The following is a 72,089-nucleotide window of genomic DNA, read 5'->3' as shown; positions in this document are numbered from 1 at the left end:
GGTAACCGGTTCTCCTCCCAAATATGGCCACACTACTGCCATACAATTATGATAAACACCAAAAATGGTGCACGTGCAATCTTTCCATCTTTACAAATTCAACATGGTGCAACCTACTTCAGGATGGGACAGGAATCCACTCCATTTGTACCCTTTTTTCCAAATAGTATGGCAAGCTTTGGAAAATGGCAGAATTAACGAAAATCTTTTCTTTGTTTCGCCTATTCTGCCATAAGCAAAATTTATAGATAGCAATGAATATCTGCGAAAATTAAATGGTAACTTGAGGTTGGTTAAATTTTGCAGTTACCTCTCAGGCCTCTTAACTGGCGCTAATAAAATCATGTAATGTTGAGTTTGCTTCCCAATGCCAGAACAATTCACTTAGGGACGCACCATTAGACTTTGTGAGGGGGTGGTCACGATCGGATTCTGAAATCTCCACCCTAATATAGTTAAACAAACACCTTGTTATTTGTGCACATACTAATATTTATTAGACATCTACCATCGAGAACAAAAGAAATTTGCTGTAATTTGAATATTTAAGGAGTTTAAGCAATTTCCACTATAAATAAAGAACCCCTGCCTCAAACTCCACAAAAGTTGCTAGACATATTTTGCCGTTGTCATGCCATTGCTTCGTTTAATAACCAGTTAATCAAATACCTAACTGACAGGAGGAAATTCAAGACCATATTTGAATACTAGTATATATTGTCCACAACATTACTATATCACGGCCAAAGTACTCATTTGCCTTCAGCAATACTGCCTTGTTATTATTATTATTATTATATTACAAGTTTAGGGGCTATAAGTATTATATAGAAATATAATAACACTAGTTCATTGAAGTCTGGGAATTCTGAAAAGAGGTGTTGTTTATTTTAATTTGTCAAAAGGGGTGACTTCTTCTAATTGTTGTACGTGCAGCGCAGAATTATGCATCATACGGTACGGAGAGAGGGATATCATTAGGCCAAGGAGTAATTAATTAGATGCTTGTCGGAAAAGTGACACTAAGCAGTTTAAAGCGATACCAGCAGGCCCAGACTTTTAACTTGTGTGCGAACTTTACGGATACACATTCAATCGGAAGCCACAGAACAGCGCCACAAAACGGCAAAAATTAGAGAGGCACCTTTTTCATCATATAGGCAGAAATCAATGTATTATTGCCTTATTTGTATTGTACGGTGATTTTTTTAACAGCACAATGGCAAATTAACTGTAATGTTATTAAAAATACTTCAAACCATAACATAAATGATCAAAACAGGCACGTGCATATAGAATAAAACATTTTTTTTTATTTCTTGAAGTGACAAGACTCAAATAAATTACAAATAAACAAAGTTTCGGGCAAACATCTTTTACAAACTCTCTGAATATCAAAAGTAACTTATCCCACAAAGTTGCATTTAAAAAAAAGGGAGAAATAAAGAGCTAAACAAAAAAAAAATATAGGAAACGAAAAGGAAAGGTACATAGAAACTGAAAAAATACAAATTGACATTGTTAAAGCAATGTAAGCTTAACATCTGTACCAAGTTTCATGAAATCCGATGCAGTATTTCTCGACATATCAGTCTAATTATGAAACTTAGGTAATTGACATGATACTGCTACATGCCGTTCAACAAATCAATGTGCAAATGTATGACGTAAGTCAATGTCCTTATACCAACTTTGAATGATACTGGTGGAAAGATGTCTGAGTTATGGCTCTGAACATGGAAAGATCGTAACAAAATGGCCGCCATGCAGCCATATTTAATCTTACTGTCTAAAAAATCTACATGCATATGTATGACATAAGTCAATGTCCATGTACCAACTTTGAATAAAATCGGTTGAGACTTGCCAGAGTTATGGCTTTCGACATGAAAAAAAACATAACAAAATGGCTGCCATGTGGTCATATTGGATCATATCGTGAAACAAATCGATATACATATGTATAACATGAGTCAATGTCCTTGTAACAACTTTGAATAAAATCGGTTGAGATATGATTGAGTAATTGCTCCGTACATGAAAAAATTGTAACAAAATGGTGGCATGGCAGCCATATCGACGTGCATATGTATGACATAGGTCAAAGTCATTGTACAAAGTTTGAATAAAATCCATTTAGACGGGCCTGAGTTATGGCTAAGGACATGAAAAAATTGTAACAAAATGGCTGCCATGCGGCCATATTGGATCATATCATGAAACAAATTGACATGCATATGTATGACATAGGTCAATGTCCTTGTACCGACTTTGAATAAAATCGGTTGAGATATGCCTGAGTTATGGCTCCGTACATGACAAAATTGTAATAAGATTGCCGCATGGCAGCCATATTGGATCATGTTGTGAAACAAATTGATGTGCATATGTATGATGAAGGTCAATGTCCTTGTACCAACTTTCAATAAAATCGGTTGAAACATGTCCGAGTTATGGCGCCGTACATAAAAAAATTGTAATAAAATGGTCGCACGATGGCCATATTGGATCATATCACAAAACAAATCGACGTGCATATGTATAACATATCAAGTAATCCTTGTGCCAAGTTTGAATGAAATCGCTCCATGTATCTCTGAGATATCTGGGTGAACGGACGGATGCATGGACAGACAAACGCACACACTGACACCACGCACGGACATGACCAAACCTATAAGTCCCCCAGGACGGTATCTGTGGGGACTAAAAATACAAGCATCAATTTAGTAAAAATATGATTCATAGAAAGAACCAGGTTTCATTGTTTTTATTTACATATTGGTTTGTTATTGACTTAATTAATTTTTTCTTTACATGTTTATTTTATCATGATTTATCTTTACTTTTATCACTGTGGCCATCATTATTTCACGTTGCTTATTTGGTTCTGTATGAACCCCTTTGTGTTTTTGGCAATTTCACATGACTGGGATTGTCATCACATGATGCTCCCTTACCATAAGTTCTAATTTCTTTAAACCATTATGGCCAGGTACTTTACTATACCGGTCCATTCCCTTCCTAATCTCATGATGGATACTCTCTACACCGTTCTGTGAGGAAACCAAAGCCAAACCTGTGTTTTCAATCTGAGGGATGACATGATCTTCTAACATATGCATTTTGGGGGTTACACGTTCATAAGGAAAGTGTTCTCTGTAATATGCCATTAAATGTGATATGTTTCCCTTCCTAATCTCATGATGGATACTCTCTACACCGTTCTGTGAGGAAACCAAAGCCAAACCTGAAATCGGAGGGATGATATGATCTTCTAACATATGCATTTTGGGGTACACTTTCATAAGGAAAGTGTTCTCTGTAATACGCCATTAAATGTGATATGTTTGAACTGAGAATATAACTGCTAATATGTTCAACTGACATTCTATTGCTTGTACTCTAAAGATTATGGCAGGCTGCAAATTTTGAAAATATTGGCTTATACAGACCACAAATGTGTGCAGCCTGTTCATTCAGCTGTGGGCATATTCTTGCTGTGGTCCTGATGACGCTCTTGCACGTTTGAATGTTTTCTTCCTGAAACACAAAAAATAAAAAAAGGATATGATAACTTTCTTTCAAAGAAGCAAACAGAGCTGTTTCACTGAAAGTAGGTCAAAATAATGTAGACGAAATACATCTTCTGAGTATATATATAACACACAATAAATCTAACACTGAAAGCTTGAAAATCATGACAAGCAGAATACTGAACCTTTTAATGACTTTAGCAACAAAACAGTGTACAGTTGTAAAACACATACTTTACAGCACTTGTTCACATGATTGTCAATGAATGCCTGCCCGTGGTAAGAATGACGTCCAACACCAAATGACTGCAGAGCTTGGTCAATACCGCAGACTACAAAACCACATTGTTTTGGCAGTTTCGCTTTTACGTCTGTAGCTTCAGATATCTAAGAAAACAAAGATAAACACTGTGTTATCTGGAAATGACTGCACTACAAATGTGCACAAGCCAAAATTCTGAAAATGCAGCATAGACATGACTGTGCACTTGAGATTGACAATGTTATTGCTTATCATCACAAAAATGATCTTACTTCTCAATATGCCATTTTCAAAGATGAAGGAGACCCTCTGAGATCTCAGGTTGCTAGACAGGTTATCTGTGGGTGTTCTCAATACAGGAAATTTAACACCATGCTAAACAAACATTACATGTTTATTTAACATGGCAACTTTTCCAGTTTGATAAAAAGTGACTTGGCTAGCAACTCACTGCCACTTAAATTAATTGTGTCTCACAAGATTTCAAAATTATCACAAAATCATGTATTTTTATTTTGTTAATGTACTATGATCTTCTATTCATAAATACTAACCTTCCTGTCAGCTTCTTCACTGAGTTCCTGCACTTTCTCCTGGGCTTTTTTAACTGTGCCCAAGGTCATTAGTGGCGGTCTGCCATCATCTTCACTGTTGTCGTCATCATCATCATCATTGTCACAGTCATCATCAGCAAGGAGAGCCTTTCAACACTATCAGCCAAGGTCTTAGCTTCTTCTTGGAGTTCTTTCGCTTCACACTGTAATGTCTCGACTTGTTTCAACATGGCTACATATGTGTCAAATCCAGCAGGCTTCAGCACGGGTTCATCAATGTCATCATCTCTCTCCAGAGTCGTGATGATCTTGATATCCAGTACTGCACAGCTAGCTTCCATCATGGTGAAAAACTTTTAAAACAAGCCAGAACTGATGTGCAACCCTGGCACTGCAACCTGTGATAAAATATAAGGGTTAGCACATGTATCTTTTACTTTTAATGTATGACAATATCTTGTAACTTTAATTCATACCTACCTATTTATGAAGAAAACACTACATACAAATATACAACAACTAGATTGATCACAAATACTGACATATGTGCTGGCTTCATTGTCAACTTGTTTTCGCATATAGCTTCACTAATAAACTTCTATTTGTCTACACCATTATGGACATAGTGGCATGCACACATGTAGATAGGTCACAGTGTGGTCTGTTGAACTGTTCAGAGAAAGGTAAAGTGAACTGATTGAAACAGAACAGAGCTATATGTTTAGTTGGTCAATGGAAGCAAACAACATAGTGGATTGAATTTATTAGTACATACTCTGTGCAGTGGTACATTGAAAAGTGGCTTTCTGACACTATTGTAGTGCTGCATGGCATGCCTTAGGTTTCCACCAGTTGAAAGAAATTCACTGTGACATTTTCTGATATCATCAAGGGTTCTCTTCTTCATTGATGACAATGGCTGTTCCTCCTTCAGCAACTGTGTTTGTTCCTTGCTGATCACACAGCATACGCAAAAATATTTCCCTAAAATATTTCAATGTGAGGAAGACAAGGAACAAAAACTGACATAATTACTTAAAAACCTTAGTAGGTATAGACATGACTGGTGTTCATGAAGTCAATTTGATGTGCATGTGTGAACTCTTGGAGAGGATGTACCTGTAATATGCAAACTTATCAATTTAAATATTTATTTCAAAGAAATTCATGGTTACTACATTTTGCATTGCCAGTATACATATTAATACTATGTGTAAGAATTAAATTGAGAAATAAATACAAGAATTTCTACAGAGGAAAACAATCATTTGTCAATAGCTTGCAAATATTTATCAAGATCTGACCCATTGTGTACCCCTTCCTTTAAATTTATCTGACTAATCAATGTTAGCTGTGAATGTCTTAAGTCAACGAAAAACTACAACAAATTATCATAATTGTGTTCTACAGCATATCATACACAATGCATGCTGATTATTAACAGTCGCACATATTGCAAACTGATAGGTCAAGGATGTACACATGTAAATCATAGGTAAAACTGAAGTGTACACAATAAACTGCCTGTCCTGTCAGTGCCTCAACTTTTCTCACGTATAAATCATAGCATGCAAGTATACATTTCATACCATTTGGTCCAGACAATCCATAACTCTTGGCCAGATACTCATAATCTCCCATCATCCGTGCTAATAGTGTCTTGTCCCTGAAATAAATCAAAGTGGAATGTAAGACAATTGTCCACACCATTCTAAATTAATGCCCATGTTTCTACACATCATGCATTTTGTACATGCAAGAAAACAACTTTGCCCTTTGTACTATTTAATGTAGGTATCATATTTATGCTGCATAAGTTTGGTCAGATTTGCACATTGTTTTTCAGATTTTTGGATCAGCAGTATAATGCATGTATTAAACTTGGATAACCAATATGTATGTATCTCAAGTTCCTAATATTGTACCAAAATAGATATATGGTACAATCTGTTCATTGTTTTGTAAAACACAGTATGCATGTTTAGACTTACTTCCACTTTGTGCCATCCAGTTTGTCTACCTGACCTCTGTTAACAGCTAAAGCTATTTCTAAATTGTAATAGGAATCAGGTGCTGCAAATGTACTCCAAATCACTGTATTATCTGCTACATTTGGATTACTGATGTTAGCAACTTGGTAAACCATTCTCAGGGTTCCCTGACCCTTGTCCCCACCTAACTTTATCCAAATTTCACTGGTAGGTATTGTACCATGCCGGGTAAGTTTGCTAGACCTGAAGACAAATATGAACAAGATGCAAAAACAACAGTAACACATATATTCAGTAATATGTGATAACAAGATTACTTATCCACAGTCTTTCTCTACATGATCATAATAGAGTTTGCACACAATCCCAAAAGTCTGACTGCAAGCCTGCTGTCCCAATATTATACTCATGTGCTTATATAAGAGCATATAAGAACAATCTAGAACTTTTATTGACATGCTAATTACTCTTCTAAAATTCTCTCTCTTACACAACTAATTAAATTTCCAGAAAATTCCAAACATGACTTATTAAATTCATGGTTGTGAGGTCAAGAAGGACAGTGACCTTGATGAGTGTGGGGGAAAATGACCTGCATAACATACCTCACTTCCAATATTCACATGCCATGCCTTGAAGTAACGCCGTAATTTCCTCTTGGCAGCCCATGTTGTTCCCATAGCAACTTCCAAATGAAGGCCAGCACCTGGAGGTATGTCAGGAGTGAGTCCCAAGATCTGGAGGATTTTCCTTCTTGTCCTTTTGTTGGTGTCTCACCTCCTCTCACTCAGCTGCAGCATCGCATCACCACCACTGACAATGTCTCTCCTCTGACTTAACTGCAACACCCTCTGACGTCTTGTCCTAGTGCTAGCTTCTGAGGTTGTTTTTCGTGGCTTTGGTGTATATGTTAAACACAATGGCTGAAAAAAATCACACCAAAAATTGAAAAACCAAATTTATCTTTCAAAAGTATATGTGGGTGATAAATTCATGAAATTGGACTAGCTCATTACTTGATGAAATTAATTTGTTTAATTTGTTGAACCACTACCAGGTCACACATGTACTACAAAACCAAATAAATGTTATTACAAATACAAATTTACAAATTATCATGTTCCATGATAGCTTTATCAGAAGAATTTACTCCAAAATCTAACTGTATATTGATATGTGGGTATAGATCAGCAAGAGTAATGCCGGTAAAAAAATCACCTGGCCCTTGGTTTTAACCTTTATCAAACTATCATCACTTCTGTTTGCTTCTATTTTTTTCTTGACAAGTGTTGTTGCCATTTCTTCATACTGTAGCAGCATATGCACCGCTGATACATTCTGCAACACAATTTCTGCGGCCTTCACTGCACATATATTGTTCTGCCTATCCCTTGATGTTTCATCATTTGATGTCTCGGTATTGATTTGGTCAGGAATGGGGACTGGAGTATGGTGGCTTCTGATGGGAAATGGGCTCACTGACGAGAAGCAGTGGTCTCCAGCAATGGACTGGTAAACACACCATTCCGTGTTGTGTTGCAGATCTTGCAGCACTGCACAACTGACTTACAACCGACATTCCCATAATCACATGTGACTGTGGCATTTGATAGCATGTTTGCAAAGGCAATGGGGGCACTTACAATAGATTCACACATAATAGAGAGACGGCAAACAGGACAGGATGAAGAAACTTGCAACCACTGACACAAACATTCAGCACAACACACATGTGGTCCATCACACAAAAGTTGTATTGATCCATCTATTATGTCTTTTCAAATGGGACACTCCATTTCTTCATGAGATCATTGAACCTCTGTCTCTGCAAGGGAATGAATCTTCTCATCTTTTTTCCTGCCCTCTGTTTTACCAGCTGCTGTTAGATTTGTACTGCCATGAGTTTCACTCTGTAGTTTCCCCGTCTTTCCTGTCTCCTTGCCAGTGATACCAGAAATGTCACTGCCTTGGTACTGACTTGGTCTGCCCCTGTTTTTACTGTCTTTCTTTTTCTTTCCTGCCTTACACATGCATCACACACCGCACATCTCCATACTCTAGAGTGTCTGGATCATTTCACTACGTGTGTCCCTGGCCGATAGGTTTTGTTATTGCTTTCTGCCTGCTGCCATGAAGCAATGACTCTCTTACAGAGACAACAAAAATTAGACGGGTGAACATCAGAATGTCTTCACTAAAACTGTACTCTGAAACAATTCTTTAACTCCACGATAAAATTGGAGCATGGATAACTTGTGCCATTTATTTTCCGTGCACAAATACGACACCGGTTTTTTAGCACACGAGCATGAAATTCGAATGACATTTTCACAGTCTAGGCCAACAGACGATTGAAAAAGACGCCAGAAAATATGTCAGTGTGTAAACAAACCCGTTACCAGGGAGACATGCGTGATGGTCCGAAAAACTATGCTCAACTGCAAGGCACATATGGACGTAAATAAAAAACCCACACGCATAAAAAATAACCCATGACAAATCACGCCATGAAATGTACAGATTAAATCACTGCGGACACGGTTAAATCGGTTTCAATCTTGTTAAAATTGATTTACTTAAAATTTGAACCTCGTAAATTACACAACACATTAATGAAAATACTTACAGACCGCCATGCTTTATGTTATCAAGTTGTCCGTGCTAAGAAACTTCTCCTGCAAATGTCGCGAGGTCTAAGGTAAACTAGCGATAAACATCCAGCTATGCTGAGTATGCCACCTTATTAATTGAGAACAGCTTTCACTATCACATTTGAATGCATTTTTTAAATGATTATGGGTCAGAATTCGAGGATCAACACGCGCACGGCGAGCGATCGTCTCGGTATGCACACAATACGGTGGCCGCCATCACTGAGAGTGCGTTCGGCTGTTCGTTATTTGTTTGCTCAACCTAAGTTGCCAAGTCGGCCGCGCCGGAAGCAAAACACAGGTGACGTAGTCCGCCAGTATGAGCATGCGCAATTGAGCCTGGGAGCGCGAGAATGTGTATAGTACCGTAGAACTGTCTCGCGCTATCATGTCGTTGAGCTATAAATGTGTGCATGTTAACAGAAACTGGAATTACTGCAGAGAATACTTTCCAGGACATCACATGTAAGTCTCTAAGGTACCAATGAGGACGTTTAGGAAATCCTTTCAGAAAGTTCACGCCGTCTGTGGCCATTTTGTGGAGTATATACGTACCTGCACTGGCTGCAGCGTATACAGTATTTCTACTGTACAGTGCACATATAGACCACTTTCCCGGAAGTAGATTTCAAAACGAGACTACGGCGCACCGGGGTGTTCCGGTGTATGCCCTGCTGTGGTCAGCGGCGGAAAAAACCTGCTTCTCGGAGGAGGGAGTTGGAGGAAAAAAGTTCAGACTTTTCAAAAATCAAATGATAATCATGTCAAAATATAAGGCTGACATACCGGTCATTTTCATCATAAACGCCAAAGAATATTACATAAATTCTAACACTACGAGTGTTCAACGCTATGAAAGCCTGCAAGTTGTATGGAACAAGTCACACTGACTAACAACTACTTGCCCCCTACTTGCCCAGCGCTTACGATCAAGAATTAGTGCAGATTGCATGAAAATGTATTTCATCAAATAATACAAATATGGAATGCCTAATATATATTTATTTTATTTAAATTAGCAGCATTTGTCCGTAGGAACTTGTAAGTATCATTTGTAGTATAGTGTAGAATTTACCGTCGATCGAACACCCCATCGTTCGTCGTATGTTGATGTAAATACCCTGCGCGCGCATCTAAAAACAGCGATCTTCCACTTCCGGGAAAGTGGTCTATTGCCGGATAATATGCGATGGAATTTTGCGTTTCACGTCGTTCAATCATTCAGATGGAAATACCGCCCTTCTCAAAACTTTGAAAAAAAAAGGTGACAGGTTTGGAATGCTAACTCTTGTATATCAAGAATGACGTAATTTAATGAGAAGACATTTGTATTCGAGCACGGCTACAGTTTTTGATTCGAAAACTCTCATCATGGACCGTGGTTGTATTCAACAATCGAGAGGGTTAGGTGAGTCGAACTTTTTTCCTATGTCCATGTAGCACTTGTGCAAAAATAAGCGAATCCACAGGCCTTTGGCAAATCAATAAATGCGTTTTTCACCAAGCTGAAAGGTTGAAGATCCCTCCGTCACTTTGGGACGAGGTAGATAAATGCAGTCAAACCCAGCTGGGCACATAATGTGACTTTGTTCTGGAAATTACGAAGACGACCGGCCGTGCGGTGCGGAACTTTGCAACAAAGTTTCAATATCTGAACTGACTACTTGAATGACAGGCACAGGAAACAATGGCCAATAAAACGCATTCTCGTTGCATTTTGATAATAATGTATCAATCACAATGACACAGAAATTATGCCTCCTCCGGCAGAAGGGCCGTGGCCAATTTTTAGCCCTGCTACAGTATGTCTCAGTGCTGGAAAAGGCCATGTTGTTGCCAGGTTGTCATGGCTACTTTTAAATTTGCATACAACTCTGAGAGTGAAACGGGTTGTTAATAGGTCACAAAATTTTGAGTCCCACTGTCGTCCATTATACCTGTTTCCTTGGGTATTAAAGGTGGGCAAGTATACACATCAAAAGACTAGAAAATTCACTTCATGGGCAGAATCTCATAAAAATAGCCTTTTCTTGTCTTGGTTAACGAAAAAGCTACCCCTGATCTAAAATATGCGTGGTTTTAAATAAAAAACCCGAATGGTTACCATGGCAACACGAAACAAAATTGAACATGGAGTTCATGCTGTGATAAATACACTTAGGAGAGCTTTGCATAGTAACTGGGATTACTTTTAATGGAATTTGGAAAACTTTGAAATATTAAAATGCAAATATGTTACTATGGAAACACAGGGCAGTAAAAATTGATATCATGTTTTGTCTTTCTAACCCAAATAACCCTTGATATAATATTTATGTTGATTACTGGATTTTAACACTGGATATTTGGTCTTTCTAACCCAAAATATCCCTTTGCTATAACATATTCTGTCGGTTACTGGATTTTAGGTGGAATCTTTGAAAAACTGGTAATTTTTATTCCTGAATGGTTACCATGGAAACATCTCACATTAAAATGAGTGTGATTGTTTTGGTGTGCTAACAAGAAAAACCCTTATTATGATTTTTTACATCAACCAATAGTTCTTTAATAGGAATTAGTGAAAGAGTAACATTTTCATCCCAGAATAGTTACCATGGCAACTCGAAACATTAAGATAAGTCTGGTTTTTGTGTTCTCTGACCAGAACTCCCCCACTAGGTAATTTTCATATATCAATCAAAGTAACTTTTCATGGGATATTAGCAAAACTGAAAATTTTCAACCCCTAAAATGGTTACCATGGAAACATGGGGCAGTGAAACTGATATCATATTTGGTCTTTTCGACCCAAAATACCCTTATGGTGAAATTTTCACAGAAATTGAACCTATTATTATTCGCATTATTATTTCTATATAATACTTATATTAATTAATTATTAACACTTGACAGGTGAATTGAAGTCAAGACTTAAATTTAATTTTTAAAAAAATGCTTATTGTACACAAATGAAAAGTGTTGAGAAGTTTAATGGTGATAATTTAGTCTTTGTTGAGTAGGGAAAAACCTCAGTTGATATATATGTCTCTGAACAAGTGCCCTACCCCCCCCCCCCCCTACCAATAATGAGAGGTGAAGTACAAGAATTAAGTTGTGATCATGAAGAGGCTGACGATCGTCTCCTCCTCCATACAAAACATGCTGTAAGTAGTGCAGATGCTGACACAGTCATCATTGGAAGCCCAGATGAAGATATGCTTATTTTATGCCATGCAAGTACGACCGCCCTGGAAGTACTTGAATATGAGTACAACGTCAAATTATCAACATCAAAGAATCAATATTTACGTTTTAATAGTGCAGAAACTTTGGCAGAACTGCATCAATCAAAAGCAAAGTATGTAGAAAGCAGTCAACAGTTTATTTTTGAACATCAGAAGCAGCGACAGCTTTTTCCAAAAAATTCCAGCTCAGATTCACACCGAGCAAATCTTCCACTACACAAAAGAGGGGGAAATTTGGTACACCAGGTATCGTAGGATCAAAAATAAGAATCCATATGTTTCTATGAACGAATAGTACCTAAAAATATGTAGCTAATTATTTTTAATACATTTGCAATATTTTTCGCAAATTATTTTTTATACATTTGCAATATTTTTGCAAAGTGACTTTTTGGATTATTGGGAATGATATGGACTGGAGCTGTAAAGTTCAAATACAGGATATTTTATTTCTTTTACAAACTTTTTAGTACTTCATCACTAAAAACTTAATTTCAACATTCCTGCTTATTACATCTTGGTAAAACACTTCAGAATATCTGCAATACAGTTACTACACCAGTCAAAATACTACCTGGCCTTCTGTACCTTAGCAAAGAAGAATAGCACTGCAATGAAGGCCATTGACAAAAGCGGCTTGCAGGATTATTTCAAAGGAAATGGGATGCTACACCACCAAGGAAAATATGTCCACCAGGAAAGTAACATAGAGTCCTTATCATCATTCATTTGGGATGAGGCAATCAATGACATGGAAAAAGAAATTCCAGCAACTGTTAACTGTGTGAAAGCAATGACGATGCAGACACCTGCCAAAATGTGAGTGGAAAGTATAGGCCTAAGTGACAGAAAAAGAAATCAATCCTTTACACACTCAATTTTAAAATTGCATCAACAGTACCATTGGGACATAAACCATAATTCATTTGAGGAAGGAAAAATTTGCTGTCACATTTTTATTGATGTCTGTTTTCTTTCACTTCTTGGAGATGTAGATAAATACATAAACATAGGGCCAAAGTCCCTGAAGCTACTATAGACATGGATACAAAATTAAGTATTTCCTGACTCTATGAAATTATCTCACTAAGGTCATCCTAGGGACCTGTAAACCAAATATTAAAACTGTCTGACCAGCGGTTTTGAAAAAACAAGCGACTCAACAGTTGACAGAGCTCTGCTGTGTTATGTAGAGAATAACCTTTGTGACACATGTATTGATGAAGAAGGTGGATATCTTTGATAGCTCATTTCAGGATGGCTTGACCAAAAATGGAAAAAAATACAGATAAAAATACAGATTTGCATATTTCATCAGACTATATTAGTCTATAATAGCAAATAAACGAGAGTTAATTACATTCTTCTTAAAGTAAACAAGACTTGCTTAAATCAAGATTTACGTCATAAAAAAACAGCATATCTGTCAGGTTATAAAGAATCTTGAGCTGGTTATCATCAGTATTTCATCCTATTAACTAAGCACATTTTAACTTTCAAATTAACATTATAAGTAAGTTCTGTTGAATAAGTTGAGACTGTACGTACTCAGAGAAAGCACACTGAAGAGACAAATGTTTGTAACTTAAGAAGTTCAAGGTCATCAAAAGCATTATAAAGAATCATGTTACACTTTCATTGCACTGTTTACACAGATTGCATATATAGCTATAAATAGCACATGAGGAATCTTACAGCCCAGCTTTACCATAAAAACCCTATCACTTTGACCACTCTTTTAATGACCACTCTATTTTTTTCCTCAAAAAGTAATCTTATTTATCCTTACCAAGTCAACCATAAATGGAAATTAGAACTTTCTCTATCTCTATTTATTTGACCACCCTATCATGACAAACTATTATGAGCAATTTCTTTTAGATAACATAAATGGTGGTTCAGAATCTTTCAAAATTGGGATTCAGGAAAGTTACCTTTACATGTTTAATCCTCCAAGATGGTAAGCATTTCACTATGAACTGTCAAAAAAAGTTGAACTGTCTGATAATTCCATTCTAAAATTATTTTGGCTTTGATGATTTCCTAATTAATTCAATTCTTTAACCCTTTTCCTGCCGAGCGCCCCTGTCCGTTATCCTGCCAAGTCGGTCAAAACCGGCCCCCTTTTCCGTGTCTACAGAAGATAGGCTCTCCTGCACGCTTTCCTGCCAGGCATTTGGCGGGAAAATACCGCATTTTCGGGTACGATTACCGACCATATACGTGTTAGACTTCAAAAATTTTTGCATGCCCGTATAGAGGGGCAACCGCTGATGAGGTTGTGTCCAGAAAATGACGAGGTCACGGGCGTTGTTTGCCCCGGGGGACGTGCACTTTTATGCCCTTTTCTAGCTTACTTTCGCGGAAGTAAAGCTCGTTCGCCGCACGCACGGCCACACCGGGAAACGTCACCTCTCTCGTGGGTTAGTAGAAGACCCAGGGGTTAGTGCTATGGGTGCGGGAGCACCCTCAAACCTGTCCTGTTTCCCCTGGGTTGTGTCCTTGGCCACGTACTTTGAACGACTTGGAAGAGTCGCACATTGCAGTCTGCTTTGACGTAGTGTCAACGACATAGTTCCGCCATTGAAGGAAGGCGTGTACGTAGTTTGGCCAGTTCAGTGAACACTTAGCTCGTTAGTGTTACCGTTTCCTAACAGGTTAGTTGTGCAGTTGTTACTAAGGTGCAGTTTTGTACCACCTTAGCTCTGGACAGTGCAACTGCTCTATGCACTAACCCCAACGACAGATGGTTGGTACAACGTCTACGTCGCACGAGCACAGCCTCCGTTGGGCTGTGCCCCTCCCACGTGATACAACGCACGTTCATCCATTACTATAGCGTCCTTACGAATCTGCCAAAAACGAAAGTGGGGGTAAAAACAAAACAAACGAAAATATGCGATCATAGATAGTATTTTATTCGGGAATAATTTACATTATGCCGAACAATAAATCTCGGAGTCTGTCTCGACGTCCGAATGCATGGTCCGTGTTTCAAAAATTACAATCGGGGTGGCAGATCCGTGTTTCAAAAATTATAATAGGGGAATTGTACAAAATAATCCGTCTAAACAAAACAAACGAAAATATGCGATCCATAGATAGTATTTTATTCGGGAATAATTTACATTATGCCGAATAATAAATCTCAGAGTCTGTCTCGACGTCCGAGTGCATGGTCCGTGTTACAAAGATTACAATCGGGGGATTGTACAAAATAATCCGTGTTTCAATTTACAATCAGCGGGATCGTAAAGCACAAACAAACGGCACAACCGTGCTCAAAATGTGATCATGGTCCGTGTTAAGAATACAGTCAAGCCACTGTTAGGCGAAGCTGTCCCCTGTCCGTTATTTACGTCGGGTTCTCTTGCTGATGGGTGTCGTCGGGGCTGTGTGAGTAGAGGTCTGCACGCCAATGCTCCTCTTACCTCGTAGCATCATGCGATGATGAAAAGCCGCAAAACACTCGCCCTCGTGAAGATGAACCCCGCACAGACTACATCCTTTGGACGTCTCAGACAGTCGTCCGCTCGCAGTGGTCTTACCCTCTCTGCTACATACTTTACAGCATTTCTGCCGCCCCTCCAAACGGCTGACAACGTGCATCGGCTGATTTTGTGGATTGATGTACGAGGCAAGAGAAACAGTGGCCTCGACCTCTCTCACACTGGGCTGCGATCGCCCACAATAACCGCCAATGAGTTGTTTCCCGACATGCAGATGAAACATCTTATGGGTCAGCTTACTATCAGGGTGTACATGCTTGAAGCATATATATGCATTTACCAGGGCAACATCAATCAGGTAACATGCCAGATATGTCCACCATCTGTGGTTCTTGTGCCCAGTGGAAAGTACTTGCGCTTCTGGTTGGCTCGGTCGACGCCTCCCATGTACCGGCGATAATTATACAGCGACAGAGGCACTTGTCGCCGCTCGTCTCCCTCCCCCACTGGCACGCACTCCAAGGGTGGATAGACCGTATTCAAGATCAGCACCTGAGCGTTACTATCCTGATAAGCAGTGATGTTAAGACGAGAGTCCGTTCTGGTCGTGGCTTTCATATCCCCAACAGACAGAGGAAGGCGCTTCCTCTTACCGGCGGAATTAATTGAGGGGGCATGGTGCGACGATTACGGCGGTTAAAACTCCCGACCATGTAGATCCCGGTCTCCATCAGCTCTCTAGCAGTAACGACCGTGCTAAACAGGCTATCACAGAATAGGCTGTGATTATATCCACAGAATGGCTGGACCAGCTCCATCGTAATTCTTTTCACCACACCTCGCTCCTGCCGTCTCCCATCAGTCCGATCCCGATATTTCACACCTAGGTACGGTGCAAAGTTAGCTATGTATGCAGTGGTGGAGTCGCACAGCTGCCATATCTTGAAACCGTCTCGATCAGGCTTATGCGGTAATCTCTGCTTAAATTTAGAACGGCCCTTAAATCGCACCATGCCCTCGTCGATGGAGATCTCTCTACCCATCTTATAATTATTTACGCACCGGTCAACTATGGGCTCCATCCATGGATTGATTTTATACAGGGGATCCTCCTGACACCGACGTCGGCGGCGTGCCTCATCAGGATCACGACGTGGATCGTTCTCTGGGTCTGCCAGATGAAAGTATCGCATAAGCTGCTGAAAGCGACTGCGGGTAATCACAGTAGAAATACCCTGTGTTCTCAGAAAGGGATCGCTAGACCAATAATCCTCCACTGATGATTTACGGTCGATACCCATACAGACTAAGACGCCAATGAACGCCTGCACCTCTCGGTAGTCAGCGTTACGCCAGTATTTATCTATTTTCCTAGCGATATGTCGCTGGTGGAATTTGGCGTATTTATTAGTCTCGTCCTTGGCCAATCTGATCAGTGTAGCTGGAATAAACTTAAAAAAGTAATCGAGCTCAAGGGAGTGGCTGGGCAAGGTGAAAGTCGGTCCTCTCTCATGGTCAAAATCGGTCTCCTCAAATATATTAGCATCGGTAGTCTCCGACATACGCCAGACAGGAGGGGTGTCGTCCTCCGCCAACACAGCAGCAACATCATCATCGTCGTCAGAGCTTGCCTCACCTACATACTGCCTGTCATAAAAGTCATCGTCCTCTGCCGCATCCTCGTCAACCTCCGAGTCGGACTCAGCGGTGATATCACCGTCGTCTGGGCGTCTGGGCCTGAACTCGCCCGTAGCGGCATCAAGGATCATATCTGGCTCAAAATCAGGTGGGCTATCCTGATAACGAACCCTCCGCACTATCTTTTTCAGCGGGGACATCGCAGCACACGAAACTATGGCAGGAGCGGGCTGGGCAGCCTCTGCTGATGACGAGGACTCAAGCTCTTTCGCACTGGGCACAGGAACCTCTCCTGACGCAGGATGAGGGCTCATAGTAGCAACAGGTGGTGTCTCTCCCGGAGCAGCCGGGGGAGAACCAATGGCATCAGCCGTCTCGTTACTCACTGTCTCACTAGCAGCAGCAGACGTAGTCTGTGCAGGTGAAGTATCTCCCACAAGAGCAGATGTAGTCTCTGCAGGTGAAGTAGTCTCTCCCGGAGCAGCCGGGTGAGAACCACTGGCGACCGGTGACCCGTCATCATCCTCATCGGCAGAACGATCGCTCTTACGTTTACGCTTACCACTGGGTTTTTCAGCCGGAGATGGCTTCGCCTTACGGGAGCGTTTCTTGCCCGACTTCTTAGAACGTTTACTAGGGACATCACAACGATCGCTACCACTACCGCCCGGAGACTCTGCATCTTTGAGCTTCAGTCGTCTGCTCGCCTTCAGAAAACTTTTGCGGTCCGTCAAGCTCATGTCTGGAACAGTGTCGACAGACTAGCAGGTCCCTCCCTTTTAAAGCCACAGGGAAACAAAGCCCTGGACATGATTGGACGCAGGGGTGTTAATATATGCATCCACCTGTTATTATAATGGACCTACGGCAATCAGTCCACCAACCGGAGCTGACATTCCTACCCGTCATGTAAATTGCCTGTCCGCACCATTTGATATGCTAATAATACTCATTTGCGATGCAAATCCCTCGAGCACTTAGCATAACATAGTCAATGTCATTAGCATCTCAACTTGACATTCCGTCCAGCTGGGTACGTGGCATGCGCACCTGCCACCCAAGGACGTTGGCCCAAGCCCATGTTTAGTACGGGTGGGAAACCCGTATCTTTAACCTCATGTCCCTTCTAAGTACGCCTGCGCAGGGCGTATTGTCATCCAAGTCGGTGACAAGCCAACCCGACAGATCGCCCATTAAGCAGTAATGGACTGGCCGTCTCGTTCTTGTACGGCAACGAACAGTGCTTCAGCGGCTTGTTTAGGTCATAACCGTCGCCTGCCGAGCGGCTTACCCAACTAAGGCGGTCAAAGATGAAGGATGCCAAAATTGTCAACGGCTGTCTCGGCCTCGTCCGTTGGGCAAACATGGATCCTTCAAATAACGTGGCCAGCACGTCTACGTCATCAGCGGTGATGACGACCCGTCATTGACGCCCGAGTGCGTAAAACTCGGAATATACCGACAGGTACCTCTACCTGAGTCGGTCATACTACGGTATAAACCAAACACAGGTCTGCCAACTCCCGTTAGACTCGGCCGTTAGCCGAACTTCACAGGGACAACATAGGCGTAACAAGTCGGTGAACAACGGTTCACGCACCTAACCGCAGCCGCCAAGTCGGTGAACAATGGTATCAAATTTTGAGGCCATGTTCCTGAATGGCAAGGCTGAGGCGGTGTGTTTCGTTGCACGGCTTGAACGTCTAGAAGCCAAGTGCAGCCGACAACGTCCGACATCTGAGTGGGTAGTCTTTTCGAGAGGTAACAAGTCGGTTAAAAGCGGTGGTTACCCTTCACAAATGTCGCTCAAGTCCGTTCGGATCAGTTCCATGTCAGGGACTAATCAAGCCGAGTCCGTCAAATCCGTCCGCACTTCCCGTCAATCAGGACCAAGTCCGTGATTTTCGTCTCGCACCATTGGCAAAAAATTGCACCGCCAGCTGAGGCGGTCTTAGGCGGTTGCCTTACAGAAAGCCGAGTCCGTCAAATCCGTCCGCACTTCCCATCAATCAGGACCAAGTCCGTGATTTTCGTCTCGCACCATTGGCAAAAAATTGCACCGCCAGCTGAGGCGGTCTTAGGCGGTTGCCTACAGATTAGCGTTGCCGAGACGGTCAATTTCGGCCGCAATCTATGTAGTGCCTCAGAGCCAAGTTAACCCAAACTCCGCTAGAATACGTCAACGTGCTAACCTGCCAAGTACGCTACTCGTCCCCCAAAAAAAACCAGTCCCCCACCGGGGTGGGGACTGGCTGGGTAGCTTCCGCACCTTTCCTGTCGTTGGACTCTCTGTGAACCCATTTCGAGAGCAAACGCCGTTCCTCGCCCAAAACCTGTCCTCGAACGACCCCTAGCGCGAGCAAGGGTTTGCTACACATAGTTCCGTCGACTAGGCAGGAAAGGGGGTACCAAAAAGTAGCCCGATTTCCACCGCCTTGGCAGGATAACGGCCGTGGCTGCTCAGATTCTAGCTACACCGAATTTCAAGCGGATTTTCACCGACTTGGCAGGAAAAGGGTTAAGCCAATACCATCAACCGTTACATTAACATCCAACATTCTCCAATGCCCTGCATGTGCGATGAAACAAAACTTTATTCATCTTCACCCAAATATGCACGCATCTCTGAAATTCTCAACCTCTCAAACTACGTACCTTTGACATCTCCAACTCCCTTCTCAAAGATTTCTGACAGCAACACCACCCAACTCCACGAACAGATTTCTTCCTCACCCTTAACACTACACTGAAAATCACACATACACTCCTCCCAATATCATCACCTCCATTTCACTCACTTCTTCTGATCCCACACCCCACCTGCCAATCATTGAGAACCCTCCATCAAACACAACAATTGCCTCTCCTCATCCCTCCCACATACACTAATAACTAAACTCCATTACAACACCTACTTTGATAGTCACATTTCCCCAACATATTGCCTAAACAACCACCCACCTCCAACTACTTTCCCACACAGATTTTCCTCCTTACTGACATGCCCCATTCCACATCACTCTCTTCCTGTTCATCCATAACTGCACCAATGTGGTTCGTTTAACTTTCTTGCCTTTTAACAGACTGTAAATATTATATAGTTCCTTTCATTGATGCATTGTGCAAGATACTGCCGCACTGCTTCTTGTATTTTCCTCTGTCACTTGTTTCTTGTGTTGATTTCTGGCTTCGAGTTTTCATAATTGCAAGTATATCTCAAGATGTTATCCTCTAAGAAGGGAAAATGAAACAAGCGACCTAGCGGCCGATATAGCTCCGCTGTGTTTATGTAGAGAATAACTATTTTTGACACATGTTGATGAAGAAGGTGGAAATCTTTGATAGCTCAATGCAGTGACCAGAAAAAAATGGCTAAAATAAGCTGCAAAAATATTTCATCATACTTTGAATGTATCACATAGGATCATCCCTAAGAACATGTCAACCAAAGCTACCTGATGAGTAATTTTTGAGAATAAATTTTTTGACCAAAAATGGCAACAATTGCCCCGAAAATAAAAATTGCAGATTTCATCATAATTTCAAAAGATCAAATTTAGTTCATCTATAGAAACCTGTATACCAAATTTCAAAGCTGTTTGACCAGTACTTTTTGAGAAACATATGTTTTGACCAAAAATGGGAAAAATTGCCCGAAAAAATCAAAATTACAGATTACATCATAACTTCAATAAATATCATTTAGTTAATCTATAGAAACCTGTATAATACCAAATTTCAAAGCTATCAGACCAGTACTTTTTGAGAAACACATGTTTTGACCAAAAATGGCAAAAATTGCCCCAAAATTACAAAATTTCAGATTTCATTATAATTTCAATAACTATCATTTAGTTCATCTGTAGAAACCTGTACACCAAATTTCAAAGCTATCAAATGAGTAGTTTTGGAAATACATCTTTTGACCAAAAATGGCAAAAGTTGCCCCAAACATACAAAATTACAGATTTCATCAGAAATTCAATATATATTACTTAGCTCATCTGTAGAAACCTGTATACCAAATTTCAAAGCTATCAGACCAGTACTTTTTGAGAAAAACATTTTTTGACCAAAAATGGCAAAAATTGCCCCAAAAATACAAAATTGCAGATTTCATCATAATTTCAATAAATATCATTTAGTTGATCTGTAGGAACCTGTATACCAAATTTCAAAGCTATCAGATGAGTAGTTTTGGAAATACACATTTTTTGACCAAAAATGGCAAAAATTGCCCCAAAAATACAAAATTACAGATTTCATCAGAAATTCAATACATATTACTTAGTTTATCGATAGAAACCTGTATACCAAATTTCAAAACTATCAGACTAGTACTTTTTGAGAAATACATTTTTTGACCAAAAATGGCAAAAATTTCCTTAAAAATGCAAATTTGCATATTTCTGCACATTTTGAACAAATCTGAAATAGATCATCCCTAGGGACCTATGTACCAAATATCAAAGCTATCTGACCGGTAGTTTTGAAGGAGAAGATTTTGAAAGATTTTTTTACCAAAAATGACAAAAACTGCCATAAAAATACAAATATGCAAATTTCACCACAATTTGAACAAACTGAAGTGAGGTCACTCCTATGAACCTCCATACCAAATTTCAAAGAAATTTGACTAGCGGTTTCAGAGAAGAAGACCATTGTTGATGGACGGACGGACGGACGGACGACGACGGACAATCAGCCTATCAGACAAGCTCCGCGTCTCTGACAGCGGAGCTAGAGAAGCTCACCATGAATTACATTTATATGCTATCTCAAATGATCTTATGGCATGCCAGGAAAATTTGACCTATAACAAAATGATACATTGTTTATGTCACAGAAAGTGTCTCCTAGGGGATTGTCTCCCGATGGAGAGACCACATCTCTTACACAATTTTAGTCGGTTTTCAAAAGAAACATAATTTTTTTTTAGGATAGCTTGGAATTTTCCATTAATTGATGTTGGAGTCATCCTCATTTCATATAGTGCCAAGTCTTTGTCAAGTGAAGAGATGGCAAACGATCACCCAATCAACATTACTTGGAGCATAAAGGGGTATCATCACTTCCATGTTAGGCCTCACCAACAGATAGAAATGATGGTACTTCCTGAACCAGAAAACAGATTTGATCCAGCTGGAGCCATGAAGGTTGTCATGCCAGATTTAGATGACATACCTGAAGATCTGTGCGATGAAACCACAGCAAATGGCCAGACTGTCAGAGAAATTGCAGGACGGCAAGTTGGCAGAGTACCTGCAAACCTCTGTCGGGCTTTCAGAGTCCTTTTGGAGAGAGAGCTAGCTGAGGATCACTTGCTGGTATACTGGAGTAGTAAGTCTATCATAATCATGATAATTGTTTAGTTTGTAAGTTTACTCTTTCTTTTATCCAATAAATTCCTCTCTAAAGCTCATGAATAATTAATGTGCATGTTCTGTGTAACACATTGGGTGCTTGTTTCCATACGAAATTACTAAAATTTTGTCTCCATTTTCAATATATTTATCATCATTATTGCTAGGGTTTCTGTTTTACACTTCTTTGACAGGAATTCTGTTACCTTCAATAAGATTTTTATTATAGAGCTTAACTCAGAAATAAAATGAATGAATAGATTACAGTTACATATGTATAAGTATAGGTTGTCACTGTTTAACCATATATGAATTGTGATGTGTGATCTACATGTTTAATTTCAATATTGACGAGCAATTCATATTCCTTTTCAGAATATGTCTTAGTCCAGTTCATAGAAGATAGTGCTGTCACTATTGTAAAGAGTCAGAACCTCAAGTACACTAGAGAAGACAGCCTTCCCACGGCATTATGGAACTCAGGAAATTTGCATGAATTTCTGCTGATTAAATGACTGTTGAATTTTTTTTACATGTATGCATGTGTGTCATTTACAGTGACACACACAACGTTTTTTCTCATTGGAATATTCAACAATGTAAGCCTGTACTTTTCTCTTACATGAGTTGCACATACATTATAAAGTGAGAGAGGAATAATCAAACACAACTGTTTCTGTTTAAAAGCTAAAAATGCAATTATCTTTGTACACAATTTTTCAGGGAATTCCATATTTTGCCAAGAGATGAATTACATGTGCAGTTTTTCATTTTCTTCACAACTCTGGAAATTACACATTTAAACAAGAGAAGTATTCAAAATTCTTTTCCAAACAACTCAGGAAATTTGCATGAATTTCTGCTGATTAAATGACTGTTGAATTTTTGTACTGTGTGTCATTTACAGAGACACAGGCAATGTTTTTTCTCATTGGAATATTGATCAATGTTAGCCTTTACATTTCTCTTTCATGAAGAAGCATATTCCATATTTACCCACCATTTTCCATATAACCAATGAATATTTGCTTGAAAACAAGATTTTTGTAGCTGTCACATTACTGACTCGTATGAACATGTCTGGCAAAAATATGTTTATGTCCATGTTGTATTTCAGCCAGTGTCAATACTTGCCAGTTCATTGTTACATTTACATTTCAGCTGGATGCATTTTGAAAAGTGCAGATTTCATACAAGGTTCCGTATGTGAGTACAGCACTATAGATATATTGCAACATTTTTGTCACCTTGGAATTAAGTACAATTGAACATTTAAAATGTATTGTCATGGACCATTTTTTTAACAAAAGACAATATTTTCACATGCTTTACTCCATTGCCAATTTATCGTTCTTTAAATATCGTAGTCTTTCAAAGTATGAAGTTTTTGTTTCATGTAAACTTTATGTATAACCTGAGAATGGTTATGAAAGAAGTTTCCAGTACTGTATGGTACAAATATATTAGTTTTTTTTTTACAAAAATAAATGTATAACCACTAAACATTTATGATAGCTTCAAGTTATATAATATATGGTACACATATATTAGAATTAAGTTTATGTTTTTAGAAAAAAATTTTGTATAACCAGAGAACATTTATTAGAGAAGCTAAAAGTACTCTATACCACAAATCTATACTCCAAAATACATTTTTCCAAAATGTATTCCAAGACATTCATATATTTTAGATATTCATGTTATGTTTTTCACCGACTTAATGAAAAGACACGTTTGGTCTGAAAGAACAAATACTGTATCACTGTTGACTTTTTGATTTTCTTTTACATTTGTGTTGAATTATTTCATAAATACAGGTCCTGTATAATTCCAAAGACAATGTGTTGTGAGTATCTGTTTTGATATGGTAACTCTGCTCAGCGGTTGAAAGAGCTACTTGTAATCATTAAACACCACAGGTAGCAACAGGATTTTGGTTCCTAGTACACAATGCTATATATATATATATATATATATATATTATATATATATATATATATATATATATATATATATATATATATATATATATATATATATATATATATATATATATATATATATATATATATATATATATATCATTAACGCTTGTGTTTCCTGTAAATTAAGTGTAAAATGGTGAGAATGGTTGGCCGCACCAAGCACTCGTTCCCATAGCCAATATACTTGATGTGTACAAAGTGTCAATGTATACACCATGTATACCCTATGCCAAAATAACCAAAGACTGATCCAATGTAGAAAACTATACTTGATGTGTATTTGGATTTGGTGATTAAATATACATCATGTGTACTCAGCGTTCCAAATATTATGTACTCAAAGTGTACATAGGTCTTAATTCTGTGTTGAGTTTATGTATGCTCTGGCTATCATTTTTGTATAGTTATTACATACTTTTTCCAAACTGAATCCATACTTACAATTTCAAAATTAGGTATACCTTTCACATGGTTTGAGTATATTTTTTACGGGGTCGGTTTTGGTAAGGGAACTTTCAGGATGTCCCTCGATGAGGAGACATTCTCCTGATCGGGAGAATGTCTCCGAGTTGGGGCAGTGTGCCCTGCTGTATATATAGCTGTACTATGGGTAATCAGCTTCATCCACTGAACTTTGACCCAATGCAGTCAGTCGCCTGTGATGGGTGAGAAAGCCCTGTGAACTTGAATTGCTACAATTACCCAGCAAGAAAGTTTTTTGTCAGTTACTTTGACTTTGGTAGTTTTTTGTTTAAATGTTGCCATCAATCAGGCAGTTTAAGAGAGGGACAGTGACACTGATGAAAGTAACACCGAAATTGATGAGATATACAAACAGAGAGGAAACAATTTTGGGGACTTCGACAGATATGGTGACGATATTGATGACAATGATGATGTTGATTTTGCTGAGTAAATGTCATCAAGTTTTGTAGTTTTGAATAAAATTCAAATATTTTAATTCTTAAACAGTAGGCTTATTCTGCAAGAAGACCACACAGATCTTTTCTTTTGACAACAGACATTCCTTACTGTAGTGTGAATGGGCTGTGCCCCAAACGGCCCCTGTTGGTCGCCATGAGACCACACCACATCAGAACTCATAGTTATAACAGGTACAACACTCCACGAAAATATGATAGAAACTCACCCGAGAAGCACTGCTTAACTGTTTGTCCTGACAGAAGAACCATACCTGTCCGGGAGAGACACTTAACGCATTGCTTAACAGTGAGTATCTCGGCTATCACAACACTATTAAAACATTTTATTTATCCTTATGCCAAAAATGTTATGTTTATGTTAGAATTTTATGTTCAGAAAACCATGCTGTTACTCAAAATTTCATGCTTGTGTTCATGAAGGTTGTTTGTTTCTTCAGTGAACCACTTTTTAAGTTCAAAAAGAACATTTTATGTTCATTACTCCCTTTTAACACTGGGTGGCGCTCTGGCGTTATGGGTGGGAGGAAGCAATGGTGGCAACTGTAAGTTGAACCTTCAATGGTGCACAAGTGGGTAAGAGGAGGGGAGCGTAGGGAGCGTCCTCGAGCAACGGATCTTTCAGTCCAGGTGTGCTTATGACCCAACAAATGATGTTTTCTTATCTCCAGCTAACATAGGGTGGGACACGAGCACAGCATACACTGTCATTATACCACAGTCACATCAACAACACATGTCAAACAGACATGATTAACGGGTAAGTATATTCTGTGTATACCACATGGTTGAGAAAACTTTCCTTAGTTTTAAACGCATTATACCCTTGGCTAGTATCCATACATGCTGCTGAAGGACTCTTAGGATTGCTAATACCTACTCGTAAAACAATATCAGTCCAAGTCCACCTATTTGATCTGCCATCTCCAGCGTTAAGGAAAATTCTTGGCATACAGGTATTCTTGACCACCAAGCTAACCACTGCCATTGAAAAAAGCGAACCATAGTGCTATAACCCTAGGGTGTCAATCATAATTGTAATGATTGAATTTATGTGTAGAGTGATAGAGATATATGCACTTCTGCATTTCTCCCCCCCCCCCCATCTAATAAAAGTAAAAATGTTTCAATATCATCAGCTGCGATTGTTAGAACTTCTGCTGAAAATTAGTAATTCTGAAAACTTAGCCTGCTGGTCACACAGTGGAATTTATAAGTTCATCAGTAAGCCACTCGCACAGATCATGCTTAACATATGATACAATGATGTACTACAATCAGCCAATTACAAGGCATCACAGCATGCTTGTACGGAGTTGTTCAAGAATCAGTAGGTACACAATATAAAAATATTATAAAACTACTAAAAGTCAAGAGCTCTTGCAAATTTATGGCACTTGATAAAATCTACAGTTCTGTTAGCAAATAAAAGTATTTGTAAATCAAATTAAAATGAAATCTAGAAGACAGTATATTAACGAGTTCACTTTTTTTAAACAAGACCAAGCACGATCAGTCCTTGGAGAAACCTCTCATTTGGCACATGCTGTGACAAATATCTTTAATCCACGAAGAGCAGCAATGTATACTTCAGATCAAAGAGGAAAGAAGTCAAAACAAGTGATTAGATTCCATAGAAAACCAAGAATTCTTCCAAGCAAACCATTAAGGGTTGTGTTTATTGTTGACTGCAATATACCAGTTAATTACATCAAGGGAATTATAATTGCAGAAGCACAAACTGATCATGCATGCAAATCTAGCCTGGCATAAATGTAGTAGGTTCAAGCATTTTCAGGTCCATGGTTTAAAGTCATGCTGAAACGGAAAATTACAGGACCGTGGGCACAAATATGGAGATTATTGATGACGCAGCCATGCATTGTGCATACATTGGGCGGGAGTTTTTGAATCCTCATAGCATCCAATGGGCACTTTCATGACATATGCAAAGAGGGGTCAAATGGTCGTACAGGTAACACATTTTGAAATATATGCGTTCTCGGACAAAAAAGGAACATTTTTTCAGTTTATCTGGATCGATTGCTTGAAATCAATCATGAAAATAATTTGGACTTAGATCTCCATAATGAAGGTGGATTAGGGGGATGTTGAAAGATTGTATTGTATTGTATTTTATTGTATTGTATTGTATTGTTTTGTATTGTATTGTATTGTATTGTATTGTATTGTAATTGTATTGTAATGTATTGTACTGTGTTGTGTTGTATGTATTGTATTGCATTCTATTGTATTGTATTGTATTCTATTATATTGTATTGTGTTGTATTGTATTGTATTGTATTGTATTGTTGACATCATTGTAAGGGAATGGGGCGATACATTTCAAGACAGCAAAGGCGTTGTACAAAATTTGAAAGATTTTGTTGTCAGTGGGGCAATAAGGGCAATCTGCTATCAGGGCAATTAGGAGTGGTGGACAGATCCAAACCCTCAGTCCAAAGACAGTCGAATCCCCTTTGCTATTATGATGAGATTCTGCCCATTCTCAAAAGAGACTAAGAAATTATCAAAGGACAGTCGGAGATAGAGGAATAACATACAAACACAGGCTGGAAGGAGACTGAACTATAAAATTAATGTCTTATGCTCCAATGAAAAAGTAACAAATTCTTTTGTAATCTATGCTGAGTATCAATGGATCAAAGTCACAATACCTGGCCACTCATGGGACATGTCCATTTCAAAAAAAAAAGATATGACAGCATGGGCAGAATCAAATGCTTACGGGCAATCTGATGTACCTATTTTCAACTATGACCTATGACAGAGTATACAATGGACCTCTTACATGCAAAATTTAGAAACATCAGTAAACTGATTGATGAATTATTCACTGAAGCTGATGAACTTGATAGAGAATGGGAGGATCTCATGAAGTATGGAGCTCTCCCTGAAAGAGTTCAAGTGGAGGTTGACAACTACTAATCAAAACTTACTGAACAGTTTCACCTAAAAATTGGAACTCCTTAATGAGGAGTGCGAGAAAAAAGTTACCAGTAATCAGAGAGTGAAAAAAAAATTTGAACAGTTGATCAGGTACAAAAAAATGCAACCTCTTAAATCTTCCAGACCCCCCCCAGGATATCAAATGGTCCACCCCTAATATGTTTGAGGGCCACTGTGATTTTCTTAATCTATATGTACATAAATATTTAGTCCCAGACTAAATACTGAAAACAATATTTTAAATTACTCAGGAAGCAAGAGAAAGTGATGCCAGACAGCAAGGCAGTGCCAGGGGAGAGCAAAGGCGGCTTGCCCGGCGAGGGGCTGTTCACAATTGTTTTTTCGATTTTATTTTCAATTTTTTTGACAACTCCACCCATATTTTTCCATTTCGCCTGCCATTGGACCATCAAGACAGACTTTTTCCCTATGAGATAACAAGGGATATCAGTGTTGATACCCTGCAGCTCAAATACCTTAGGCTTGTATTACGCAATTGCCAAAATAGATACTAAAAAAAGATGTCGTGCAATTATAGTCAGTGGGGCGGAAAGTCCATGGTTCAAAATGTCTTACCCAAAAACTTACAGCATCGAAGAGGCCATTGCATTGACACAAAATAAATGTCATATCGAGAAGTTGGGAAACAAGCAATTAGAAGCTCTGTCATCATGTGCCAACGGCAAGGATACGCTAGTAATACTCCCGACCGGCTACGGAAAATCACTGTGCGAAAATTACTTCCAAAGGTATTTGATGTCATACATGGTATTGAAGAATTTACGAAAACTCATCATATCGGCATCATTGTGAGCCCACTTGCGGCACTTATGGAAGATCAAGTTCTGGCGGCAAAGGAGAGAAATGTTTCAACTGCACTTGTTGGAGAAGCACAGCAAGATAATAAGGTTGGAGGAAAATACGCGAAGGATACTTCTCTTTCATATTTGAATCACCAGAAGCTCTACTGAGCAAACCTTGGAAAGACACGTAGTTCAAAGACATATAGCAACAGAGAGTGTCATTCATAGCCGTTGACGAAGCTCACTGTATCCGTAAATGGTAAGCCTTGTATTTGTGTCTCTTCATTTTCCACCTGATATTTATTGACTATTATAATTTAATTGGTAAACGTAATTGCTTCTTTTTAACTTCAGGGGTGACGATTTCAGATCAGACTACCGTAAGCTTGACATACTGAGGTCAGTATTTCCTAACGCACCAGTGATGGCATAAACTGCTATAGCAAGTACAAATACTTGCTTAGAAATAATGCAGTGCCTTTAAATTACATCGAAGGAAGTCAAACATGTATCAGTAAATCCCGACCGACCAAATGTGAAATTATGTTTGGCAACAAGAAAGGACTTTAATTTAATCCACCAGAAAGCCACCATTCAAGTGCTACAGTCCAAGTCCCAAAGAATCAAATGGAGGCAGAGATACTGGAAACTGAAGTTTTATCAGAGGCATGGGACTCACACTTCCACCTTGACCGCACAAGTAGATGCTTGTTTGAGAAGGGATGGAAGTGTCATCGGAGGAATTATTAAAAGCTCCAGATTTACCTATGCCGAAATATCCAGTGAAATCAATTCATGGAATTGAGGTTTATAGTGAGCCAGATCAGTATCAAACTGACCTCAACAGCAGTGAGAACCGGAAGATTGCATTGGGAGTACACCCGAAAGTTATCCAGCGGTTGACTGAGGAGAGACTCCAAAGGCTGGGAGAACTAATCCTGTTACCCCAAGTGATTGCCCTTGGAGAAATTGGATTGGACAGGATGACACCTTCAAGTAGCTGGAAGAGACAGGAAGAGACTCTCGTGCGGCTTCTAGAGCTGGGATTGCCAAGGAAACCAATCATCATGCACATACGTGGCACCCAAGAAGATAAGTACAGCATTGATGTCAGTAACTGCGCCCTGAAATTAATGTTGCACTGTTGCGCACCCTTGCAGCGTTTACATCGACACTGTTTCACTGGCAATCGTTGGCTTATACATCGCTGGATGAAGGCGTTCTCTAACATTTACTTTGGTTTCACGGGTCGAGTAGTGAAATTCGACAGTGAACAGAGACGAGCCTTACAGGAAGTCCCAGCAGACAGATTGCTGATTGAGACAGACTCTCGCTACTTCCCGTTGACACCGGAAGTGAACGTCAACACTCCTCGTTATATTGGAGATGTCGCAGCAGCAGTTGCAGAAATAAGAGGAGTGTCCACTCATGAATTACTTGATATCACTGTAGCTAACACCAGGTGCTTATATCAGATATAAGGCTACATTCAGTCTCCACCGTCGATACCGTGGACAATGTCATTTAGCAAAAGAAAAATTTGCTATAAATAATTTATTTAACGATTTATTTTTAGGGAATATCTGATTCCGTCTACTCGGAAATAGACTTTCCTATAATCTCTCTCAGGAACTGACTAAACTCTATTACATTTTGTCTCTACGGAATGATTAAAGGACAACAACCAGCGTTCAATGTCCAGCTACGTTTGATTGATTAGTTAATATCGGGTTATTTCACTCAAGCCGATGATGATATGGCAGCGTATGTAAATAGTAGCCAATTTGTCAGAGATGTGGACGAGGCTTTACAGAGCACACCTTTTAGAGTGTTAGAGGAGGCAGATGCAATGCAATCTGCGAAATATGTTCAGAATTTACAGTTTCAAAATAGTTAAGTTTTGAGAATGTTAACATGTAAAAAGACGACTATGTAACACAGTTCTTGTTCAATTCAATTCAACTTTAATAAATGTTCCATAGTAAGCTAATACATGTTTCATAACGGTAATTCTTAAACAGCAATATGTGGAGGATTATTAGCCAATGAGTTATTCTGCATTACACCATCATACTGGCTTATACAGTATTTCGTAATACTTGACCAGCAATTTTCGATATGGGTTCATTCCATGACATAGTTCCATTCGCCAGTGGACGATAATCCCACATCATGTGCTGTATACCGCGGTACAGATTCCGCTGCTTAAATTCCCATACATTCTCCACAATGATGTTAATACGGTGAAGATAGGTTCTGCTTTCTTTGTGGTAAGGGTGTACACTGCGCATATAAATTCTCGGCATAGGGCCTCTGTGAATGAATTCTTTACGTTTGTCTTGTGCAAAAGCAGACTTAATTAACATGTTGCTAAAGTCCTCCTCGTATTCGTTACGAGTCTCACTCTGAAACTTAGTAAGTTTAATGTCAGTGTTATTGCCAGTCTCTCCTGGTAAGGGCTGCATCTTCACTTTGCTAAAGCCTGTACCCCATCCATACATGTCACGTGGTGCAGCGTTCTTCCATTCCTCGTTCAAGTCCCAGTGGAAATGAAATCCGGCACCACACTCCACTGGAGTCACGCGTTCGTCGATATCAAACAACATACGTCTGTCACGCCATGCATTACGTTTGGTTGGCCATGCTAGTCCGTTGGCGAACACGTGTTCCACTCGGTCTATACAGTTCCGTCATGGTTAGTACTAATGATGCTATTACCAAGTGTACTCAGATTCCATCCTTTCATCAGACTGCCATAGTCCACGTGATCTTCCGATCCATGTTTTTGTGGGCGTCCTAGACGCCCATCTTTATCTACTATTACCTCGTAATGAGGTTTATAATCGGTAGTGGCTTCAGCTGACCCTTGGGGTACCACCTTGGTCTCGAACGGTATTAAGCTATCCACGACTACGGTACTTGAGACTCTTCGCCACTTACTGAACTGCATTTTGTTGGCCCACATTTCAGTGTAATCGATAGCCATTTCCTCAATACCGAACGGCAATAGCACGAAACCAAAGTCCACGAGCTTGCCCTCATCTTCCGGGTAGTTTGTCTTGACCGGCGTTTCATCCTTCAAGTACAACGTGTATTTTCTTATACTTCGAACTTTATTTGAGTCCGGCTTCGGTACAATCGCCGGTTTTGGTATATTTGGGAGAGTACTACCTTGTAAAGTAAGTAAAGCTACCGCCACCACCTCCGTCTTCACCTCCCTGAGCGATTGAACGACGTGCTCTAGGACTGTTCCATTTTAACCAATCAAAACTGGGCGAAACCATTTCGACCAATCAGAGCCTTGTGTTGAGTATTAAGTATTACGCTCCCTAGCTAGTACGTCAGATGCTTAAGTGCAGCCGATGTGAGCACATCTATGCACCTCTGTTCGATCGTCATGTCTAAGATGCTGAGATCCATTGTCGTTTCCAGTCATTCTAACAGCGATGTTGACGTTTTTGGCTGTACTAACGCTATACGCTTTGGAGCTGGTGGGAGAAGTCGGTTTGACGTTAATCCAAGTACACCAGGACTCTCTGTGGCGCACTTTGCTGCTCAAAGGGCTCTATGTCACTCGCTTAATAACCGTCCTAACGATGATTTAATCGTTGCAGCACACGATGGAGGATGCAATCCCCAGAGAATTAGTAAGTTACATTACCATATTATGTGGGGATGTCATGGTTACGAGCAAAACTACTGCGGGCGCCATTCTGGTTGATGTTATTGGAGTTGAAACAGAAATTTGGTGTCAACGTACAATCTCAGGCGATACGCAACATAGATGGACTGACCAAGTTCCTGATGAAGAGAGATCATATTGCCAGCATCGGCAGTTTGGCGAAGGAGCTGACACTCAAGGCGAGACAGGACCTGGGCATACTGCACCTACAGGACTTGCTTCAGAAGACCAGTCAAGTGTACAGTACGCACCACCAGTCAAGAGAGCAAGATCTAGAGACTCTGACGAAGACTCGTTCAAAGTAAAACTGGAATTGACTTTCTATTAAAAAGGGTTTGATAACAGCATCAGTGATGAAATCAATAATACACTAAGAAGATATAGGTAAAACAGCAAAAAATTTAGTGAAAGGGAAAATGTTGGATGAAAAGTATCTCCCGGCAGAACCTGTTTACTTTGGACGGAAATATGAAAGTAGAGCCAGAAATATGTTCATAAAATCACATCGTTATCATCATAGACATTGCTCTATGGAAGTACCTGGCATCTGTTTGAGTTCAGATACTGATCTGCCATTCTTTGGGACATCTCCTGATGGAGTTGTACATTGTTCAATTTGTAAAAAAATTCTGTTAGAATGTAAATCAATGTGGGCTCATGAGAACTCTAAGCTAGTTAGTGCATTGATATTAGGGCAAATGATGGTTCATTGCTTGTAAACATATCACATGCATACTATTATCAGATCCAAGCTCAGTTGACTGTAACAAGATTGACAAAATGTGTTTTAGTTGCATACACACTAAGGAATACACTGTGTTGAGGTACCTGTTGATGACTTTTGTTTGGCTGTGAAAGAAAAATTAACATTTTTTTCCATCATTTTTATTTGGGGAAATTAAATTCTACAGTATGTGATTAGTGTTTTTTCAAAAGAAATGGACAAATTAACAGAACAAAAATGTAGACTACAAGTAAACTTTTGGATTGGCATTTGCTACAGGTCTACAGCAGACGTGTAGTGCTGTGTGAACTTTGACATTTGCGTGTTTGTTTCCAGGGGTGGGGGTTGGGAGCAGACTTGTCAAAGCCCTACGATCTTTGGCATTTTCTCATTCAGAGTGAACTCAATAAACAATAATACGCATTAATATTTCTTTTTCCTTAACAATTTATTTGTTACAAATTATGTTTGTTGATGCCCATTGTATTTTATGTCCACGCTAGGACTTTCAATGCTAATTTGGAAGCGTTTTGCTTTTTTAACGATTTGCGCTTCATCCAATCCATCAAACTTGCTTATAATTTTTGTTCCATGTTACCTTTTATGTAATTCCAGGCTCGTAATTCTGGTGCACTCAGTGAAGATGCATTACATTATCTCATCAACAAATCATAATTTAGATGAGTGTGTACTGTGACTTTACAAAAGATCACTCTTATGCAGCCTAACCTTGGACAGCATCATGTCAAATTCTCCAGTAGACAATGCCATCTACTCTTCACGGCTGAAAAAGGCTTGGGACCTCCCATTAATTAACTGGGACAAATTTCATTGTCCTTGTATCAAACAGTTTGTTCAGGCGTATTCAGGATCCTTTGGCATTCTCAATGAATTTTTATGGATTCTGTTGCTGCCAATTACTGCTTAACAAACGGGAAGCAAAGCTCAAATCGAGTAATCCCCTTAAGGACTGAACCTTGTATCATTTGGACTGCTGTGGCAGCCAGAAAAGGAGAAAAGAAGTTGTTGGCTGGCAAGTATGTCATTAGTGGTATCAAGGCAATGGGTTTCTAGATGTTTTGGCACCAAGTCGGCACCATGACCCAAGACGTTTCAGTCCCGCTCTATTTACTACAGGCTTAGGGACCATGGCTAACTAGCCCTACAAATAATTATTAACCATTGAGGCTTACCCAAAACTACTGTGAATATCCAACCGGAGCGCATGTGCAGTGGTGCTGGAATTTGAGAGGCTGAAATGACTTGGGCCAAAATGACTTGATGTCGAAACAACCAGTTACCGGGCAATACAGTCCAAAGAGCAACAGCTATGGAAGAACGCTGATAGTGTACAAGGTAACATTCCAGGTGAGAAGAACGCTGATTAAGGGCCAAGAAAGTACACTATCGTCTTCTCATTTGAAAGACTTCATCAGATGTTCTTAGCCAATGACCATCAAATACTATGTTTCTTTGACAAACTCTTAGTATTGTATGAAATCATTGCAACCAGAAAAAAGGTTAGGGTCAGCTTGATAGAAAACTTTTCCTTAACCTTAACAATGGAAGAGAGTGGAACCGTGACCATTTGATGAACACTAGCCTACCTTCACTGGACGACACCAATTTAGATGTCACTGGCTACATTCAACCATGCTACGTCATAAAAAATCTAATAATAGATGGGTAGATAGATGATGCCAACGGTTTTTACCATCGCTAACTGTTTGCATGCCCTCAAGAAATCAACCCACCTGCTTGAGAAATGGTGAACGTCCCGAGACAAACACCATCAATGGCAGAAATTCACACAATTGCAGCCAGTGTACAAATCACAGCCTCCCCAATATCTACCACTTCTCCAAAGAGGCAAAAGAGCAGCTATAGAGTACATTGATGGCCTTATACTCTGAGAAAGAAGCAAAACACAGATGATGAGAACATATATGGGGCTATATCTAAAGCTCTATCCCACAGACAATTCCTTCGAATATGCAAGGTATTACAATGTGAACTCAAAAACTCAAAGCGTAAGAAACTAACCCCATCGACGACAACCCATTGCTTGACACTGAATACAATAGCAACACAGTCCATCTTATAACAGTGTCATCAGCTTCATACATGATGAATGACTTCATTAAACAGAAATTTGCCATGATGCCCGATGAGATCAAATCTGCTGCTACACTACTGACAAAACAAAACAATGAAGATGGACATCAGTAAATCTCAGACTTAGGGTCAACAGTGAAGTCTCCTATGAAGTACAACTCTCTTGATCTGTTGCACAACTACACCCAACAATATCCAGACTTTCCACTTTGAGCTGAGCATAATGATCAGTTCTCTACTTTCCAATGGTTTGGAAGAACTCACCTCAGTGTTTGCATACAATACAGTCATGGAGTGACCACGCACACAACATAATGACTATGGTAAGAAAAATTATTATAAGCAACTGTTAGTGTAGTCCTGTGGCTGGCCCATCACTGAAAAAGTGGTCAGTACTTTGTGGACAGAACTTTAAGTATCTTTCTCTCCCATTTGGTTTTCAGTGTCAAAATCATGGTCAACCACTCATGTACCGACATTATGATGAAGGAGAGAGTTGCCAAGTCTCTGGTAAAGTTGTCAAATGCAGTGAAAAAGTTTCTTTGAGCCACTGGTTTGAACTTTGTTGACAGTATTTTATACTGGCAAAGCAAGTAAAGGCAACACATTAATGTTGTTATATGGCAAGGTCACATTCACTGTCAACCATCCAGCCTCTTCCCGATCTTAGACTCAAGCCATATTGTCCACTACATCAACTGAACATCCATGCTCTCTGGTCACTGGCCCCATTCCTGGTGTGCTCTACCAGCCGAAGAAGTCAGCTGAGGTGGGGAAAGATTGATCAGACCATCCTTGGGGCCATCAAATTTGCAGTTTACAAATCTTAAAATCGATTTATGGCATGAACATCGACGCGGAAGAAACAGGGGCAGTTTCTTTACATAGAGTTGTGTACGAGTACTACAAATTTAATATATTTTATTTAGTTATATTAAGTTATATGCACTTATATGCATTATTTATTTCGATGTGGCATAAAATAAGGTGATTATACAATTAAATAGGCGACTATTCACATGTAAAATACTATTATTGGCATGATTTTATTATGGGCGATTTATTGCATAAGAGGATGGTGAAAAAATATTTTACGACTTTGTTCAACAATTATGAAAATACTGGCATGCATTCAGGAGACTGCTGTAATTTTTTTTTCTTTCTTGTTGTCCACTAGTGAAGTCAGGGAGGTCAACATTATTGAAGAGACATGTGACCTTCTTTGCTCGAGGAAATAATCAGATGACAGTATGCTTCAAGATCCCCTACTCATTTCTCTAATCCATGTTTTTAACTTGTTCAACTCAATTGAAAGCAGAAAACATGGAATTGTTGGAGTTGGCAGTCAAAACGGAGACAGACTACAAGCCCCTGCTGCACACTCCCTCTAAAATCAATCTCTGTTCAGTGCCAACTCAACAAAGACGCAATTAAAAGAATGAAACGAAACACTTTGTAAGCGTGATTATATTCAAGCAACAGCCAGAGAAAGGGGACGCTCCCTAATTCTCTAGTTTTCATTCAGCTGCGTAATTTTAAATCAGCCGATCGCTATGGAAAGGTTGTCGGTCGACAAATACAGTGCTCGTGATTTCTGCCCCATGGGTGCAACGATCGGCATCTAAAGAAAGAAGACCCAGACAAAGTAATGAAAGTGGATAGATGGAAATCACATTCAGTACTCTATGAACACTACGTCCACTCATGGACTCCTATGAACTATACAGACAGCATTCTGAAGATCCACATTCTCCCGAGCCAGAGCAATAATTTCCACTCCACTGACCTAAGCAAAAATCAAGCTCTGGCAGATTACACAATGAAACTGTGAAAGTGAGAATGGGGGTTAATTAATTATTCATGAGAGATGTCATCAGAATTACCCAATCACGAATTGTTTTATAAAGTTATGTTGTATCGTGCAGGAACAAACAAAATGGCGTCAAGCAACATGAATAAGTGCTTGATCATGTCGTGTGTGTGGGCGGTTAAAAAAAACTACCGAAGTCTCTTTAACGACTGTGTCACTGTGCTTCGACAGACATTAGAGTCGATAATAGACGATTACTCGCAGGACGATGAGTTGTCACCACGTATCTGCATGCTGTGCCTGAACAAAGTCAGACGACTTGCAAAGGTTCACAACACAATCGCAATAGTGCACGAATGCGTGAAGAAGAATGTCAGCTTTTAATCCAGATCAGTGACATTTATAAAGCATCACTGCCTTCAAGTCAGTTGCAATTGCCGCGAAGACTCCTGAGAAAAAGAGGAAATGAGAAGTTGCGTTCACACGAACGCCGAAACGGTGCAGCAAAAAACCGAATGAACATCGCTCACCAAACGCTCGTGCTGGATGGCGGGTAGCGCTAAGCTTTTGCTGTAAAGAGGCTCGTGGTTTACGACAATGAAGATCCAAAACAAATGAGAACTTTAGCACGATGATAAAGTCAGTCATTTCAAAGCCTCAAGAATTATTGTACGTTTTCTCTCCATATTGCATAGGGCTCTGCCTTTGTCGACTGATGTATGTCAGTATAATAGGAATCAGTCAAACAGGCAGAGACATATACAACCTGCCCTCAATGGCCCAGCTGTCAAAAAAAGACAAGCACGTGATCAGTCACATGTCACAGTTCATTACCATTTTGGCTTGCTTGCGGCGTTTTCTATATAGTTCAGGCTCATGCCGTGATCAGTTACTGCAGTTATATAATGTTTATATGTACAGTTGACGACTTTCAGTCAACCTAGCTTGTATAGCGTTACTATACTAGTCATGTATTACTGTTATTGATTGAGGTTCACAAATCAAATAAAAGATGATTTGCATATGTCTCTGCCTGTTAGACTGATTCCTATTCACTCATGCACTGATGCACATATATATATTAAAAGATTATATAATGCTGGTGTAGCGCAGTGCCGTACTGGCACAGTACACGCCAAAACAAGTCATCGTTGATGACACAGTCCCCACTTGTTAATGGGTACTTTGATTACAGGTCCTCAGAGAGGATAAAGTCCTCTTCATTAATTGGGTCTGTGATAAAAATACTTTGATACAGATGGCGCTCAATGGCCAAGAATGAGTTCCATGGTGATGAAAACATAAAACCCATGAAGGCCACCATCCTAAAGTTCAGAAAATGAGTCAACTAGAAATTAATCAACAGGATGTTGCAAAACATTTTTGCATACAATTCTAACACTTGACAGATTATCACTGGTACCATATTTCATAAAGTTTGATGCAGTATTTACAACACTCTGAGATCAACTTCTGTACCAAGTTTCATCACATTTGATGTTGTATTAATTTGTGGCTATATCACCCTAACTAGGAAAGTTCATTACTTATGCAATTACAAATTAATTAAAATGACACTGATAAATGTCTTTTTCAATGTTAAAGCAATGTGAGCTTAACATCAGTTAACATCTGTATAAGTTTCATGAATTTGATGCAGTACGTATTTCTTGACATATCAGCCTACTTATGAAACTTCAATAATTGACATGTTACTGCTACATGACGTGAAACAAATTGACGAGCATATGTATGAAATAGGTCAATGTCCTTGTACCAACTTTGAATGATACTGGTGGAAATATGTCTGAGTTATGGCTCTGTACAAATTGTAACAAAATCACCGCCATGCAGCGATATTTGATCTTACTGTCTAAAAAATCAACATGTATATGTATGACGTAAGTCAATGTACATGTACCAACTTTGAATAAGATCAGTTGAGACTTGCCAGAGTTATGGCTCTCGACATGAAACAACCATAACAAAATTGCTACCATGTGGCCATATTGGACCATCTCGTGAAACCAATCGACATACATATGTATAAATAAGTCAATGTCCTTGTACCAACTTTGAATAAATTTGCTTGATACATGTCTGAGTTATGGTTTCGGACATGAAAAAATCGGAAAAAAATGGCCACACGGTGGCCATATTGGATTGTATCATAAAACAAATCAATGTGCATATGTATGACATAGGTCAATGTCCTTGTACAATGAATAAAATCGGTGAATAAAATTAGTTGAGACATGCCTAAGTTTTGGCTAAGGACACGAAAAATTGTAACAAAATGGCTGCCATGCAGCCATATTGGACCATATCATGAAACAAAATGACATACATATGTATAACATAGGTTAATGTCCTTATATCAACTTTAAATAAAATCGGTTGAGATATGCCTGAGAGTATTACGGCTCTGTACATGAAATAATAGTAACAAAATGGCCGCAACGCAGCCATATTGGATCGTATCACATAACAAATCGACGTACATATGTATGACATAGGTCAATGTCCTTGTACCAACTTTGAATAAAATCGGTTGAAACATGTCTGAGTTATGGCTCTGTATATGAAAAAACTCGTAATAAAATGGCCGTCTGGCGGCTATATTGGGTCGTATCACAAAACAAATTGACGTACATATCTATGACATTGGTCAATGTCCTTGTACCATTTTTGAATAAAATCGGTTGAAACATGTCTGAGTTATGGCTCTGTACATGAAAAAATAGCGTCAATGACACTGTAGCTCCCATCCTGGACTATTTAGTGTTTGTTCTCTGGTCAGATATTTGAACATGTGTGAAAGGGATAAAGTGCATGAAGTGAAAATACTTCAATGTAGTGTACTGGAGACAGTGAAATATGTTTAATGTATTTATTCAGAACATAAAATGGAAAAAATACAGAATTAGAAATATCGAATACTGTGATACAACCATTAACTAAACAAGTCATTGACAATGACAGTCCCCACTTGTAATAGGAGTATTAGTCTTGATGGGGCAGGGAAATGTGGTCATTAAGAAGTATCACTGGAGTGTATATGTTGAGATCTATGGGCAAATAGGTCTATGTCGTTGTTCCCAATTTGAAACACATGAGGCATGTCTAAGTTATGGTTCTAAATCGGGAAAAAAGATCAGACCTCTAGCAGTATTGGACAGCCAAGAAATACATATGCACATAATAAATGAGGTACAAGATGTGACATCTTAAGGTCTAATATCCTATCGAAATTGGAGGGTATAGAAACTTGTGGTTATTGAGATATGCATATATATGTATAATCAAGGTCAAAGGTCATTGAGGTTACATGACATTTTGAAAAAAAAATTATATTGCTAATTAATCCCTATATGCCGAAAAATCAGACCTCTAGCTCTATTCACTTGCCCAGAATTAGATGTGTGCAAAATTAATGAGGTAAAGCGTGTGTTGTCATAAGGTCTCCCATCCTACTAAATACAAAGGACATAGCACTTGTGGTTACTTATTTATTGACATAAACATATATTTTAGGTAAATTAAGGTCATCAAGGTCACATGACATTTAGTCAAAAAAATTCTCTCCTATACACTATGTGAAAAAGCCAGAATCCATCAAGCATTGTTGTGGATTCCTCCGTGGATTCAATCAGAATCCAAGGGAATCCAGAGATATCCATTGTGGGTACTCAGGGAATCCTAAGGTATCCAATTATGGATTCTTCTATATACGGAACACTTTTAGAATCCACATCAGAATCCATTACAGCATTTTAATGGATTCCATAAGACAGTCTCCTGAATAATCCTGTGCAGGATTTCAATGGATTCTGCGTGAAATTAGTGATCATGGGAATCCACCCTCTTGCCTTAAATTTTCCCATGGTACCTTGCATGAAATCGAATAAAATATCACTGCTCTGCTGTCATTCCTTTTAATTTTTTGAATTTCTCATGAATCGATATTTACTTGAAACAGTAACCTGTACCTTTTGCACATTTTGTACTGTTTCATCATTTTATTTTCATAATTGTATACCAAAATAACCTTGTATTCTGCTTCTAAACATGGCCTCTGTATCCTTTATGTTATTTTTGACAGATCCATTTCAAAAGGCCTTACTTCAGTGCAATTATCAACAATTACACTGGTAATGATGCATAGACATGCTTAGAAAATAGATATGGGGCAGTTAGTTCTATTATGGGGAAACAAACAGGACCAAGTTGATATATATGTACAGCGCGGATATTTAATATCTTTTCTGCATTCTTCCATTTTGTGTTTACAGAATTATGTGCAGGCATATTGCCATAGGATGGTATGCACAATATCTACCATTATTGATTAAAATGTATTACCGGTATTCTCATGATATACTAGTATTCTTTCATTTTACTCATACTCACATGTTACACTACACACATCAACAATTTAAGTTCATACAACTGTTATGCAATTAAAAAAATAATGTCCTTTTTATTCACTGAATAATACTAATCCAATGAAATATTTACAATAATTGACACATGTGTTAAACAAAAGCTGCGGTTTCTGAAAAAAAATCACAAACAATAATATAACCAGACTTTTTGAAACCAATATTTCAAGTCATTCATTGAACGTCTGTACAATTGTAGCAGCGATTTAAAAAAAAAAGACTTGGCAAAAGACAATGGTAAAAATTTTGCCAAATATACAATTATGCAAACTTCACCACAATTTGAAACAGTCTTACTGAGCTGTACCCTAAAAACCTCCACACCAACTTTCAAATCAATTGGAGTTGTGGTCTCGGAGAAGCTTCTTGACCAAGAATAGAAAAAATTCCCAAAAAATACAATTATACAAATAATCACTGTTTATGACTCGTCGGTGTAATAACATGAGTACAGCCTGTATCTAGTAAATAAAATTCAAAAGTTGAGTGGTCTTTGTTCAAAACTAAAAATGCATCATTGAGCTTTTAGCAGAATCAAGAAAATGCAAAACATATGCTTATACATTAAACATTGTCCTGTAATGAGTTGTCAGCGCTGTTGATATTGTCATTTGTCTGTATAACGGCTCATGGCCCACAGTACAATCAATTACCCACAATGCTGTTCGATTTGTACCAACGACGTTAGTTTTCTTGTAACTTTTTCAGTTCTGCATAAAAGCAATAATGTGAAGTCTCACGATAATTGATTAATTATATTATTAAAAGTACGTTGAAATATTGCAGTATAAATTTCAAAGAAACCATTAAATAACCACAAAAGTCACATTCTTCAGGTACTACAAATGTCACAGTTTTGGGAAGCACGTTATTACCAACTGAAGGGGTCATTCTCTGAAAATAGTTAGCATGTAAATTTCTTTTGTCTTTTCTATTTGGAAAAAATCAATATCCTTTTGTTTCATAAAACAGGTGCAACAATTCTCCCTACTTTCCATCACTTTATTCTGTATGGCTGAGGACACAATCAGTGGAAAATTTACAAAAATCCTTTCTCTTCTCTCAATCAAGCACAATTTTCTTAATCCTTTACAATGGGAATTGAGAAGAAAGGTGTTTTTAAAAGTACGTTCTCAGAATTTCTACACGTGGTCCAGGAATTTGTCTACACATGGGAGACATGGTAGACTTCACAGGGGAATCTACATTGGTACAAATCATGATGTATTGTGGGAAATCTCTAGTACTGTGTGGCCCACCATCCTCATCTTCAGGCTCTGGTCTGATTGGGGCCACGCCCTCAATGCAAGGTAGCCTCAATATGCATTTCCTTTGATGCAAGTGTTTTTCCATAATGTACGCAGTTTCACTTCTCTCTCTATCCCATGGCAAGTGTCTCCGAATAAAGGCACCACCCTTGCAACTTCTGTCCTGCTCGCTGTCCTCAGAAGAAACACACAACTACCAAATGTCTTCAGCTTCATGCTAGTCCTTGGATAGCCCCGTTTGCGTCCTTCAATTTCTGTAAATAACGATACACAGAATAAATCATCAGAATTGTACATTATCCATTTAGTTTGTTTTTGTTTAAATCTTTGTATTTATAGACCTTTGATAATTCATTTGAAAGTACTTCATTAGACTAGAATGGTTAAAAGTTGATATGTATGCAAGAAATTTGATTTCTGAATCTCACTGAAATGTTGATTCACTATACACTGGAGTCTATGAGAAAACTATGAATAATTTTTTTTACAATGCTTTAAAACAAACACATTCTGTGCTTTCTGAGGTGTTTGACAATTGATACAAATGTACTTGATTCAAATAGGGTGTTTGAAGGTTCAGATGTGGACAACAGTAATGATATTGGAATTTCAACTAAACATTTCTATTTTCATGGTACTAGTGGTCAACAGGTCACTGTTAAATATTTTCCCTGACAAAACTTGCTATATCTTACTATGTAAGTAATAGAAATTGTTCATTGCTCTCAGTGAGCTCGATTTACAATAAGACAAGCCTCAGAGTTGCCAAGGCAAGATGTTTAGTGGCAGATAATTATACTTTTGTTCAGATTTACAGTTAAATGACTACCGAGAGTGAAATAATGCAGCGAATCATTTTATCTCCCAAAAAATGTTTTGAACACTTAAACTACTTTTTTAACAATTTAAAGTGAACCCCAACCCATTCAAATTGTGCTGGCTGTAATAACTGAATGCTCCCTTGATGAATAAACTGGTCATCTATGTACTGTTGCACAACTGACAAGTTTATGCCATAATATACAAATATGAAGATAAAAATGTTTTTTCACTGATTCATTGCCTATTTTATTATTTACTAAATATTCCTGTTTTGTTAGGAGAGACTAACATCAATGTATCTCCAAGACACATGGTGTATGGTCGTGCTTCCACTATTAATTTTGCAAAATATATCATCAATTAATGCTTCAGCAAATGGACCAAGTCTTTGTACGTTGGTCGAGAACTAATACAGTAAGACATATACGTTAGAATATTAAATCTGTCAAATTAGGATGGAATATTGAGGTAGAAATATTTTTGTACCATGCAGCTTTGACCTACAGTGCCTTGTAACATTTACATATATTGAACTAAAAGAGGGCATGTCATGCTGGGGAATCACCCAAATCAAAGACTGAACTGACTGCGTATGGGTGCCAGTATGGATTAAAGGCAGGGGACTCGGAGCCTATAAATACCCCCTATCTCCCTGGGCATTCATAATCCAACATGAGTGGCACATGGTAACAGCATCAACGAATGCTCCCGAAAATCTGGAGTTTTCAACAACCAAAGAGTAAATTAAAGCATTGTTCCAACATATTACTTTTGTGAATACTTGTGGCATCACCTTGTTGGTGAAATTCTCTCATTATATCCATTTTAAGTTGATTTTTGATGCGAAAACTGCTGCGATGCTGTGGACGTGTTCGAAGCATTCAAAGAACAATAGGGGAAAGCTTTCAAACAGCTGCCAATCACGAGGGGATGCACGATCAAACATTTGTTGTGTCAATCAGATCGATACGATGTCAACAATGAATAAACATTTGTACCACTGAGCCTTTTATACCGTCCAGAAATTTCAAAGCTACAATTTTTTACCCTGACATATAATACAACGACCTTGCACAATAATGATCATTCCACTGCTTCTGTTGGGTTTTGTTGGTTTTTAAATTCGCTCGTGGCCCCAGTAGATTTTTTTCAATATGATACACAATTTGAATTTTTTTCAAGGTAAATTTAGTATATTCTCTTGTCCACTTTGATAGAGTAGACGTCGAGCCCGGCACTGTTGACTGAGATCGGGCTTGGGGTCATTTAATCCTGCAACCTGAAGAGTTCTGTATGATCATCGTTCAGCATTTGGGTGATTTTTGTTTGGTCAAAGTAATCAGTAACAATGTACGCAAGATTCCTTATGTTGTTTTTGTCACCATCATACACGTATACGAACGGTTTTTGATTAAAAATCGTAAAAATATCCAGTGCTTGTAAATGCATGCACAGATTCTTCAGTGACTGTTTATGCAGCAGTCGTCGATTCGACAAGGATTTGCCACCATGTAACAACTGTAAACACCGCGTCAACAGTCCCAGGTATGTAGGAGTATCTCAAACTATTGTTTCAACACTCTGCTTCTCTATATAAAATTGCAGAGTTTACACATTTCATTGTGATTTCAAAGTTTGACATGGGCTAAGCTACATCACTATCAATTACATTTGTATCTTCAAAAGAAGATTATAAACGCAGATTTCGTTGCTTACCCTTACCAAAAAAACATACTGGAAAGTAGATGTAATGTATACTCAGACCCTGTGAAAAGTATCATTTTGGAAAAATTTGTAGTAAATGCGTATACTTGAATCCTACTGCACATGCCTCAGGTAAGAAAAAATTTGAACGAAGCTGCCCCAAGAAGTAGTTTGTAGTGTCCGAGTACGCTCAGTCCCTACAATTGTGCTGCAAATCTTCATGAGAGTGTAAGGTTAGAATTGTCAACAGTTCCAAGGCTATGCGAAACCTACATAACTTTGCAATAGCCATGGTCTGTGCCAGAGTTCATCATTACAGAGTCTAAACTTAACTGTGCACTCTAAGCAGATAACTGCAGTCTGAGTCAGAAATTGCGAAGAAAATTTACAGCAGAGTCTAAGTCAGATATATGGATAGTATGGGTACGCTTCAAGTGTACACTCCGACTGGATGGCTAACTGACTTCTGAAATCAGGGAGTGAAATTGCCACAGATTGAGACAGCAACATCTATTTCACACATTGCTTGTGCCAACTTGTGGTATTCACATGTTCTTTAATGCTCAACCATTTCATCCAGGAGACTACATATAGAGCTGACACAACTTGCCTTCGCATGACTATGAAATAGCATGATGACAAAGTGTTCTAATTTTGTGTTCTTCTTACACAAGAACTGCACTTCAAAAACTATATCATTGTTTGCAATCATGCATGATTTTTTTACAGTGTTTCATCTAGAGAGGGGGACAGGGGATTCCCCTCAGCTGACATGTTGGCACCCCCAGTATTTTGTCAAGGGGGGACCTGCCCCCATGAAATGGCGCCAGTCACACCTTAGAGATACAGGTAAAACACATGCATGAACTGGTGAAATCCCCCCTAAATTTTCTGGTAAAGGGGAACCCCCCCTGTTGATGCCATCCTAGATGAAACACTGATATTAAATAAAACTGCATCTACAAAATATTTAATATACAGTAAATTCATCTTTATTTAATTTTAAATCAGGCACATTGCATGGTCCAAATCAGTCTTTTTCAAATGTATTAGGAACGTGACAAACAAAGTTACAATCTTTGCTGAGTGTAGCAACAGAAACCATTACCTCATAAAATTTGGCTTACAGGGATGGCCACAACTCCTTGTTTTTCTTTATGTAAAAGTTAAATATGTGGAATGGAACAGTGAAAAGACTGTCAGTCACAATTTTTTCTTTCATCTCTTCAAATTGATTTATGACAGCAAGATGTTCTACCCTTTTGCAAACACACACATCTGAACAGAAAACTGGATTGGGACAATAAAGTATGCACTTTACCTTCATACTTGTTGTACACAATGAAAAAAATTTGTAAGTAACGTGGTCAAGCAGAAATAGCCTGTACTTAGGATATTACCCGTAAATTCAGTAGCATTCCGTACCTTTCTTGAGGGAGATCATTCACAACAATGTAAACAGGCCAAACACTGAATTTTTATGAACAGAAAAGTGCTACACCATCAAAGTTGATTTGAAAAGAGACATGTAGCTCCTGGTTTTTCTTTTCATCATCAGTTTGGATGAAGAATCCATCTGCTTGAAGATGCTTCTTGTACAGCTTTTCGTCCAGGACATCAGCTTGTATGTGTTGGTATGATTCTGTAGTGTCTTAAATATTGCAGACCACTATGTTTGCCTTCTCCTCTACAATAAAGAATATAAAGCAATAAATTATCTGTATACTGCATGTTCTGCAAAGCTTCATATTATTATAAATGCCCCCCCAATAGTTGTATATATTTTAATCAAATTCAGTCCATTCACGCATTTAGAAACAAACTATGCTGTCCGAACATAATAATTTAGGGCAAATAACACACGCATCTACAGTTCAATACCTTTAATATGCATGTACAATTGTGTAATTCAATAAGCTTTACAATAACACTATAAACAAAATATGACTTCTCTTAAATTGTGTCCTCTGTGTAGTCTACTGTGAGGCAGATTTTCCTACTTCTACATTCTCTACATTGGCAAATAAAAATATCTAAATTGAAAATCTTCCATCATTGGTTGTGTAATTTTGAGCTACATACTGACAAAGCAACGTGGTTTCAAAGAAGCCTGTATGTCATGTAAAAACCAACCTATGGAATTATGTCAATCAATACCCTGTGCAGTAGATGGTTGATTTTTGCAATTGGCTCTATCAATTCAGTCCATTCACGCATTTAGAAACAAACTATGCTGTCCGAACATAAAATTTAGGGCAAATAACACACGCATTAACAGTTCAATACATTTTTAATTTTTGCTGAGAAAACACAGTGTATGGAAAGTAGATGGGAAAGTATTAAAAGTGAGGGGTGACTGAGCAATTGATTTAAAGAATTTAGGATGTGAATAGTTATTTTTAATCACGCAAAAGAATATGCAACATATCAAAATATTGGACTACTTACGTGAGAATCAATGGCGTTGAAAGCTGCTCCACTATCGGTAGTCACCATGCACCAGTACTTCCGCGTTCAGGTTCTGCATTTGCCTCTCCGACCACTTCACTCTCACAATTATCTAGCTCAGAGTTGTTGTCAATGTCAGTTTGCTGTTATACTATCATTAACTCGTAATAACTGGTTATCATTTCGTTATGTGGAATTTCGGTATGCACATCGCTGCAAATGCCGTTTCGAGGTGACGACGAAGGCGTATCACTGCACTGTGCCACGCGTACAACGCGTACGATCACCAGCTGTTTCTGAACCATATTGAAGCTTCGATATGAAGAGACACGTTGTCACCGATGGCTGCTTCTGAGCTTGCGAAACACTATGTCATCGTTGCTGTTCCATCGCCATCTTGTCATTCGTTGTAATCCTTTATGTGGGCTTTTCAAATGGCAAAGGTAAAACAGTGATCGTTTTTCTTGTAGTTGATCGACGATATCGTTCCTTGTTGTTTACTGCGTCCGCCATGTTTGTATGGTGAATGGTACCGTATGCAACACGCATTGCCGTTGGCTCTCACAAAGGTCAAGGGTCAGTGTCACTTCGTTCAACATCCAACTGTCATAATAGTTTTCGCTTGGGAACTAATTTGAGGGATAATTTTTGTTCATTTTTTAGTTTAAACTATAAAAACAGGTGATTCACTTAGTTTGAAATTATCTAAAGACCTTATCACTGCATTACAAATCTAACCAATGACACGCAATGTTTTAATTCTGGCGGTACTGCGCACGGCGCAAATTGTCCCGGCGGGTAGATTTGGAGACTGGATTTCAATCAACAGCAGCTGAGAGCAGTGTAACCGTATCGTCCGCAAAAACTCATTCTAGCGAACTATAAATCGTCAAACAATGGGAAAATCAAGAGGCAAGAAAGTATCTACTCACTTTGGTGACCATGGTAAGTATTCAATATGAAGTTTTATGGTTTCAGTCGTGCAATATTTCGAGTCATCGTTATTCATCGTATGCACTGGTAGGCATATATATGCATTTGACCTTGGTTCATGGATACACAAAACCGGCCAAAACCCGACAATCTTTGTATCTTAACTATGATCAGACCTAATTCCCATACATTTTTGAAAGACATTGAGGTATAATATCCGCACTGAACCATGATTATAAGTTAGAAAATTTGTATCATTGTCTCCACAATGTAAGGAAGGGTTACGTAATAACAGACCATTCAAATCCCACGGTATCAGTGATTGTCCGTTAATTCCGAGCTAGCCCATATCACGTGCATCTTCAACCAATCATTTGTGACAATTCCGGTGGATTGCATGGCCACAGCATGACAGACCCAGAAAACATGTTATCAATGGACCATGCAGCTCCATCATCATATTTTCGTTAAATCAACTTATATTAATAAATGTGAAATTTATGAAAGAGTACACTGCAAATACTGAAATTGCTTTTAAAGACAGAACTTATTTTTCTATTTGGTAGCAAACATTTTACCTGCCTGTGCCATTCTGAGCAGTACAGGTTTACTGATGAAGTTCTTCATAGTGAATGTGTTTTATATTTTTTAGAAACTGCATTTTTGTGAAAGTTGTCAAGTACTTTGATTACACAAATATTGTAATAAACAAGGTCACATACTAATTTTATTTTTATTGCATTCAATATTTCTTACAATGAAGATGCTGGCAGTTATACCTGGTTCAAGAGTATTTACTTATGAACAGCAGATGAACAATGCAAGGAATAAAGGAATACACTGAAAGAGTCTGGGACCAAGGCAGCACTCTTCCTGCTGCAATGCTTCTACAAAACAAAGGATCTGGTTGGAAAAAAACTTGAAGGGTGCTAACTGTCGTGAAAGCATTGATCCTAATACTGTTTCTGCAATTATTGGTAAGTTTCATATATTCCTTTCTCTTTCCCTACAAGCACCTCACATAGTGCAATGAGTGTAACTTTATGTGAAATTAACATATTTTGTATTTTTGCTCACATGAAGTCCATGCTGACTATTGTTATCTAACTATTGATCAACAGATAATGATGGAAGCAGAAGTGACGATGGAGATGGCAGTATCCATGGCAATACATTTCCTGAGCATTCTGGTGTACAAATGGATACTGATATTGACTGATATAACTAACAGTGAGTGAAGCATTCCATGAATCTGTCAAACTTGTTTCAACGCAACAGAGACTTCATACTCAGAGAACATTTCATCATTACATTTTTCACAATGCAAGTACAGTGAAACCTAATCCTTCGAACAAACCATCTCAAACTGAGCAATCATTTTTACTGGACTGCTGTTTTCACATTTCACTATTTACAGAAAAGATATGTACATTTACCTTATAATGAAGTGTGACATCACTCAGGACAGTACATTAAGCAATTTTACTATTTGTCAACATGCTGAACAATGCAAGTTGGATATTTTGTAAAACCTTTTCACTTCCGACAGTACTTGATAATGTTGTCAAAATACAGTACTCATGCCGATAAAACAAACTTCTGAGAAACTGTATTTTACCTCTTTAATTCAAACTGCTGAATTGAACACAAGAATTTTATTTCTTGCTCCAGCTTCAACAGTGTCATACTGATTTTTTCACACCATTTTGTACATTCAAGTTTTTTGGTGAAATTGTCATTTATAATGATATTTTTAACTCTGCTGTTTGAAATATTAATGCTTATTTGAAGATTTTTTTTAGTACACAAGTGCCGATAAGTGCTAAAATTAATGGCAAATATTTAAATGTATTGGTTTATAAGTTAGTCTGTCACTTACAATATCCTAAATTGCTCATCACAAATTTTCTAAAAATACAAGAGTTAGAATTTTTGGACACAAATATTTGAACGCACACAACAGTAATGGTAACGTCATCTTTCAAAATATGCATTGTTGTTGTTTATATCTTTCACACTGTTATTAAAGTATGATCACTGTTGTTAATTAAGCAATATGATTGTTTCAGTGTGTGCTTTGAATAAGAGACAGGAAAATGAGGTGAGTGTTGCTGTTGACAATCAACATCAAGAGACTAAGGTAACTTATCAATACTGCATGAATGAGTAACCCCTATCGATCACACACCCCCCCCCACCCCACCCCACCCCACCCCCCCATCCCCGCAGTCGATTTGATAATGGATGACTAGCATATACATTATGTGTACTTGTTTATGCTCGACGAAATCAAGTACGCCCATGTGTACACTTTTTTACCCCTCCACGACAAGTACACTCCATGATACTTTTTTCACGGAGGTTCCCTAAGATTAAGTACGCTCTACGTATACAAAGCGTTCCAATATTGGATGATATTGGATAGCTTTAAGTAGCATCACATTGGATTCTGTGTACTATATAGGTACACTCTATGTGTAAAACATGTATCTTTTTTCTTTACTGATTCTGTACAAAGATAATACATAGTTTTGAGAAATATGTACACTTCACGGGCTACATAAAGTAGGCAAAATGTAGGGTGAATTTTGGTAAGGGTATTGCTGTTAGCTAGGTGCTCTGCAAATATAACCAAACATAAACGGTCAACTTATAGTAAAATTGTCTTACTTTGTGTTGTAATGGTTCTGCTTAACCATGTTCATGTACCATAATTCACCAACACTGGTGCTTTGGTTAGCATGTCCTTCAAAGTTCACAACTTTAAACAAAAAACTTATCAGTGCAGACTTTGTACATGTGTATGAAGTACATACCTCTCAATCTTCTCAGTTGTTGGCATGCCTTTTCGTGTGACTCTGTCATTCCTTGGGGCACTACACTTTTCCTATTTGCTCAACCCCTAATAAATATCTCCAGGGGACCTGCAACTTGCAAGGAAATAAATAAAAAGAGTTAAAAATCCTACTGTGAAAAATTAAATTATCTTAAAACACAGATGATGAATCATCAGATTTCACGTGACAATAATGACGATGAATCACCATATTAATCTGACAGTCCATCAACACATATTTGAATCAGAAATATATCAAGCGTTTTCATTGCCTGAAAAGGCTCAACTTCATTGGATTCACACTGCACTATGCATTCCTGCAGTATCTCAGAGCTGGTAGACTGTCAGACCATTGATGAAAAATTGACTCTTTTTACATCCATGGTCATATCAATATCTAAAATGTGCATGTAATTGTTGAAAGTAACACCACATTTCATTTTCAGCAGAAACAGAAATAAAATGACATATCATGTTTAGGTAAGATTAAATTAATCTCATGTTAACTTAAGCCCCCACTAGCTGTATCTTCTAGCATTGTTTTTATGATTTTAACGTCAAGCCAAAATAAGTTTGTGAGAATGTTCTAATTTTGGTGATGTATACACTTATTATTAACTAACACTGGGACTGTACATGCAATTTTGGACAAGATAAAGATTGCAATGTGATTAAATATTTGCCAAAACATTAAATCCCATCACAGTGCATACAAGCAAAAACCCTGTATACTGTGCATATCTGCACTGAAATCTTCACACAAACTGCACAAAGCAGTCCAATGTAATGCACAGAGCATTGTGCAATTCATGCGATAAAATGTTGAATGGCCCTTACTTCATCATTGGATGGGCCACTCAGGGCGCAACATTCTCTGAATTGTTTGGTCACACAGAGTTCATGCTAATGCATGTAGTTCATACATTCCCGCAGTGAAGTTGGGCTCACCTCAGTCATACCGGTAGTGTGAAATGTTAAACAATTCAATACCCAACACTGTAGCTAACAGAGGTGGAGGTCTGAAGTTTAGTGGAAAGAGATGATTGATTATGTTAACTAAGATTTCTGCTAAAATATCAAGCGACCAGGATGACATTTGACCCAGCCAATATGGCTATAGGTCTGATTTTTGCTGGACGGCCATCATGGGAGGAAAGTGTACAGCAAAAAACATCAAGTAACCAGGATGACCTCTGACCTGAATTTAACTTATTTGCCAGTATTAGTGCAATAGCCTTCATATTTGGTGGGATGAGGCGTCACATCATGAATTACTTAAGATCTGTCAAATAAAATATTATTGACGTTGACTATAGCACGTACAGGGACAGCATAACGATTGGGGAGAGTCACTTTTCTCAGCATCGTTTTGAAAAATTCGCCCTCCCTCCCTATAAATTTTTTCCAGTCCCTTACCGGCCAGCACAGGTTGAATTCGTGAACACACATATCACAGGTCACCACTTTATGCACATACAAGGCCTCATTAAATGTGATTTAACAGTGAAGATTAATCGATAAAGTGAATTAGAGTGAAAATGCACCTATTTCTACTAGCTTAAAATGCTAATCATGCAACCTGAACTTTGGCTCGCGGCACGTGAATTAGCCTTATCCGTGGTCGTACAGGTAACTCTCTTGTGCTGCAGTGTATGAGTAATTGTCTATGTTTGCAAAGCGGGGGCACTCTCGGAGAAATCCTACCGGTGCGCACAGTAAAAATCACAGTCCTTAGCAATTTGTAGAGTTGTGCAAGTCCAACATATCAATAATTTGTCACACAAGTTACATAAACGATACTATAGGGTAGAATTCAGAGAAAACCAGGACAAAATGGGGAGATACATGTATTTTGAGGTAAACAAATTTCAAGACTTACAGCTAGTGGTTCTTTAACCCTTTGAACCCGGCTCAGACATAAATGTCTGATGACGTCATAGAGTACCAGGGGGTCAGGGTGCAATGGGTTAAACATGCTAGTCGTCATGTACATGTAACTTTGCATTATTTATAACCTTCTAAATTAATACTATTATTGTGACAAAGGAAATAAATTGACAACATAAATCATTAAATGTAATGTCTCCTATGACTATAGAAAAAAAAGGTCAAAAAATATCAATGGGCCCTATTCTGTCCTTGAGCATTGTGCATACATAATTTGAGCTTGAATAAGTGGACTTGTGGGATTGAATTAAAAAATCGGCCAACATTCAACTGATTACAGTTTCAAAAGAAAATAAAGGATTGCAAATCTTCATTATCTTATTATAACCTTCATGCACAGCCATTTTGAGTAGAGGTTCAACAAACAATAGAGCGTATAAATCATGTGTTCCTGGATTACTTTTCATGGAGACTGAACAGAAATTACAGGGGGTAAGGCCTTTTTTGGGGTCCATTTTTTAAAAAAGTATTTTGAATTGTCATGCATGCCTTTAGGGCAGGGTTACCATTTTTTGCGCAACTATTGAAACTATTTGAAAACAGGATGTGGCCAATACAGTGCTTTACTAAAAAAATATCAAATTTAATACATTGGAATCTGTTAGGCAAAATATTGACAGTTTTCCCCTATGCAACATGCATTTTATGTACATTTATCCATGTTTGATAATTTATGTAATTCTAGTAGTTGGAATTTGGATGCAAAATACATCTGTGTACAAAAAATTTGATTTTTGGATTATTCAATATACATTGTAGTCCATGAGGAAACCATGATTTTTTTGCAATAAATCAATAGCTATATCTGTGTTTATAGATGCTTAATTATTGATATTAATGCCAGTGTTCGAAATTTGTGGAAAAAATCAACCAGTCACCAGGACTGGTAACTTCAAAAAGTTGCCTGTCCTGCCAAAAACTTACCAGTCCTGATACTGCGATTGCTTTTTGTGCCTAAGTATTTTTGTTATGGGCTGTTGAGTAGGATGAATTTACGGGAAAGAAAACTGTCTTGCCATAAAATTTGAATGGGAGCCGAGAGAAAAAATAGCAGACATATTTTTAAAGAAGACTCCCCACGCTAAAGTCAACCTGTCCGCAAGACTGGTAACCTTTTTATTTTACAAGTCCTGCAGAAAAACAACCAGTCTCGAACTGCCGGACAGGTGTTATTTTGAACACTGTTAATACACTTGATTAGATTGAGCTGGTTACTAGTGAATGTGTGTTCAAGAAATTTGATTTTGGAATTTCACCGGAATGTTGATTCACTAAACATGTACATTCTGGTCTCTGAAGAAAATATGAAAAGGTATTTTGAAATACAACACAAGCTAAATCTGTGCTTATATAAATGTTTGGCAATTGAAAATGTGCACAATGAGAATATTGGTTGAAAGAACAGATGTGAACAAAAAATGTGATATTTGTCTTTCACCCTAGTGATTTTTTGTGAAGGTTAAAAGTATTCTTTAACAGTTCAAAGTTAAATGAGAAACTTATATGTCAATTATTAAGATATCATTTATACAGACTGTGACTCACAGGGCACATGAAAATTTGGAGGGACAATCTTTTCCTTGCTAACACTTTTTGAAGGGTCATTATTTTCCATTTTATAAGGCACTTTTGCTGATCCCTGGGATTGCTTTTGTTTAAGTATGTAGGAGGACTACCTTTTGTTTTCCATTGAAACTGTAATCTGGTTGGTAAATTTTCTGGTGAGACAATCTGGTGCCAACACAGGCCTCTAAAAACACCAATCAATCCCCCCAACCGTAATTTTTGTCCAGTCCCTGACAGGTATCAACACTCATTAGCATAAAGTGACCCGGAAATTCGATGTTCATAATTCGTTTGAAATTATCAGGAATATCGATGATTTAAAACAAACAAACGTTCGATACTGTGCCAGATACAGATTTTGCTGGACACGTTTATACCAGAAGGAGTAGACGTATCCCATCCCAGACACTTGGCTGGTCAAGAATAAGTGAATAGCTATACAATACTGTACATACATACCTGGTAAATTGTAAGCTTACACGAGAACCGTTCAGCTGATGCAGGACTCTTTGGCGATCACCACACTGGCACTAGATTCAAACGTACCGCATAGTCGTCGAGACGGTCCAGGATTTCAAGATTAGAGTCTTTAGTGGACATTCCTAGACACCGGCGGGACGTGTCAGTACTAAAATGTAGACGAACGCAACGTTGAGTAGGCGACGCGACGCTATCCATAACAATGGCGTCTTCTGAGTATGGCTCCCCAAGTGCTCAAATATTCACGAAACGAACTTTGCAAAGAATTTGATAACTATCACTTTTCACTCAATCTTGAAGAAAATGTTATTTTTTTTGCTCTCGTTGAATAAAAATATTGCTAACTGAACCATATATTCGTTTTCGCCAGCTAAAGCATGGAGGTAGAAAGAAAGAGAGCAGCAGGCTACGAGCTAGCTAGGGGATCAATTTTCATCAACAGGCTGCCAGCTGTGCAGTTTACCTCTCAGCATGTACACAATGGGATTTCGATTTACGCATTTTTTACCTTCATGAATATTCCGGTGGCGAGATCTTTATCAAGATGGTCAAAATATAGCAGCTATTAGGCCTAATTAAAACTTTGGGAAATATGAACACGGTTTGAAATCAGTCTGATATAATAACTACCAACCTATACATGTAGGCCTACTGACGGGAAAAGCGAAATTCTAGCACTTTTTTATGAAATCCATCATCGTATATCACGGTCGCAATGTACATGCGGACTGAGCTCAGAGTTCACTATGACTTGACGTTGGATTTAATGGACCACGAAGGTAAATGCAGAAAGTGGAAAAGACATTTTCTTGAGCAATAGTCGCTACAGTCGCGGTATCTTTTCCCATACACCCGCTTTTCCAGAAAAGTGTTTTAATATAAAAATGTGTAGGCCTACAATGTAGGCTAAAACTTCGAAGTTCATCGTCTAAAAAATGATTTGATATGCAGCAGTACGGTCTATTTTTTATATCAATGAGTATACTGATATTATAAGTTCTCGAAACTAGTACAAATAATTCCCCTAACTCTGAAATTAATGCGCGTTAGTTCAGAATTCATCACGATAGATCGATGCATCAAAATTTACGGATTCATGTGACTGAACTATCTTGTGATTTGTTTGCTAATTGACGTTTCGGCGGCGAAAGTCCAAGGCCCAAAGAAGAAGTATGCAGTCCAATCACATATTAGAAGAAATAACCACAGCTTTCCATATAATGTGCGAAATCCGGCCCTGACCAATGCTGCCGTCCTGTTTCCGAGAATAACTTTCGAGCGGTGAAGCTAACATTGCCACTGAACAGCCTCGACTCGCCTCCGAGTCGATTTTTGATGTGGTTGAAGCACGGTCCTTTGGTTGAATTAAACCACTGGCGAAGAGTATATTGGCAATATTCAAAAACATACCGGTGTGAAATGTAATGCAGATCTCCTGGTTATGTGTCAAATAAGCAATTTTTGTCGCAAGTCATATCTTGTTTTTCAGAAAGTCGAACTCACAAGAGGGCAGATCGTCTGTGCAGCCGACACGAACACAAACTGTCATGATACCGGCTACCAAATACTATCAAAGATAGGCTGTCGTCTACTGACTCCACACATTTGTCATTTGAATGAACGATGTGTGACGAAAAGGGAAGTATCCCATGTTTAACTGCTGTGGCGATATCGATGACAACCCTAACAAATCGTTATGAGACTGCATGAAGAACGAGCGCATTTTGCGAAAGATTATGATCTTAGTCGTTGTTATAAAACGTGCCTGCCTTTGAGAGTCATAATTGCTAAAGTCAACTAAAGGGACTGGTCAGTTTATTCGGCGGGGGGGGGGGGGGGGGGGGGGGGGGGGGGGGGGGGGGGGGGGGGGGCAGTGGATTCATAGGGGTCACCCCGTTTTAGACTATGATGATTGGGGGGTCACCATGTTTTTTGAAATCTCCAATTGGGGAGGGGGTTCAGTCTGTTTTAGAATTTTGACACGGACTCATACTTGCCTACAATGCATCGTGCAAGCGACAAATTTCATCATTCAGTTGCATTCATGGCGCGCCCTTTAGGCGCTTAACTTTAATATTAATAATACTTTTTTCAGAGCCCCCTTCAAGCTAGCACGAAACTTTAATATATCAGACATATATGTCAGAGATATCTGTATGTTTAAAATGTTGTCGGTGCGCCCTTCGAGCGCATTACTTTAAAATATCGAACTTATTTTTCAGCATCCCTTCAGCCGCATGACTTTCATATACAGACATATATATATCAGTGATATCCAGATGTTAATATTTTTCAGCGGGCGCTCCGGGCGCTGTACTTTAATATATCAGAAATATATAAAAATATTTTGATGTCTGTAAATTGAACGTCTGTTTTGCAAAGTGTGCTAATCATAATGAAACCTGCAGCGCATATGAAAAGCATGACAAGTTCCTGATACTTTTCTGTTTTCTCAATGAGAATTCAGCATTAGAAAGCAACATGCACTAATATTTTACAATCAAGCGTCAAACTTCATGATATCTGATAGGCACATTAGATGCTGTTTTTATACTATTAGGAAATTAAATTTTAGCCCAGGATTTATTAACGGAACACAGTCCCAGGTGTAGACTGGCCCCCAGTCGCGCTTCTCTTCAGTTGAGTTACTTGCTGACCAGGCGGCGTTCACTCCACGATCTGCGCAATAGCCTACCATTAACACAACGGTTTGCCGATGTTTAGTCCTTCAATTTATTATTTTTTGATACTTATATGCCCACAGACTTGGAGAAGTCTATCCCTGATACTCTTACACTTACATACCCAATAGACAAACCTGGCGGTCATACCGTTATATGAGATACAACGTTTGCAACTCTAAAATCTGACCAGAAAATACTTGGTACACTAGGAAGCACAAGGAAAAATTTTAAAAAAGGACACATCTTACCTACAAGAGCAAAATAATTTGACCTTACAGCATTGATGTATCTTTTCACATTCATTCTTACCGATGGCTGGCTGTACCGATTTACTCATACGGAAACTATGACTATAGTAGGTTCCCTTTGGGCGTATTTCAAATTACTGATGCCATCAGCTACAGCAAAGTATTTTCAGTATTGTCGATTCTGTGTTCAGCATTTAATTTTACTCATTATTTTAAAACATTCGTTGTTCGATTTTGAAAGGTAGTCGATTCGCCGGATAATTGCTATGCACTCGCCAGGGCACAGGCGATTTGATAGTAACTATGCGAAACCCGCACGATGCAAATGACAAGTTGTATCATAGGGTTTCGTCAAGCTACAGACCCTCTGCACACAAACGACGATTGAAGCATTCGTGCACCAGAGTGTTCATAACATTATGCCATACACGTAATGTGGGAGGACATCAGGCAACCTCTCCACATTCCGACATTAACCACGGTACGGTTTTGTGGAGGGACCGTGACCACGGTAATTAGGGAAGTCCCTGCCCTGACAATGCTTGTTGCACACTCAAACAAATAATTCCCTTTGTCTGTGTTGCACACTTCACCCTGACTGTACTGCTTATGCATTGTGACCACAGAGTGCGTACCGGGGGCCTTGGTTCGACCACTTAATATCGAAAAGGACACTAAATCATCTGGATAAAACGACCGATACATTCACAATTTTCAAATTTGATAATGGCCTTCCCGTCTCAGCAGTCTCCGACTTTTGCCATGGTAGTCAGCTGAGGTCGAGTAAGACAGCAAACAAAGGCTGTTTTAATCACGGCTATATCACGGTCATCTTTATTTCACGCAAAACTACTCAAGTTACTTTTTTTACTGTAGACGTTCTTAAAAGTTGTAGAACGCACTAGAAGTGGAGTCTGTGCAGTCATGAATGTAAGGGTACAGGAGGGCCTGATAATCCCTTTCACACTATTATTTTATCTTTGTCGACGCTGGCCTTTTCAGCTGTGGCATGATCAGGACGGCCAAGACACTCCATGGACGTATCTGTGGTACGTCCAGGGACACACACACACACACACACACACTTCACTCATAATTTTCTATGCATCACAAAATCTTTCAAATTTATAACATTCCTTTTTCATCCATAGTGCAGTAGGGCTGACAGCGATCCTGCAAATGTGATTCGGGTGCAACTCAATGACAATGCGTTCAATCAACTTTTAACAAGTTAAGGAAAAGAAAACAAGTTTACAAGAATTTGATGCAAATTTCAGACTTGAACAAAGTCTATTTTCAGTTAAACTTTCTAGCAACAGTGACTGAAGCAAGAAAACCGCTTTTGTTTATACATTCAAGGGGTTCCTCCTGATTGTTGTTAATGACATATGGCTATTTACACCTTGAGACAATGGAGCAATGAATCAGAGCCCTGCATGACTTGCCATTGCCTGACCTATCACTATTTTCTTCATGACATACCGGTGCAAAATGTAATGCAGGTCTCCTGGTTATGTGTCAAATAAGCAATTTTGGTCGCAGGTCATATCTTTTTTTCACAAAGTCGAACTCGCAAGAGGGCAGATCGTCTGTGTAGCCGACACGAACACAAACTGTCATGATACCGGCTACCAAATACTATCACAAGATAGGCTGTCGTCTACTGACTCCACACATTTGTCATTTGAATGAATGATGTGTGACGAAAAGGGAAGTATCCCATGTGTAACTGCTGTGGCGATATCAATGGCAACCTTCCTGATATGTTAATGACATATGGCTATTTACACCTTGAGACAATGGAGCAATGAATCAGAGCCCTGCATGACTTGCCATTGCCTGACCTAGCTATTTTTGTCATGACTGCAGCAACATATACTGTGGTCATGGATGCATGGATGTAAAAAATAGAAAAAATAGAAGGATACAGGACAGCCCTATAATCCCTTTCACACCTATTGTTATTTCTTTGTCTACGCTAGTCTTTGAAGTTGTGGCATGGTTGCCGCGATCAGGACGGCTCGGACACACCCACTTCACTCACAATATCGTGTACATCAAATTATTGTTGCCAAATTCATAAAAAAAACTTTCAAACTTGTGAAATTGCTTGTGTTAAATGCCCAGACTGAACAGAGCTCAAACAAACCAAAGACTGAGAAAATCGACGCATATTTGACCAAGTTATGACTATTCTTTGGAACCGACTTGGATAAAGTCCCCTGATCGTAAAATTACTCTAACTTACAAAGTATCTAACCGCGGAGTCTGATTTTTTCTTAATTAGAAGGTTCAAGGTATGAACGCTTAAAAAATGTTTGTCCTAAGTGCTAGTTCGCCTGGCCGTTGAAGTTATCGTATTCTATATTTGCGGTACGCCGATAGTTCGTCCCCATAGGATTGCGTGCAAATGCGTTCGTCGTTCAGGCCATGGTTCACCCGTTTGAAGTCACGTTTCCAGACGTTCAAAGACACTGCTGAAAGAACTGTTACGCCAAAACTAAAGTCATATATATAGACTTTCCGGTCTGGTCATGTTTATCGATCAGAGTACCTGGCCGAAAATTCCCTGGTGATTTTTTCGCCGAAGTTCATTGCGTCGCGTCACCATTCTGCACGGGTTGACGCATTGTTCAAGAAGGGAAAGGTTATTACACATGCGCAGTTCTTGTTATACCGTGTTCACAGGAGACCGAAAGTGAGCCAGGAGCTATGTAGTCGATTGTTTTCCTCCTCGATGAGCTGCATATCATCGTTAAGATAGAAAACAGGTCGTAGTATTGCTACAACAACATAACTGGCACGAAAGACGCTATTTTTACGCTGTCTGTGGTAATGCACGGAAAGACTCGACGTTTACCGATGACAACCCGAAGGCACGCTATGAATAAAATAACACGCTAATCCGTTACGGGATTACGAGATAACGAATCGGCGGCAACTATCCCTTGAACAAAGGATCAAAGGAGTGTCCTGTATCCTTCTATTTTTTACATCTATTTTTTACATCCATGCTGTGGTATACAAAACGCAAGCTTATTTCAGTCGAAAGATAAAAAGACAGTTATAAAATGATAAGAATTGAAGGAGGGATATGTGTCTACTACAGTGCGGGGACCCAAAGTGCAAACACTAAGCCCTTCAAGATGGTTTCCAGATGGGTATATAGAGTGAACGTTAGAAATGTGAGCCCAGGGAAGTGATTATATGTTTCTCACTATACATCCAGCTATTCTTTAACACATATAGTCCTTTCCAATTTGTAGAGACTGTAAGTTGTCATCCTCAGTGTTGTTTTACAATCTTTACCTCACACGTAAAATTATGCAACTTTATTGGATTGCATAAAGGTACATAATTTTAGTGAGCCATTAAACCCTTTTATACAAGTGCATAAAGATGCATATAGGCACCACCACTGACACCATGTTTACACACCTTTATGCACTGCATAAGGTGCGTACAGGAGCTGACCAACTTTATGCAAATTTATGCAATTGCATAAAGAATGTTAAATTTGGATTTTCATCCAGTGAGCTAGTAAAGGTCACTTCTACATTTCTGCGATTTTCTTAGTTTTTTTTTTCGGCAATGTGACGCAAGTTCTTGAGAGTATAGCTCGTCGTCACGATGACATATTTGCTTGGTTTCATTACAGATGGTAATGAACGATTCCGTCCACTATATACCGTCTCAAATTATAACGAGCTCGAACAAAACCTGGTATCGATAAACGTAAACTTGCAGCAGGAGAGGGGTCACTTTGATCGGGGAGGGGGTTTCAAGCTGATAAGTATAAACGCAATCCATGTCTTGACTCAAATGATTGATCATGAAAGGCCATAGTCCTCTATCGTTAACGTTGTAGTTCTTGACGTACATTAAGTTTTGGAATTTTGTTTTATTTGTATGTGTATAGGATCTTTAGGAAAAAGCGTTTTTGACACTGCCAATGTTGATTGCAAAACGAATTTACAAGTGGTAATATTTTTAGGTGTTTCAACTTTTGCAACGCTTTCACTCAGCATAAAAAAGTGTCTGCAGTAGTCATACTTTCCGTTACACTGGCTAGGCTAGTATCCATCATAAATACTTTTATGGATTCTCAAAATCTAGCCAGGTCTGTGTTTTTTAGACCCACAATGCATTGTGATACTAGAATCCATTAGTATCCAAAATGGATTTTGGCATGTATTCCCCGCAGCCTTAGTTTTGCTGGATACTGGGGGAATCCATTATGTATTCCGGTGCTGGATTCTCAGTACTGGATAATGATGATACTCTAATGGATTCTGCTGTATACTGTAAGAATCCATCAAAATGGATATTGCTATAGGTCTGTGGATACGGAACACTTTCACATGGTGATAGTTATCCCTTTATACCAAAAATCAGACATCCAGCTCTATTGGCTTGCTCAGAATGAGATATGTGCATATTAATGAGCTACAATATGTGGCATCATAAGGTGTCCAATCATACCAGATATGAAGGGTGTAGCACTTGTGGTTACTGAGTTATGGACAAATATGTATATTTGAGGTCAAAGGTCACCGAGGTCACATTACATTTTGTCAAAAAAAATTCTCTCCTATAGTTATCCCTATATATCAAAAATCAGACCTCTGGCTCTATTGGCTTGCTCAAAATTAGATATGCACATAATTAATGAGGTACAATATGTGGCATCATAAGGTGTCCCATCATACCATACATGAAGGGTGTAGCACTTGTGGTTACTGAGTTATGGACAAATATGTATATTTGAGGTCAAAGGTCACCGAAGTCATGTCACATTTTGTCAAAAAAATTGTATTGCTAGGTTATCCCTATATACCAAATAAAGTTATCAAAACAAACCACCAATTGTATGAAACATGGGCCTAAAAAATACAGACAGACTGACATTCACAGACTGGCACAGAGTGATGACATTGACCCCAAGTGTGCCTAAGGCCCATGGAGAGTGATAAAGATATAACAAAAAGCTGAATGTAATGATAAAATAGTTAAGTATAGGCCTACAGACACTGAGGGTGAATATGTTACAGCAATTTGATTAGTTTCTTTTCGTTTTCTAATTCTGTGATAATTTTTAAGACAATCAAACTGCAAGGCAGTTTTAATATGTATTGACATACATGTTATCTTTTACAAGCACACAGCAAACTGTTCTTGATTTTTCATTTACAATATTTGACATAGATTGAAATACATAACATGCAACCAATATTTACATTTTGTTTGCCCATGCACCAGATACATGGAGAGATTTCAACATGCAATCATTAACTCAGAAACCCTATAGGGAAAAGTAAACATTGTTTTCTTCCAGAACAGCTGGTACATCCACATCTGGAGCAACTTACAAACTTAACCAATTACACAAGGATGATGACACACGAGATAAAGTTAAACTGTGGTGAACTTGACTATTCCTTTCAAATCCTTACCAAACTTGATTGACATCTTAAACTAAAATACACTGCATGTTTAATGGCACATAAAAATACATCAGGGGTGTACCATTTGATAAAAGGGGGTTGTCTGGAAGATTGATGAGGAACATCTTTTTATCCGATACACTGTACATTCTTTTTTCCCACTATCTCACCTTTTCTTTTTGACAATCCTTCTGTGGCTGATTTTTTTTATTGACATTTGTTTGGATTTTTTTCAAAATCTGCCAGGACCCCCCCCCCCCCCCCAATCACTCTTTAACATTGAAAAAAACTTTGAATATATTTGTTGGAAACCAAACCTGCTTAAATCACCTCAGCTATTTTTCTCATTATTTTTACCGCATTTCAACACCAAATACAGTTTACCATTTCAAATGCTTACTGAATCACAACATCATCTTAAACATAGGGCCAATGTCCCTGAAGCTGCTATAGACAATGATACAAAATTAAGTATTTCCTGACTGTATGAAATTATCTCACAAAGGTCATCCTAGGGACCTGTTAACAAAATATTAAAGCTGTCTGACAAGCGGTTTGAAAAAACAAGCGACCCATGAGGTCGACAGAGCTCTGCTGTGTTATGTAGAGAACAACTTTTTGTGACACGTGTATTGATGAAGAAGGTGGATATCTTTGATAGCTCATTTCAGGATGGCCTGACCTAAAATGGCAAAATTAGCTGCAAAATACAAATTGATGATTTCATCATAATTATGTATAAAAATGTATACCAAATATCAAAGCTATCACATGAGTAACTTTTGAGAAACAATATTTTGACCAAAAACGGCAAAAATTGACCCAAAAATACAAAAATTGAAGATTTCATCAAATTTCACTACATCACACTTGGAGAACCCCCAGGAACCTGTATACCAAATATCAAAGGCATCAGACAAGAGTTTTGAGAAACACATTTTTTGACCAAAAATGTCAAAAATTGCACAAAAAATACAAAATTGCAGATTTCATCATATATTCTATATATCATATTTAGTTTATCTGTAGGAACCTGTATACCAAATATCAAAGCTGTCAGACGAGCGGTTTTGATGAAATAAATTTTTGACCAAAAATGACAAAAAAATTCCTTAAAAATACAGATTTGCATATTTCATCACAATTTGAACAAATCCAAATTGGGTTATCCCTAGGGACCTGTATACCAAATATCAAAGCTGTCAGACGAGCGGTTTTGATGAAATAAATTTTTGACCAAAAATGACAAAAAAATTCCTTAAAAATACAGATTTGCATATTTCATCACAATTTGAACAAATCCAAGTTGGGTTATCCATAGGGACCTGTATACCAAATATCAAAGCTGTCTGACCAGCGGTTATGAAGAAGGAGATTTTTTACCAAAAACGCCTTTTTTGGCACTAATTTGTATATTTTCAACAATATCAAAAAATCAAAAAAAGCACAATTATTTCAGGTCAGCCAAAAGTACTTACATGCTAATTTTTCATGTAATCTGCTCAGTGGTTATTGAGATTTTCAATTTTGACTGTTTTTACATTTTTTCACTTAATTTGCATATTTTTGGCAATGACAACTTCATTTGAACAAAATCTCATCTACAGCCCATCATCCATGTACACACCAAATATCAGGATGAAATGTGCAGCGGTTTTGGAGTTTTTGATGTTGACGGACAGACATACAGACATACAGACATACAGACATACATACATACAGACATTTCCCTAGCCTATAAGAATAGCTTCCATTGCCATATATACATATGGCTATGGGAGCTAAAAATCGTAATAAAATGGCCGCCTGGCGGCCATATTGGATTGTATCACATAACAAATTGACGTGCATATCTATGACATCAGTCAATGTACTTGTACCTACTTTGAATAAAATTGGTTGAAACATGTCTGAGTTATGGCTCTGTACATGAAAAAATTGTAATAAAATGGCCGCCTGGCGGCCATATTGGATTGTATCACAAAACAAATTGACGTGCATATCTATGACATCAGTCAATGTCCTTGTACCAACTTTGAATAAAATCGGTTGAAACATGTCTGAGTTATGGCTCTGTACATGAAAAAATTGTAATAAAATGGCCGCCTGGCGGCCATATTGGATCGTATCACAAAACAAATTGACGTGCATATCTATGACATTGGTCAATGTCCTTGTACCAACTTTGAATAAAATCGGTTGAAACATGTCTGAGTTATGGCTCTGTACATGAAAAAATTGTAATAAAATGGCCGCCTGGCGGCCATATTGGATCGTATCACAAAACAAATCAACGTGCATCTGTATGACATATGAAGTAATCCTTGTACCAAGTTTGAATGAAATCGCTCCCTGCATCTCTGAGATATCTGCGTGAACGGACGCACGCACGCACGCACGGACATGACCAAACCTATAAGTCCCCCCGGACGGTGTCCGTGGGGACTAATAATGTAGCGCCATATTTTGCGATACAGAAAAACGTGTAGCGAGATGTTGCGAGAGGAGAACTTAAAGTGCGATTTTTTGCGCACAGTAATCGAAATACAGCCAAACCCCCCCCCCCCCCAAAAAAAACCCACAATGTTGCATTTACTGTGTGTGTGTTTAATTATCCACGGCCCCTAAAGTCCCATTCCTGCCAAACCCTCACTCCTGATGATGGCTTAACGCATAAAACAGCCTGTAGAGTGCAATTATAAGTTCCCAGATTCTCAGTGTGTGTGTGTGTGTGAGTGTGTGTGTGTGTATATATATATCAAGGCCTGAAAATTACGCTGGTCCTAGGTCCCAGTGATTTTTATCGCGGACCAGTATAAAATCACCCCTCAAAAGTCTGTGGACCAGTTGCAATGAGAGCCAATTAAATTTCGTTTTGGGTGTGATGTCAAATGTTTTACCAAAGCAACTCGTTACACTAAGAAGCTGAATCACCTTTACTTGGCAACAGAGGCGGGAACGTTTCACTCTAGTGCTTACTATGTCATTTGAGATGCTGTGATCAGCAAATAGTACTGGTAGAAGTAACGCCCATGTTGGCTCGCAAATGACGTAGAAATCCATCACAGAAAAAATCCCCGTTGATTGGTCACTTTAATGATTCATAACTCCAAATATGGAAATCCAAATGATCTCTCTTTGTTTCCTTCACATTGAATTTTCACTCATCCCACTGTGCACCTTACCGAGCTTTTTGAAAGTTTCTTCCTAGTTTGTTAAAATAAAAAGTATAATATTCAAAATTGTTAGTTCGATAGTAACATTTAAAGCCCCAGTACTGCTAACTTTTGATGATAATTTCACCATTTTTAGTTTGAATGTGAACAATAATTCCTTGTTCTTCTCCCTAAAGAATGTTGATATACACTGTATCCAGCTTGTCAACTCAGCCCCTATGGTTGTAAACTGTATTGTTATTGTTGAAAACTGACTTCTGGTCTGGACTAGAATTCAAATGTAAACAATAACCATGCATTTTACACATATAGACGCTAAGTTGACAAGCTAAATAGTGGGTGTTTCAACATTCTTTGGGGAGTAGAATAAGAAGTTGCAATTGATTTATAAAATAAAAATAATGAAAAAACCATCAAAAGTTAGCAGCACTGGGGCTTTAAGCAACGTGTCCTATTTTATTTTGAAGAATAAATGCAATGTAATGTAGTGCAAAGGAATCACAGAACGCTATTTTCGTATATATAGGTAGACTAAATATCACAAATATCCACTAATCAACGGCAGCAAAATGTGATTGTCTCATTTGTACCAGTTTGCAATAACATCGTCAGACGGTAAGTGCAAACAATGCAACGTCATTTTAATCGAGCACATGTTAACTGAGTGAGATATAGCCATCTTCAAGCGATCGATATTCAGAATAGTGAGAGAGGCCCGTACGGCCACTTTGGACAATAACAATGAAATTGGAAACCGGACTAAGAAGACAAGGAGCGAGAGTGCAGAAACCAGTACAGAGACACTTTCACAAGACCACGGTATGACCATGCAAAACGAGTACAGAAATTTCAAGAAAACTAGCCCAAAACATGGCCATGGGTGAGATACGATGTGGCGGGCAACGTGATGTATTGTTTATACTGTCAACAATTTCCTCACATCTCCAGTAAACACAGTGCTCTGATCATCAAATTTCAAGATCGACTCATTGAGATCGCATAGTTCTACAGCAGAAGTACATTTATGGTGTACTTTGCATTATCAAGGATCAATCAATGATAGGAAGGCTAAGGAATGTTTGACAGCCTGAACAAGGTCTTCTATCAGGTGCAGCCAACGAACAATGCACTTTTAAAAGGTGCTTACAATAATAAGATATATTGTGCATGACAAATAATGTGAACTGACTAATTTTAAGTCAAGAGGGTAATTAATAGCTGTTCATAATTTGCCCTCCCACAGAAAATTTTTCGACTTACCCTCCCACACTCAAACTTCATTTTCACCCTCTCCCCACATATTTTTGCCTGTTTCCCTTCCCCACTGTGAATTTTTGAAGCTCCCTCACCCTGTGGCGAAAAAAAACTTGCCAATTCCCCTGCCCTGGAAACAATTCCCCTCAAAAAGTTTTTTCGCCAAGCCCTGTCCCCGGACAATCAACCGATATCCGCCCTGCCCTACAAAAAACCCCTAAAATTTGCTCCCCTACCACCTAAAAACATGTCCCCCGCCCTAGCAAAATTAAAATTTCCCCTGCCCTCAAAAATTGTTCCTGGAATAGCTTTTCCGATGAATGGCCCGTTGGCTGCACCTGTTCTATGCATGCTATGGCTTCATGTTCAACGGCTTAAGCTTGATGTTGGATCATCCTGTCGCGAAGGCATTTGCAAAACTTAGTTCATAACAAAGACAGGATGAAATATATATTCAACACTGCCTATGCCGGTGGTACAAGCTGGTAAGCCGTTCTCGGACTTTGAATTTCTCTGCAATATTCAGCTAAAAAATGGCGTTGAACTTGGAAAAACTATGTCAATGCGCATGGATGTACAACTTTCATGCACTGCATTGCTGAGAATTTAAGGGAAATGATCCCGTCTGAAATCAAACAAGCTAACTTTGTAAGTGCCCTTGCCGATGGAAGTACTGACAGAGCTATCATTGAGCAGGAAATTGTTTATGTTTGATACGTTTGCAGGAAGGACAAATTACCAGTCACACGACAAGTTTGCATTGTTCCTCTTGAAAGTGTGTCATCACAAGGCGTAATTCAATGCACTCGTAACAGGATTAGCAGCCGCTGATTTGAATTTAACAGAACTCCGTCCCGAAAGCGGATCGAAACCATCACTTGTATATTCTAACTTTGACGGGGCATCCGTAAATACGGGCAAAAAAACTCGCGTTGTGTCAAAAATCAGAGAACTAATACCGTCGATAATAGCTATTCACTGTGTTGCTCATAAACTTGAACTTTCTATCCTGGACGCAAGTAAAAATGTTGTGTGTATGGCTGATTTTAAAGACACCTTAAAAGATGTTGAGAATCTGCAAAGTAAATGTATACATGTATGCAACATATCCTGTATGTGCATCCCAAGCAAACCTCACAGGAATAAGTAAGAGAACTGAATCATTTGTGTATCGTTATGCAAATTTTGTGGACCAGTTGATTTTACCTTGGGACCAGTGACAAAAAAATGGTCACTAGTCCTGGGACCAGTGAAAAAAAGGAAATTTCCAGGCCCTGTATATATATATATATATATATATATATATATATATATAATATATACACACACACACACACACACACACACACACACGTCTGACAGCTGCACAGTGGAGCGGATGTCTTCATATGGTCACCGTTCCTCTGTCACATGATATCAGTCTGCCGCCCCAACTTTCAATGGCTATACAGCACAGACGCTCATTGCTAAACCTAAATTAGGTTGCAGTGGCGTTCATTTCGACTATGGGTTCAATATCTCGATCCGAAAATCGATCTACTTGGCAGACTACCCAGCTAAGGAGCGCCTGTGCTATAGGCTACCGGTCCTGTTAAACAACTGTGCGTGTTGAATTTCTGTTCCTGTCCAAAAATGCAAGCAGGAACAGTTTTATACAAAATGCCACAAAGACAAATGGATCATGTACTGATCTGACGAAGTCAGATCCCGTGAGGAGTACGGTGCCCAGAGTACTGTGATCCGAGGTCAATGGCATGGTGTGAAACCGGGAGGTCCAGTATCGTATGTCGGCGCTCCCCCAATGCATGATGCATCCCTCCACCAGGACGCGTGGTCGGCGAAAGAATCTTTTCTGTCACTGCTCCGCCTTCGTGACTACAGACTGTGCTGTCACCGAAAACTGTTCAGACGAGGTTTATATATTGTGCTGTTGTAAAAGGCCTATCACACGGTGTCAGGAGTTTCTACACTCAGTCAACTGCCACTGGTGCGCGATTATGTATACGTGGCACAACGCTGAAAATCAATTAGTCTGCAACGGGACGCACACTATATGATGAACGGAGAACATGATCAACATCCGTCGCCGACTTCCATATCGGTGTCTGTAGTCATTGCTTGGCAAGGCATTCCCTCCGCTAGTTCGGAGCGCGATGTCTTGCAGTAATGTTTGTGGGCAATCAGAAACAGGTCCTAGGCCAGCCACAAAAACGCGCTCTTTCCCAAGCGTGCAAGATTGCGCGGTTACGCGACTATCAATTATACACCGTCTGGCATAGTCACCTCACCTTCGGCCTAAATCAATCCGCCCTATGTTTTTGTACAAACTACAATGTAATATTTCACTTTCCACCTTACATCTGAGTCGTTCAACGATCAAAAAATACAATTGTGAAAAATAAAATCCGTTTTTAATCATCCGAGCAAAACTGCGTATGATCTATGATCACGATTAGGATTTACGTTTTATATGTATTATGCGAGGAAGTACAGAGGTCACTAAGACGCAACTCGGTCCATAGGGGATCCAATCTCCGATGATGACGATTAAATATTTAAAAATGAAGATAATAAACATATATTTGGACTCAGTAAATTTGTTGTTATTGTTGTTGTTATTGTTGTTGTCGTTGTTGATACTATTTGCAGAAAAGAACAAAGTATGCGCTGCAAATTTCAACACAGCCTAACTATACATGTGCGTCGCAAATTCAATACAGCCTAACTATACATGTGCGTTGCAAATTCAATAGGCCTACAGCCTAACTATACATGTGCGTTGCTGCCTAACTATACATGTGCGTTGCAAATTCAATACAGCCTAACTATACATGTGCGTTGCTGCCTAACTATACATGTGCGTTGCAAATTCAATACAGCCTAACATTACCCAAGGGGTGTCACTTCATTGCCACACACTTTTTTCGATCGCCAAAAATGCACCTAGCATGCATCGAAATCGGTAAAATTCGACGTAGGGTCAAAGCACATTAGTCCTTTCAATAATACTCCAACATTTTTACCTCTTACCGATGAAAAGTCGAGAAATCAGCAAGTTTTTCAGCGTATCTGGACGTCTCTTACATTTCAGATTTAAAAGGCGAGGCAGTGTATTGAGTCACGTGGGCGCTTTTCA

At 38.7% G+C, this 72,089-nt stretch overlaps 2 protein-coding genes and 3 long non-coding RNA genes across 7 annotated transcripts; 2 read left to right on the top strand and 3 right to left on the bottom strand.

The window, feature by feature from the left end:
• Positions 1-3,255: 3,255 nt before the first annotated feature.
• On the bottom strand, positions 3,256-8,131 carry LOC139120680 (uncharacterized). Of its 2 annotated transcripts, XM_070685205.1 has the most exons (8): positions 7,562-8,131; positions 6,949-7,266; positions 6,344-6,586; positions 5,942-6,018; positions 5,128-5,336; positions 4,353-4,750; positions 3,771-3,923; positions 3,256-3,543 (listed from the first exon to the last, which is right to left on the bottom strand). In XM_070685205.1, exons 3-6 carry the CDS (start codon positions 6,496-6,498, stop codon positions 4,709-4,711), a joined length of 483 nt encoding a protein of 160 aa, XP_070541306.1. In that variant the 5' UTR covers positions 6,499-6,586; positions 6,949-7,266; positions 7,562-8,131; the 3' UTR covers positions 3,256-3,543; positions 3,771-3,923; positions 4,353-4,708. The 2 variants fall into 2 exon arrangements, with proteins under 2 accessions (XP_070541306.1, XP_070541307.1); XM_070685206.1 differs by lacking the exon at positions 3,256-3,543 and having other exon boundaries at positions 3,770-3,923.
• Positions 8,132-30,092: 21,961 nt separating this feature from the next.
• On the top strand, positions 30,093-30,851 carry LOC139119568 (uncharacterized metal-dependent hydrolase YcfH-like). Its single transcript, XM_070683413.1, has one exon. The coding sequence runs from the start codon at positions 30,093-30,095 to the stop codon at positions 30,849-30,851; it is 759 nt and encodes a 252-aa protein (XP_070539514.1).
• An 11,302-nt stretch (positions 30,852-42,153) lies between these two features.
• On the bottom strand, positions 42,154-56,573 carry LOC139120679 (uncharacterized). Of its 2 annotated transcripts, XR_011549131.1 has the most exons (3): positions 56,127-56,531; positions 52,135-52,248; positions 42,154-43,665 (listed from the first exon to the last, which is right to left on the bottom strand). It is a non-coding gene; the product is annotated as an uncharacterized lncRNA (long non-coding RNA). The 2 variants fall into 2 exon arrangements; XR_011549130.1 differs by lacking the exon at positions 52,135-52,248 and having other exon boundaries at positions 56,127-56,573.
• LOC139120678 (uncharacterized) lies at positions 46,907-49,143 on the bottom strand. The gene is made up of 2 exons (XR_011549129.1): positions 48,386-49,143; positions 46,907-47,624 (listed from the first exon to the last, which is right to left on the bottom strand). It is a non-coding gene; the product is annotated as an uncharacterized lncRNA (long non-coding RNA).
• On the top strand, positions 49,171-51,373 carry LOC139120677 (uncharacterized). The gene is made up of 3 exons (XR_011549128.1): positions 49,171-49,330; positions 50,082-50,295; positions 50,440-51,373. It is a non-coding gene; the product is annotated as an uncharacterized lncRNA (long non-coding RNA).
• Positions 56,574-72,089: the final 15,516 nt, after the last annotated feature.

This window comes from Ptychodera flava, chromosome 20 (assembly GCF_041260155.1).
Source record: "Ptychodera flava strain L36383 chromosome 20, AS_Pfla_20210202, whole genome shotgun sequence".
Taxonomy (NCBI): Eukaryota; Metazoa; Hemichordata; class Enteropneusta; family Ptychoderidae; genus Ptychodera; species Ptychodera flava.
The sequence above is the reverse complement of the archived record's forward strand: the minus strand, read 5'-3'. Positions and strand labels throughout refer to the sequence as shown.

Coding starts and splice junctions, on each gene's coding strand:
- LOC139119568 (XM_070683413.1), top strand. CDS start 30,093: ATGGAAGTGTCATCGGAGGAATTATTAAAAGCTCCAGATTTACCTATG.
- LOC139120680 (XM_070685205.1), bottom strand. CDS start 6,498: ATGGTTTACCAAGTTGCTAACATCAGTAATCCAAATGTAGCAGATAAT. Junction 5,337..5,941: donor TGGATTGTCTGGACCAAATG/GTATGAAATGTA, acceptor GAAATATTTTAG/GGAAATATTTTTGCGTATGC. Junction 4,751..5,127: donor TCAATGTACCACTGCACAGA/GTATGTACTAAT, acceptor ATTTTATCACAG/GTTGCAGTGCCAGGGTTGCA.